This window comes from Leptonotus elevatus, chromosome 1 (assembly GCF_054856555.1).
Source record: "Leptonotus elevatus isolate MCC_2025b chromosome 1, RoL_Lele_1.0, whole genome shotgun sequence".
NCBI classification, from domain to species: Eukaryota; Metazoa; Chordata; class Actinopteri; order Syngnathiformes; family Syngnathidae; genus Leptonotus; species Leptonotus elevatus.
This window is the reverse complement of record NC_141239.1, coordinates 20,316,662-20,388,750: the sequence shown is the minus strand read 5'-3', so window position 1 is coordinate 20,388,750 and position 72,089 is coordinate 20,316,662. Positions and strand designations below refer to the sequence as shown.

The window sequence follows — 72,089 nt, the reverse complement described above, 5'->3', positions numbered from 1 at the left end:
CCAGATGGACTTATTGGGCCTAAGGATAACAAATAGTGCTTGAGTTCCTGTCAGTTAGAGACCACCGGAGCAAAAAAAAAAGAAAAGAAAGTGGAACGGGTGGAAAAAACATGCTGACGTGGAAATCTTGATCCAGCTGTATAAAATGATTACAACGTGAAAAAAGACACGATACAAGTTGATGCTGTAGTCAGCCATCTTGGCTTTGGGCAAAATAAAAAATAAAAAATCACCACTGGCCCAAATCTGCGGGTGGTACAAGCTGTTCAAGCCTGTACCACCCACACACCGGAGAGGCCACTGGGAGACGAGAAGTTCTCACAGCCTCCCCCTGCAGATCCACTAAGAAAGTGTCCTTTGTAACAGGAGTTTCCTGTACATAATTAAAAAATATGGAGGCCCCTGCTGCAGAAGGGAGGAGACGGGGCCACGAGGACTTGTAGAAGGGTATGGGAAGGGTGAGATTCCACATTTCATGTACGATCCCCGGAGCGGACCCTGATGTTAGTCCAAACAAGGAGTGTTCGCTCGGCAAGACGAGAGCGAGCCTGCTGAAGGGCAGGTGGTTCGGATTTGAGGCTTGGGATTGAGAGGGACCCGTGTCGTCACACGCTGACATGGCAACAAGCAAATGTGCACTCTCAGTCATACCATTAGGCACACCTGTATAATATGTATAACAGTGACATACATGCAGTTTTTGTTCTCCCGAGAGTCTTACTAAAAGGTTTCTGGCATTCTTGCAATATAATATAAAATGATGTGACACTTAATATCCTTATGTCACAATAAAGTCACTTGTCGCTTGCAAATTAATTAATTTAATTGTCTCACCCACCAAACACAAAACAAAAGTATTATTATTTTTGTGTGTGGACTTCTGGAGATTCTTTCTTTCTGATTCCCATCCAGAGCATGCAGAAGATATTTATCCCTTGCATCCAGACTGCAAATGAATGGCGGGTACGCACGCAACATGACAGTACAAATCATTAGAAATAATACATCATCTAATAAGCACCTTTCAGTTAGTGTCAATCAAAAGTGTCATATTTTCTGAAATTTGATCCAGTGTATTGGATTTCCACTAAAACATATTTTAAGATGTTATGTGCACTCATTGATATATTTATTTAAATTTATTTGGCCCAGAATAACATCAATTATGGCTGAGGGGTCGAAGAGGAGTTCATGCGTCATGGATGAGAGGTCAAGAAGGAAATCAGATGTCAGAGTGAGTGGTCGAGGAGAGATTTATATGTCATGGTTGAGTGTTTGGGGAGCGCTGGCGTGCACAGGTAGACCCATAGTGGTGCTCACACCCTTGCCCCCCCCCCCCCCCCCCCCAAGTGCCTTTTGGAAAGTTTTTATTTTATTTTATTTTATTTTTTTAAATAAACACTTTACTGAGGACAGGTCAATGTTGACACAATCTTTTAGGAAAGCTGCATAATTAATTGCGTGTGAAAAAACCCCCCAATATGCGTCCCCTGCGCGCTCGCTCCCTTTGTCACGTGAATGCTAATTACCCACGGTCGCGGTGCGGGACAGACACACACACACGCATCTCCTTCCCCTGCTGCTCCACCCCAGCCAGGTAACTGAAATTGTATTGTTTGTTTTCCCTCTATTCCCTACCTAAAATCATTTTGCTGTGAAGCATGTCTCATACAGCACAAACAACTGAGCATAAATTAGCCGATATTAGCCACCTAGATTAAAATGCTATACGCTAATTCAATAATAGATAACGTGATAACCACCACATCGTTAAGACTAATGACGGTGAAAGGAAGCTCTTTGTGATCCGTGCATTAAAAAGCATTGGAATTTGGATCATTGTAATCTGATTTGTGGGGATTATTTTGACTTCAAAATGTGATGAACTGTTGTTTGTGTCTGGTTTGTATTATGCTAGTGGTCACAGGCAAAAAACAATCAAATACGTCATTGGTGATCGAAGCGTTTGCATTGAGTTGCATTGTGGAAATATCAGAAATGCCCGGATGTTAAGAATTGTCAATTACCTGTGAGAAATACTCTTTTGCCTTCTTGTAATGACAACAGTCAGTCTTATTCATTCTCATGCCATTGGTCTGTTTGGTTACAACTGGTCTATTTATTTAGTGATTGTTGCATAATGCCTAGAAAGGAGAGGCTGAAAAGGGGAAAAGAAAAGGATCTACAGCAAGCAGTCAAGGGAAGCATCTCTCTGCTTTCTTGGATGAAATTAAAGACGCATGAAGATGAAAGGTCAGACTCGACTCGGTCATGTTAGAGACTTGAGTTTAGCACCTTATAAAGATCCCATTTTAATATTTTTTTGCTCCTTAAGGTAAATTTTATTGGGGAAAAAAATCTTCTTTTAAAAAAAAATAGTACAAACCATAACTGTAAGTTACTTCTATGCTACAAGTCTTGCAGTCATGTTATTAAAACTAGCTGTGGGGTATTATTAATTATTATTATGTGTGTGTAATGTTTATTTAAAAACTTCTACTGACATTTCCGAACATCCGGGCATTTCTGATATGTCCCCAATGCAACACAATGCAAATGCTTCCTTTATACGGTGAAAACAAACAGCAGATGTAATGCTTTTTCCTGTGACTATCATACAAATGACATCTCATCACATCTTGAAATCAAAATAATCCTCACAAATCAAATCATAACAATCCAAAGTCCAACGCTTTTCAATGACGGCCATCTTGATTTGTGACGTCATCTCAGAATTGTCAGTAAGGTATATTCCTTGTGCACAAAAGTGCCCCCCCCCCACACTTTTATTTCATATAGTGTCTACCCTATTCATATGTGTACAGCTGTCCTACAGTCATCATTTTGGATTACACAAGGTACTTTGAACATGGGAGCAATTTAATGTACATGTAATCAAAACAGAAGGCCACGGTGAAGCGTGATGTCCAGTGGAGACTCGCCGTATGGTGTGTTTGCACTTGTCAATTTCAGACGCGATCAAACGGCCGCAATGATGCCTCCAGTGTTCTCGGTGGTTCCCCGCGTTCGGGTCATCTGCTCGAGCTGCGTGTCATCTTTGAGTCGGACCCACGTCGCTGGTCAGGCGCTCTCACATCGTTTGCTCTTTTTCCATCCGGGTTCTATTTACTCGTCCCTCTGATTCACCCCGACGCCTGCACGGGGTCTCTGTTCAGTCTGCCAGCCCCGCTGAGTGGCCTCTGTAGCTGAGAAAGGCGCCATCCATCATGGCTGCTGCCGTGTGTGTTAGTGTGTGCGCGTGTGCACCTCGCCCTTTTGTTCCGTTGCATTGTTGAAACAAGACTTAACGACTGCGGTCAGCGTGTTAACAAGATCACATCATTGGTTTGCACACATCATTTTAGACCACTCCAACCAGACGTATGAACTTCTCCTCGACCTCTCATCCAAAAACGCATGAACTCCCTGCGACCCCTCAGCCATGACATACTGTATGAACCTGTCATCGGTCCCACAGCTGTGATGAATGAACTCTCCTTGACTTGTCCTCCATGACGTATGAACTCCTCAACCTGTCATACATGACATCAACTTCTCCATCAGTCAATCAAGTTGTATGAACGTCTCCTCAGCCATGACGCATCAACTCTTCGTTGAGCACTCAGCCATGTATGACTCCTTGATCTCTTATCCAAAACACCTGATCTTTGACTTCTTGTCCATGACGTATGAACTCCTCTGACTTCTCATCCATGGTGTATGAACTACTCCATGAGTTTTCACCCATAGCATGAACACCCATGTACCACTCAACCATGGTGTATGAACTCCTCCCATCCTCTCAGCCATGACATTGAAGTACGAACACTCAACTATGACGTATGAACTTCTCTTTGACTTCTCATCTATCATTTATAAACTCTTTTTTTCTCATCCAAAATGTTTGAACTCCTCCTCAACCACCCAGTCATTACCTATGAACTCCTTTGATCTCTCCATATTTGAACTTTGACTTCTTGCCATTGACGTATGAACTCCTCAGCCAAGACATATGAAGTCCTCCTCAAACACTCAACCATGACGTATGAACTCCTCCATGACCTTTCCTCCATAACGTGAACTCCTTGACCTTTCATCAATGATGTATGAACTCCTCCTGGAGCCTACAACCACCTTATAAAATGCTCTCAATCCCTTGGCCATGGCGTATGGACTCCTTCATGTCTACTTAGCCATGCTCTATGAACTTCTCCATGACCTCTAAGCCATGACATATGAACTCCGTGGCACCTTAGCCATGATGTATGAACTCCTCCTCGACTTTGCATACATGACGTATGAAGCCCTCCTGGATCATTCAGCCATGACGTATAAACTCCGCCTTGACCTTGTGATGGATAAACTCCTTGCTAACCTCTCCTCTATGACGTATGAGCTCCTCTTTGTGTTGTCATACATGTATGAAGTCCCCCTCAACTGCTCAGTCACGGCGTATGGACAACCTCAACCACGTTGTATGACTTCGTCCTAGACCTCAACATGCAGTTTTCCTACCCACAAAAAAAATCCCCACAGTAATGTTCAGTACTCAAATGGCTCGCATGTCACAGTGCAGCACATACATTTTAGACATGTTCATGCTGTACATTACATTTATTCATGTCCTCCCATCCCACCCACAGCCTGTCCTCCCACACAGTGCTGCATGATGGATGAGCAGCGTCACGGTGTCGCTGCAGTGGGGAGAGGCCGCTGAAGACGGAGCACAAGGCAGCCCAAAGGCCACTGGCGCTACCCCCGCCACTGCTGTGTGATGGCTTTCCCACCATGCAACACAGGATGCATTCCAAGGAGCTCTCTCTCTCTCTCCCGCTCTCTCCCTCCCTCTCCCTCTCATCCAAATTGTGCTTGACATTTTCCATCCATCCATACAACCTACCTTCCTGCCTGCCTGCCTCCATCCATCCATCCATCCATTCCCTTATTTATGCCGTATGAAATTCTCAGGCATGATGTATAAACTCTCAACCATGATTAATGGACTTCTTGTCAACATCTCATCCATGATATACAGAATCGTCAATGAACTCTCATTTATGATGTATGAACTCCTCTTGGACTTCTCATCCACCGTGTACGAACTTCTAAACCTCTAAGCCTTGACGTATTAACTCCTCCAGGACTTCTCACCTATGGCGCAATAACTTCTCAGCCATGACGTATGAATTCCTACTCAGATTCTCAGCCATGACGTATGAACTCTTAATTGACCCTTCAACCATGATGAATAGACATCTCGTCAACCTCTCATCCATGACGTACAGAGTCCTCAGAGTCCTTAGTTACGATATATGAACTCCTTCCCAATATCTCAGCAATATCTCATGAGGTATTGACTCTTCCTCACCACTTTTAGCTATGACGTACGAAACCTTCCCCGACTGCTCATCTATGACAAAGCATCTCTTCAATGCTCCCTCATTTGTGTCGTTTGAACTCCTCATAGAGTTCACACTACACTTCTTATCTATGACTTATAAACTCCTCCTTGCCCCTCTAAAAATGATGTATAAACTCCTCCTTAATTTAACCTCCAAGCCGTGACGTATGAATTCCTCTTTGACTTCTCATGAATGACGTATGAACTTCTCCTTGGCCACTTAACCACAATATATGATTTGCTCCTTGAATTCTCAACCGTGACATATCAACTATTGACCCCCTCAACCACGATGAGCTCCACTTCAACCTCTCATCCATGATGTATGAACTCCTCCTGGACTTCTCATCCACGGTGCTTCTCCTTAGCATCTCAGCCATGAAGTATGAATTCCTTCTCAAATTCTCAGCGGCGACATATGAACTCTTCATTGAGGCGGTGTGGATCAGTGGTAGAGTGGCCGTCTTGCAACCCAGAGGCTGTGGGTTCGATCCCATGCTATTGTGACCATGTTGACGTACATTTGAGCAAGATACTGAAACCAGAGTTGCTCCTGATGCTGCATCATCAGTAGGTGAATGAGTAGTCAAATGTAAAGCACTTTGAGGGCCATGTAAAGCGGAAAAGTGCTCTATCAATGAAGTACCATTTACCGTGATGAATGGACTTTTCGTCAACCTCTTATCCATGATGCACAGTCCTCAACGGCCTCTCAGTCATGACGTGTGAACACCTCCTTGCATGACCTCCCAGGCATGACAAAGACAGATGCAACACAAATCAAAGAGGAATTATTGGCAGATTCCGAAATTTATGACAGTTGTAATGTGAAAATACAGAAAGAGGTCATATGGGATACATTTTCTCATGTGAAAAGTTAAGTGAAGCCATAACACGCTCCACAGAAATGGTGGACACACTGAAGTGAAAATGCTCTATTTTAACATCTTTTCAAATTGGTTAGGGCATATTACTTTCATAGCATTCAATAATAAAAATGTCAATTTTTTACTAATTACAGAGCATGACTTACCAACTATGGAAGTCTTCTAAATTCCTTGGAGAATAGGCTCTATTGAGACATAATTCCAGGTCCACTTTGCAGAACCACGGAAGCTCTTTGGTCTCATTAAAATGTAAAAATGTATTTGCAGGCTGCTTTCAACCTAAAAAAAAAATAGCTACATCAAATGAATACATTGCTTGGTGTGCTGTTAGTCTGACCTCATTGCGCCTGCCATCGTTTGAGACCACGTTGCTTTTCAGAGGAAACAGGAAAATAGTCAAAGTGGAGGGGTGCATTCTTGGGCCCAAATTCACTTGACCACACAGAGAGTTTGCCGTAGACGATTTATGTGTGCTCAGCTTGCAAAACGGACCACTTGTGTTTATTTATGACAAAAATGATAAAAATCATGATGGGCTAAAGCTAAATAGGTAAATGTCAGCAATAATAGAAGTACAGGTAGGTTGAAAAGGAATCATTACATTTTATGCGGTTCCTTTCGAACTGCGTGATGGCATGAAAGGGTCTGTAAGATATTCATCATCATAAAGGCATCAAAAATATTTGACAACATCCAAATTGAAATTTGAATGTGTTGTTTTATTTGGCAAACATGCGGAATGTAGCAATTGGTCAGTGTTTGTGTGTGCATGTTTGTGTGTCGAGAAGCTGGTGGGAGAGGAGGAAGTAGTACCAATAAGAGTGACTTGCAGTGACTAACAATGGTCGGCTCGTATCCTGTGGCTGTCAAACCCCTGAAGACCCTACACAAACATTTGGAGTCCTTGCTTCAGCTTTTGTCTCACTTTTTGGGCTCATTTTTGTTGTTTTCCACAAAGACTTTAGCTGTGAAAGTTATTTATTTCCTCCAATCGCGTCAGCAGATGCCATTTAAAAGCAGGAAGACATGTCCGGACAAAAACGGACGTTTGGTCACCCTAGCTTAAACTGGCAACACCGATTGTGCTTGTGCTAGCACCTCTTTGTTCGCAGCCATGTTATTTGTTGGTAGAAGCATTTCACATTAGTAAGAGATAAATGACAATTATTGACTTTCATTCAGTTGAGTTCAGTTGAAGGTCACTCGCAAAAATGTCTGTCCTGGACACAATTCAATTGAGAACCTGCTGATATTCACAGGGAATATTCGATTCACAATAGTGGCTACTGGTCATTTAAAAACTCAGTCGCCCCCCTCAACCTCCCTCACATGGCTTCCTCTCAGCAAACCTCAGGTCTGACAGGCAGAACCCATCAGAACCATGCCCACCACCAGACCCACAAAGAAACACTGCTGATTGCCCCAAAGCAGGAAACCACTTTCTTGAAAGTCAGCAGAAAATTAAAACACACACACACACACACACACACACACACCTGGAACCCCCACCCCCCACCTCAACTCCTTCGACTTCCTCCAGCAGTCTCTCCTTCACCCCACATGGCCAGCAAGTCTAGCTAAAGTAGCCACAGAGCACATCTTACACAACGCCCTATTTTACTCTCAAGTAGCTACACTACTCATTACATCATTCCACAGTGGCGGGCCTCTCGCAGAGAATACAATGTCCTGGCAGTGAGCTTTTTCGAGAGAGGCCTTCAATAGGCGGGTACGCTGCTTTGCTTTTCGACGCCTCGCTGACAGACGGACCCCGAGCGGAACGTCTTTTAACCGCCCCCAAATTGGGGCTGCCTATTTTCTTACATTTACGAGGGTTCGCTGTCATGGAGTTCAACGGCAGGACCACCCGGGGCAAAAATAGATGTCATCATTGAGGTTGGGGGGGCTGTTCCTCCTGCAGGAGGTACGTTCTTGCAGCAGAGGGCGCTTGAAACTCTGGGAAAGCATCTATGTCCGAGCGAAAGGCGCTCGTCCCCTGCCAGCTTTCTGTCAAAAACAACATATCTCATGACTTTCGTTTCTGTAGAGAGGAAACTCAAGCAGGATGGTAAGAAAACCTCCTGTTGAGCAGAACGTATAGAAAGTGTAACAGTAGAATCTGCAGGAAGAAGACATTCTGAGTCAATGTCTGACAGCAAATGGCAGAAGAGGTCCTATGTGGCGTTTTGAAAAATTACAGTCTCATATGCAATTTCACTTCTTAGGCCAGTGTCCTAAACAACAACACAGATGTGCGATTTTCTCCATAAACAGAATTAGGCTCTTTCTTTTTCCTACTCACATAGCCACTTGTTGTTAGGCAGAAATACTACAGCACAATCGTCTGCGCCCTAAAGCCACTTAAGTCGAAATAGCATTTGCAAGCCATGCTCAGGCCACAAAGTCAAGCGTGGTACATGCATTCGATAATCAAACCTAGTTTGCTTTTTTTTCTCTCTACCAGTCACAAGGCAAAATTATCAAACGTATTCATGCTTATTCATTTGCACTGATTTTGTAGCAAATCCACGTTAACCAGCCAGTCAAATCAACCTGAATGGGTCACTAATTGTACTTTTGCGTATCATTTAGCATTATTTCCCTTTTTTGAAAACATCGCAGTGCACCAAGACTGTATGCAGCCGACGTGCTAACGCAGAAGCGTCAACCGATATTCTAGGTTTTCCTTTTTTAGTTTAAAAATAACTTTAACCTCCAGGACGCTTCGCTATACACTGGCCAATCCATCCGTGTCGTCCATCCATGTCACGTCTGTTGTACCAGCTAGCTAGCATTGCACTAAACTAGGTGGGTTCATCTCTCCAGTCCAGTGCCCAACTTCCTTCATGCTAGGATGGTGCCTAGATGGGCTTTATTGAATTATTGCTTTACGGTTTCATATAATGCTTATTAGCTGGATAAACATGGCATGTTCCCATGGCGAGGAGCAGCATTGGTCGTTTGGGCCAGCGGGACCTCGGTGGTCTGGATTGTCTCTGAGGTGGCAGAGCCGCAGTGCAAAAAGGAGACCGGGGGATAGAGGGATGGAGGAAGGATAGAGGGATGAAATTGTCGAGTCAGCAGCCTGTACGGGCCACCCTGGGAAGAGGAAAGCCACTAAAGCTTGAGCAGCGCTGCACCCTGAGACGTAGTTTAGCTTTCTGGCCAGAAGACGAAGGAGGAAGTCAAAGGAGTCCTGACTGAATTTTCCAGCGACTTTTTCTTGCCCACCAGATTAATTATTATTGATTAATGTGGCATCATTATTCAATCAGGTTAAAGTACAGTATTTGTGATGATCCATCATAAAAAAATAATTAAACAGTTGACCAAAGCAAGTGCATTTATTTTGCACTGAAGCATATTGCATTTGTTTGGAAAAGAAAAAACAACAACTGCTTTTCTCAGTAATTTTCTTTTGGGCTTATTTTTATGGGATATAAAAAAAAAAAAAAAAAATATATATATATATATATATATATATATATATATATATATATATATTAATTCCCTTTTTTTTTTTACATATATTTTTCTGTCCAAAAAAATTCTGAAAAGAGCGCACAATTTTTTTTTTCTGAACCAGAAAATGGTATACTTTGAAAAACTCTCAAAAAAGTATTTAACATAACAGAATTTTTTTTTTGAAAAATAGAATACAACTATTCTAAAAAACAGGGAAAAAATGAGAAAAAAGAAAACTAATATTCTGAAAAACAGAAAAGAATACAAAAAACAGAAAAAAAGTTATTTTAAGTGAATACAATACCCTTTCAGACACTTGAACGTAATTCAAATAAAACAAAAATCGACTCCAATGTCTGCAATTAGCTAGTGACCAGTATATCCTGCCTCTTGCCAAAGTCAGCTGGGATTAGCTCTAGCACACCCGTGACCTTGAAGAGGACTATAGAAAATGGTTGGATAGATATTCTAATGCAAAAAAAAAAAGGCACTGACATGTTGTGCACACCGCCTGTTTCCAATAATATCCCGGCGGTGGTGGCGGGTGATGACAGGCTGAGAAGTGATTTACCTGAGCGCACTTTTTATTACACATCTTTGTTGCTACTTGAGGTAGCTACCACTAACTACCATAGATGACCTCCGACCGCATTGGCTCTCTGGCAATCAAGATAGATGAGGTGAGATTTGCACCGGGGGCCGAGGGGGAAGTGATTTAGTTCATTTGTGGAAAAAGATGAAAGTTAGCCATGATGTAGTGCAGACGTTAACACTGTAAAAGGGGAAACATATGACGTTGCCGCTGGCATGATAGAAAGTCTATCCATCCATTTTCTAAACCGCTCGTCCTCATTTGGTTAATGGGTGAGCTGGAGCCTACCCCAGCGGATTTGAGGCGAGAAAGAGGCGGGACCATGCTGGTCGGCAGTAAATCACAAACAACAATTCACGCTCACATTTACACCTATGGATAATTTAGAGCAGTGCTTGGCAATTTTTTTTACATTAAATAACACGTAAAACAATACTTTGAACACTCTCCAAGTACCTCTCTTACAATCATCAGTAAAATACAGTTATTCATTTGCAATAAAAAAAAAATGAAATTTAACAGATAAGTTAAATTAAAAACTGTACTTAAAACTAGGGATGTTCGATACACTTTTTTTATACACATTTTTTTTCCCAGACCGATACCAGTACGAGTACTCAACTGATACCAACTACTGATACCACTATGATACCAAGAAATTAAAAAACAAAAACAAACTATATATCCTATTATAGTAGGGTGCAACAGTGGTCGACTGAAGTACATCACATCCGTCTCACAGTTCAGAGGTCGTGGGTTTGATTCCGGGCCCTGGCCTTCCTGTGTGGAGTTTGCATGTTGTCCCCATGGCTGCGTGGGTTTTCTCCGGTTTCCTCACACATTTCGAAAACACGCATGGTAGGTTAATTGAGCACTAAGTTGTCCCTGTAGTGAATGGTTGTTCGTCAATATGTGCCTTGCGATTGGTTGGTGACCAGTTCAGGGTGTACCCCGCCTACTGCCTGAAGACAGCTGGGATATGCCCGCGACCCTCATGAGGATAAGCGGCTCAGGTAAAGGATGGATGGTTGGACGTATATACCATTATAGCATTTTTCCCTAAATTTGCATGAAATTAATGGCAATTTTCTATTCTTATAATTTCTATGTTCTAATTCCTTATACTGTTATCGGCCACCGTCATATCGAATAACGATACCTTGAAATAAGGCTGGTGTCGGAACTCGCCCATCCCGACATAAAACTTTATTAAGTGGTAAAGTATGAAAGGTAATTAACTGAACTGTACTGTAAAGATGTAAAAGACTGCACATGTACATAAAAAGTAAAAAAAAAGTACTCAAATGGATCAGGGTAAAAAAAGAAGAAAAAAAGACGACATACAAGTTTTTTTTTTTTAATTGGCTATTTTTTTTGTGGTACTAGTATCACACTATTGAGAATCACTCATTTAGAGTCTTAAAATGTGTGAAGAAGCTGGAGCACCTGAACAAAAAAAACATACAAGCACAGGCAGAACACGCAAACTGCACATATCAAGGCGGAGTTGAGATCCAAACCAGAACCTCAGAACTGTGAGGCAGACGGTGTAACCACTCGTCACATCGTGCAGCCCGATATTATGATTTTTTTCCCCTCACAAATGTGGTTTTCACCAGCGGTAAGGGATGCTGTCAAGCTGAAGAATGAGTCCTATCGGGCCTTTTTGGCCTGTGGGACTCCGGAGGCAGCTGACAGTTACCGGCTGACCAAGTGGAACGCAGCTTCGGCGGTCGTTCAGGCAAAAACTCGGACATGAGAGGAGTTCGGTAAAGCCATGGAAAACTACTTCCGGACGGCATAGAAGAAATTCTGGTTCACTATCCGGCGTCTCAGGACGGGAAAGCAGTGCACCATCAACACTGTGTATAGTGGAGATGGGGTGCTGCTGACCTCGACTCAGAACGTCGTGAGGACTTTGAAGTCCTCCTCAATTCCACCAACACGTCTTCCTTTGAGGAAGCAGAGTCTGGGGACTCTGACGTGGGCTTTCCTATCTCGGGGTTCAAAGTCACTGAGGTGGTTGGAAAGCTGCTCGGTGGCAGGGCCCCGGGGGTGGATGAGATCTGCTCGGAGTTCCTAAGGGCTCTGGATGTTGTGGGGCTGTCGTGGTTGACACGCCTCTAGAACATCGCGTGGACATCGGGGACAGTGCCTCTGGATTGGCAGACCGGGGTGGTGGTCCCCATTTTTAAGAAGGGGGACCGGAGGGTGTGTTCCAACTATAGAGGGATCACACTCCTCAGCCTCCCTGGTTAGTTCTATTCAGGGGTGCTGGAGGGGAGGGTCCGTCGAAAAGTCGAATCTTGGATACAGGAGGAGCAGTTTTCGTCCCGGCCGTGGACCAGTGGACCAACTCTTCGCCCTCTGCAGGGTCCTCGAGGGTGCGTGGGAGTTCGCCCAACCAAAGAACAAGCGACCGAAATGAGTTTCCTCCGCAGGGTGTCCGGGCTGTCCCTTAGAGATAGGGTGAGAAGCTCTGTCATCCGGGAGGGACTCAGGGTCGAGCCGCTACTCCTCCGCGTTGAGAGGAGCCAGCTGAGGTGGCTCGGGTATCTAATTTGGATGCCTCCTGGACGCTTCCTTGGAGAGGTGTTTCGGGCATGTCCTACCGGCGGGAGGCCCCGGGGATGACCCAGGACACGCTGGAGAAACGATGTCTCTTGGCTGGCCTGGGAACACCTTGGGATCCCGCCGGAGGAGCTGGTTGAAGTGGCTGGGAAAAGGGAATTCTGGGCATCCTTTCTTAAGCATCTGCCCCCGCGACCCGACCTCGGATAAGCAGTAGAAGATGGATGGATGAAATGAGGTTTTCATAATCCACAATCAAAGTCGTGCACTTTATTGTGCGATTCCATAGATTGCGAAGCGGTCACCAGGGGCTCGTCTCTATTATATCTACCCGAGCCGCCCAATAGATCCACACAAGGACACGTGTGGTCAACTGACACTGGCTTTTGTTAGGCAGCTGTAAAAAGAGTTAAAGCCGTCAATCCACAAGAAGAAGAAGACATTTTGTATAACATATAACACACGCCGAATTAGGATGGACTTTTATATGATTCATTTTATGTGAGAGGTTAAAACGGGGCAGAGCATCCGCAGATAAAGCGAATTAGATCGTATTTCAGCGAGACATATGCTTTCCCTTTCCTGGATCACTGAGGCATGTAATAAAAGACACACACGTTGCATAAGTGCACACACATACACTGCTTGAATTTTTTCCTCTCTAACCTCAAGCACCTTAAGTCATGTGACATTCGCAGCAAGAAAAATCCTATTTATATATAACTGTTGCATGATGAGATCACATTTAAAGGGGGCATATTATGCAAATTTGACATTTGAATGTTTGTTCACAAATGCACCGATCCAGTGTGTAATTAATTTAACTTTTGCTCTCCGCCCATTTCTAATGTGTTTTTCTGTTAGGTAACAGTGTAGCTCATTAACCATACCGTGAAGATCCAGAGCCACTTTCAAGGGTTGCCCAATGCCAAATTGTAAGCAGAGCTGCATTGATTTTTGTTGGAAGCACAGACATATTGATTGTAGTGTATGAAGTGCTGCCTGAATGAGTGAAAATGAAAATACTTAAAAAATGAAAATACTAATTGACATTTCTATAGTTTTGTTGGGCTACTGTGAACTTTATATTTGTATGACAGTAAAGAAAGTTAAATTTTGCCCAAAACATCAATAAGCTTTGGTGACAGCTCAGTGCAGTTTTCTATTCATGTTCAGAGCTATCTAATCTTAAACTGTTTAACATGAAGTAACTTGTGAAATTCTGCACATTTTTAAAATTGTAAAATACAACTTGACCCCAGTCTCCACAAATATATGCATTAATATTAAATTTATTACTGCTAAATTTTGACGTGGACGTTGCGACTGGAAGTCCCCCAGTACAGGCTTTCCAAGTAAGTAAAGTCATTAATCACGCAAAAAACTTAGTGGCATTAAAGCAACTTTAAATGAACTCAAAATTAACGCACTAATTTTGACAGTCCTAATTAAAATGCTTAAGCATTTTTTGATATGCATAAGATATTCTTCAAATTAGTGAAAACTCCATTCCCAGTTTTGGAGAAGGTAATTTAAAAATGTTAAATCTCAGGTTCTTTGGTATGTGTGTGTTTGTGTGTGGCCTCCATCTTTTGGTGTGCTGAAAGGCAGAGCATGAAATGGCTGTAAATTGGCTGTGTTTGCCCTCAGAGGAGCGCTCTCCGCAGGATAGATCATATCCGAATCCCTCAGAGAGGCCGTCTGCAGGGTCGCCGCTTATTCAATTAGTTTGAAGTCGTGGCTCTGTAACATGCTCGACTGAAGAGTGTGAGAAAGTGACGGGATGCACACATGGCTGTGCGCTCACGGGACACCTCATTAGGTACACACACAAAACGGTGTTCGATGAAGAGAAGATAATCAGATAGGTGTTCATTTAACAACAGTACTACCAGTGATGTCATGTGTGACGATAACCACATAACTAAAATTAGAACGTGCAACATAGGGAATGGCTGTTCTGTACAATCTGATTACAGTAAATATCACAAGGTGTTATATAACTAGTATGTGATATTTTTGTGTCCAAGTGCACATGTAGTCTTTGGCCTGTGGGTGGCGCCAGCATGACACTCCTTGACCGTAATGCCTCTGGGAGCTTTCTAAGAGGAACATGAGTGGCTGCGGGTCATTACACTCGGTTACCTGAGGCGCCTGTCGAAACGTTTATGCACACATTGATATTGAATATGCATGTACTTACAAATAGAGAATGAAAAAAAAAAAACTGTAGCTTCTTGGCATCAGATTAACATTAGAATAAAAAAATGTCTTGCACTTACAGGACAATAACATTTAAAGAACACATGTTTTTTAAAACTTCATTTTCCCCCCCAAAAATAATTTAAAACCAGTTTTTTAATAACATGTCTGTAAGATGATTTACTCAAAATATACCAATTAAGAATGATATATACAGTAGCACACTTTCTCATGCAGCTGTGACAGCCCACTTATTGTTGGGCCGATGGTGAATCCAGATTTGTATTCGTGTCTGCGGTGAACTGCACAACACAAACAAGCGGCTACTGGACAGCATGAATTGGATTTTCTCTTCTGATAGCAGCTCTTCATCACAAAGCCATTGAGAATTATACTGAGCAATTATTATGAGGACATGGCACCTAATACAAATTGGTCCCCACCTCCACTTGAGTCAAAAACTTCACCGCTCAACCAGGTCTGTGCTGCTTATCATAAACTAACACTGTTAGCTAATGCAAATCTGCTTTAACTTTTAGCTTTGGTGTAGCGTTTCACCCCTGTGGCTAGTTTCACACTTAAGGGTGGGATGGCACTCCAGTGACCAAACGTTTTATAGAGAAGCAATTACAAAAAACAAAAAAACATTTACCATATGTCCTTTATATGAAGCTGTATACTAGCAAAAACTAACTATGACCTTAGCTTGTCCATCCTGTATCTGGGAATATTTTAAATGCACAGGGTTCGTGCACAGACAAGTTTAAAGATTTGTTGAGATGATCGTTTTTCATAATTAGATTCATTCTGCTGAAAAAGAAGGAAAAGCAGAAACTTGGGAGTTGGGAAATTGCTTCATGTATTTGTGCAAATCAAGCTGTCAATCAAAACCTTGTTTTCGCTGACACTACTCCCTCACTTCCCCCACTGAATGCCAATCCCCCGTTTTTATGCCCTTCAAGCTCAAGTCTGCAACTCTGTTAAGACCACACAGAAGACCCAATGAAGAGTGAACCAGCTCATGCTAGCAGGCGCAACGCTAATAGCCACCAACCTACATGGAACTTTGCAACCTCATACGTTCAAAGCCCTCAATGGACACTCCAAATTGGGGGGGGGGGGGGGGGGGGGGATGTAATGTGCCATAAAAGTTGCACAAAATAAGTACAATTTAAAAAGAAAAAGAAAGACATTAAAAAATAAAGATGCCAGTTTAGCAAGAACCAGAATAACATTAGCGCAACTAGCTGTTTTATTTTATTTTGGCTATTTAATTAAGGTCATACGTATACCACCTTCAAATGAACAAGACTCCAGCCAGTAAAGGTAATGTTTTGTTGTTATTGCAGTTCGTACCTTTTCTTAACACTGAGATGACATTTAAAGCATTTTTGGACAGGAAACGTGTACTTAGGTGTTTATTTGTTTGACTAACAGGTGAGACGTGGCCATGAAGGGCTCACATTTCCCGCTTCTGGTTCGATTTTGTGGCGCTAATGCGTCTCCGCGCGGCGGCGAGCTGATAGCCGCTGACACTCAGACTAAACAAGGTGGGGGTGGTGACAGCGGCCGCAGAATCCAAGCATGTGGACGGCCCACCCTGCCAATGTTGTGGAGTCTAGTAATTTGTGAACAACTTCATTTTTAAATAAGGGTTTTAAATAAGATAACAGTTGGAAAACGCATCTGCTATTTCTGGCTGCAAATTGGTGTGCTAGCCTAGCATAGCTTGGCTTAGTGTCAAAGTTAGGAACGGTGGGGGAAGCTATGCTAACATATTTTCTCCTTACAGATATTTTTGCTGTTGTCACAAGTAAAATAGATAGTGTTTCTTTTGTGCGCGTCTGTGTGTTTGTCAACATACTTGTGAATTAGAATTTAAGAGGACCTGTTTGAATTGAGCCAAGCTAGCAGTATAGATGTGTTTACATCACTGACACGTTATCTTTCTGAAATATGCAATACAAATGCCACAATAACCATATGTGAAATAAGTATAGCTCAATAAATTTGAATATTGTAGAAAAGTTCATTTCAGTTGCTCAAATCAAATAGTGGAACTTGTATATTATACAAATACATTACGTACACAAAAAAAAATATTTTTGGGAAGCCAATTCCTAGCTAATTTCTAAATAATAATTTTATAATAAAAAAATAATAAAATAAAATAATTTTCAAAAAATATTTTAAATGTAATTTTCCAGTTACTTTAATTGAATAATTGTGGGTTTTTGATTGCAGTAATCATCCAAATATGCGTTTGAAATAAAATGTTGAAATATGTACTTCTTGGTAAATCTATATATTAGTTTAACTTTTTCAATGAAAGTACTATTTTCCACGATTACCTCTCCTTACTAACTACCCTTTATTCTTGGCAATGCTGTAGTTACACTATCGCGTTCCGAAAACCAATATAGTCCAAATCAATATGCACAATTAAGTACAAAAGGCCCAAACATATTCATTGCGCACCATTCATAACCTCGAAAACCTCATATAACAAATCTGTCGCAAACCAAGAAACTCCTTTACAATAACGGCAAAACATTTGCACACCAAATTTCACAACAGTGTTAAGTCGCAACGCTTCCTTTTCTCTCCGAAAGCAAAACAAAATGGAGCCATAATTCATGTTATTGCTAACACTAGTATTTTTCCTAGCTAGTTTCACAGTCCTGTGTAAACTGTCGGTGGAGCAAAAGTGGTTTTACATGTTCATTTGTTTGTTTGGATGTCCTTTAAAACATGTTGATATTGGCCTGTGCTTTAATCCCAATAATTAAGCAGTTTGACTATGCTGCGTTTAACTTCACCAACGCTTGAGGTTTTCATTCACTTCAACCCAATCTATTTTTAATCGCTGGATAAAAAAGCAAGCTTTGTGTGGCGTTAACCTGACTGGAGGCTCATACTTTCTTTGGCACGCGGCAGCAGAGTGTCGGGCACATTTCGTTTGCCCGGCCGAATATAAAGTGAAACCTCATCCAGACGAGGTACAAATGAGCGTGGCCGTCTGAGCGAGCCAAGTGAGAAGGCTGACCTGAAGCCAAGCAGTCTTTCAGCGAGCCAGCCTCTGTCAGACCAGGCGGGCTCCGAGTGCACAGCTTACCGGAAACCAGCCGAGTTTGATTGAGTTCCTGTTATTGACTGCCCTTTTTTTTTTTTTACTTTCTGCCAGGCTAATTTTTTCCTCTGCCAGCTGTCAGAAGCTAGACTGTACAGAATTCAAGGCCTCGCTCACTCACCTTTAGACTGCAAACAGTCATTTATCACACTGTGGCAAGCATGAAATATTTGATAAGCAATTGACCTTTCGTTAAAGCAGCATACACGTGTAGCAATTTTTAACCCCTTAAGACTTGCATTTTTTCTGCTGGGCAATTTTTTATCTATTTTTTTTACTGTTGTTGACTCGTTTCCCACATAAAAACAACATGGGAATTTTTGGGGGGTTGCCCCATGTTTTTATTTGTTATAGTGGACGCCAGGATAGTATATGTATATAGTATGTACAGGTGTCGGCACCAGATATGATCAGGGGCTGCCAAATCGTATCGTGGTCCCCTAACGAACACGTCACCCTACAGGATTGGCTGAAAATTATTTTATTTTATTTTTATATATATATATATATATATATATATATATATATATATATATATATATATATATATATAAGAAAAGAAAATATTAAAGATGTAATTTAAATAACAAAATATACAGACTGAAATTGTAAAAATTTAAATAAAGCAAGATATATTGAATAAATAATTATAATAAAATAATAATACATAAATTAATTGCCTGAGATGTGACAAATATTGTCAGTTTAAATTGCTAATGTGCTCCTATTATCATTAAGACTGTTTTTTTGTTATGTATTATGATTTGTGAACAGCTAAAAAAGAAACCAAACCAAAGTGAACACATCTGAATCGCGCATTTCGTTAGCGCTGCTGTACGGCATCATTGGCAAGCGCGAAGGCGTTTCAATTTTTTTATTTTATTTCTTCAATATTAAAGTATCCTGCTTTTATATTCTTAGGTTTATTTACATTTTTACAATCAGTCCATACATTTTGTTATTTAAATGTAATCTTTAATATTCTCTTTCCAGTGTTTTGACATCAACCAGATTTTTTTCCATTATTAGTATTGTAAACGGATCATTTCCAGTCAATCCTGTAGCGTGACGTCATCGGTAGGCAACCCCGATACAATCTGGCAGCCAGATCACATCTGGTACAGACACCGGTAGTTGAATTAAACACGCCATTCTGATTAATATTGCGTTCCTATCCATCTCAGGGGGCGGCCATTTTGTCCTGTACCGCCACTTGCTGTCGACTGAAACTAACGTCACAGTGGCCCTGGGCTCAGCTTGCTAACATCGCATAACCAAACCCAGAAAATAGGTCAGCTATGACGTTTTGCAAGCTGAGTCCATGGGCTCATTGCAAAAAATAAATAAATAAATAAATACAGTTGATAACTCACACGCCAACACCAAGTGTTTGAGCACCAAACATCTACAAACATTTTGCAATAAAAAAGCTCTGACTATATATCGGGTAGTGAGGCTGTGCACATACAGTATACTGTACTGTGTTGTTGTTATTATTATTATCATTGTTATTTTGAACCACAAAAACATGGCTTGATTGTCAAAGAAGAAGCCCATTGTTACAAAGAGACGAAACAGGAGTGAACCCTTGGGTATTTGAGCAGCGGAGACTGCACGATTTGCTTTCTAGCCACGGGTACTGCAAAATTATAAATATAGCTAAATATTACTGTCAAACACAACAACAGCGAAAATGGCCCACTCTTTGCCAGTCCAAAAACTTGCTGAACCCAAAAACACTGCGCAGCTGCTGGCTTTGGCCTGTCTAAATGAAGCTCCTCCCTTCACTTCAACATAATTCCTTTGCACAAAGATGCCACATGATGGTGCCAAAGCAATACTTTTATATTAGACAGGGCATTGGCTCGAGCACAAAAAAAAAAGAAAAAAAGAAAAAAAGAAGAAGATTTTTTGGGTTGTAAATAACAGAGGATATGTTTAAAAAAATAATAATTATAGCAATAAGCGGAATAGTGGACTTAAAATGTTTATATTTGTGGCAACACTGTATTTTGGCTGTTTAAATAGCTAAACAATGTGACATGCATTATGCAGAGAGGTCACTGTTATGTGAAAGGTGAATGAAAATCTCCTCTAAGGTCTGCATGCAACAGGAAAGCTCACAGCATCCTCCGGCTAGTAAATCAAGCACACACTGTTCAAGCATGCGGAGGTTAGGCGGTGAGAGGTAATGCAGTGTTTTGGCCCACGTCCCGCCTCCACACAGAGAGAGAAGCCTGAAAGATGTGTCTGTGGTACAATAAGCTGGAGCACCATCGCCATCTGGGCAGCTCGGCAGACGCGTGTGTACGCCAGAAACAATAATAAAACAGAGGTCCGATTTAGTCCTCCTCCCCCAAGATGATATTCTCACAGTCATGACATTAGCGGTTTGCCGTTTTTTTTTCTGTTAATGTCACTGCTGGGGGCATCAAATATCTTTGAATATATTTGAATAAGGACCCTGTAGATCGGTGGCGTTTTTAGTATGAAAAATTAGACCACTTTGGTAGGCTACTGAAAGTCTGCTTCTAATTTATCATCCTGCAACAATTTCATCGAGGGTCCATGTGATTTATTACAAAAACGTCACATTGGATAGGGGTGGAAATCCCAGAGAAACTTGCAATACAATATTATCACCATATTTTGCCAATGATAATATCATGATGCAGTGGTTATGCGATAATCGTTACGGTCTGAACAATAAATTTGTATCATATTTGCGCTCAAAGTAAAATCTGATTTGGCAAATTAACCTGAATTTTTTTTTTTATTCTAATAAAATTGTTACTTAATGTAAGCTTTTTTTTAAATGACAGTGTTGTATGTTTGCATTGTAAAACACATTACTTTTGAGGCCACATTCAACATTTTTAGAAAAAAGGCATATATTTACAAGAAATAAAATTGTAATATTTTGCGAATTCGTCTGGATTTTTTTAAGGTCTCTCTCTCTCTCTCTCTCTGTCTCTCTCTCTCTCTCTCTCTCTCTCTCAAGCCATGCAGTATTTTAATCAATGTTGTTAACAAACTTTAACATATTCACATTAAACACTCACATTAATTTATGTAAATAGCACAACTATTTGTCTATGACTGATGATTTTTATTTCAGTGTGAGCAGTACGCTATGTTGTTTCCGTGAGGCATCATTTTATGTAACAACAACAACAACAACAACAAAATACTAATGGGCCCCCAACTCTCCGCCAAGACAATATATAGTATCATTTTGTCTATAATATACTCCTTGCACACTCTCTGACATTGAGAGGGCCACTGCCACCTACTGTAGAGGATCTGCAATTACACTTTATGCTAGTATGCCAATAAAAATGAAACTTTTTTTTTTTTAAACGTTCCCTAGGGTCCCACACGCCCCACCTGGCATCACAATGTGCCTCCCCATGGGGGCCTGTCCCCCTATTTAAGAAGAACTGCAATCACCACTAACACAATTAGAAGGAACAGATTTTCCTGCAATCACAGTCATTCTGTGCCATGGACAAATTTCAAATATGCATATTTTTGAATTGATATCAGCCATTGTATTTATTCAGATCATTAGCATGTTTTTCCTCACAGTATGTTGGCCATTGCTGGTTTTCATATTCAATTTCTAAGACCCTTTCTTGTAATTTTGATCACTTTTAAGTTCTGGTTGGCAGTAATGCACATTACAAAGTGGTTGGTTCCAAATAAGTTATGACATTATGTCAACAAATATACGTGTTGTTCTTAATGCCCAAGGAATAAAAAGGTAACGTTCTACTCCAGCCCTGTAGGTGGCAGTAATGCACATTACAAAGTGGTTGACTCCAAATAAGTCATGACATTATGTCAACAAATATATATATGTTGTTCTTAATGCCCAGGGAATAAAAAACCTGGAAGGGCGTGTTGCATTTCAAGAAGATACTTGGACTATTGATTTTGAGGCACCAGCACGCCACCTGTCAGCAAACACACAAATCCATTAAGAGCGACCCGGTGGTGCTGATTGCTTTGGCCCTGACCTCAGCTGCTTATTTACTCAGGGCATGGTTGCCAGTGGGGGGCACGTGGGGGCAGGAGCGGAATAATTTGAATTCCATCGAGTAGATTTGCGGCAGGGGTGCGGGTTCGGAGTAACCCCCACCCAGCACCACCCTTGCAACTCACACAAACAGCCAGTCAGTGTCTGCGTGATGGGTCGAAGCCAGACTCCTGACACGCCGCCGGCCCAACGCCTGCCCGCCCGTGTGGAGAGCCGGTCTGGTGTTGATACAGCTGGGCTAGGCTGAGGTGCCGAGAAGTCAAGTGACTTGACCGAGGTCATCTCTCGGAGCCACATGCGCGCGCGCGCACGCGCGCACGCGCGCGCGCGCGCACGCACGCACGCACGCACACACACACACACACACACACACACACACACACACACACACACACACACACACACACACACACACACACACACACACAGAAAGACTCCTCAGTAACATATCAACCTGCACTGCTTTGCTCAGATAAGCGACTCATCATTTCTTTGGGGATTGCAAAAAGCCTTCCTATATTCCTATTTAGTGCCATATGACTTTCTCTCAAGCAATCTGATACGACATATGAGGTTTTGAAATTACAATTTCAAACTCATAATAGCCTTAAAATAAAAAGGCTTCCACAATCTTATTCAGTGTTAAGTTATCCACCATACCAATTATATTTAAACACGATTATAGATGCCAAGAGTTTCCTGCAAATGTTCTTCACAATAATACTATATGTTCTATGTGCTCGTCTGAACACGGCATTCTGATTAATATTCCGTTTGTGGAATATGAATTAAGCAGCAAAATCCACCCGTTTGTATCCAGCTCATGGGGCGGCCATTTTGCCACTTGAAATGACATCACAGTGCACAACTAATCATGGCTCAGATGTTTTCGGGGTTCAGTCATGTGACGTTCGCAAGCTGACAAACTCTCCATAACTTGAACAACAACAATCAAAGTTTGCCTCTTAGCTAAGATGTATCACTCTGATTATTGTAGTAGGCTACTTTACTAGGGCCTTGTGGCATCTATTGGGGTTTCGGAAAGAGCATAAAACCAACAAATTGGTCAGTTTTCTACAGAAAGAAAAAATATAAACTTATCAAGTGCATAAATAGTGAACCATGAATATTTGTGGGATTACGGTAAAAATTTGTGTGGAAAAACAATCGCATATAGACTATAAATATAAAACAATCCTTAAGTCATTCCAAAAGTACTGTAGTTAATTATAGGCAAACCAAAAAACAACAAAAAAAACAATCATATACCAGGACAGTTAGACAATGAGGACCCCCCCTGCAGAGTAAATGTAGCCTTTAGCAACCAGAGAAGAAGGCAAATAGACAAAGGAGTGCCATTCCTATAGTAGCATGATGACATTTTAAAGAACAGTATGGAAAAGTTGGCACACTAATTTCATGTACAGTACATGCGAAAAACATAGGCTCGCTCACAACTCTAAACAGTAACTATGATGTTATATAAATCATTAAATAGGTGATCTGCATTTGCCATGGCAATTATAGCATTGATTAATAGTACTAGTAAAATCCCTGTTGCATTAAAATAATTTAATAATAATAATAAGTTAATAGCTGTCAAAAATTCATTTGAACTATTTCACTTTTTTCTCCCCACTTTTGTTAACAAGAGTATGAAAACCTAGATATTTTTTTTACTGTACATTAAGAACAGATATCAAATTTGTGATTAATCGTGAGTGGACTATTGAAGTCATGCGATTACAATTACAATTAAAACATTTAATTGTCTGAGGCACCTAATTTTTTTTATTATTTTCTTTTCTTTTTTAATTATGGGCATCAGGCGATAATTTTTTAAACAATTGTAATTAATCACATGATTAATCACAATCAATTAAAACATTTAATCGTTCTGACGCACATCATTTTTTAAATTATTTTCTTTTCTTTTTTTAATTATGGGCATCAGGCGATAATTTTTAAAAAATTGTAATTAATCACATGACTTCACTAGTTAACTCAAGATTAATCATGAATTTTATATCTGTTCTAAATGTACAAATAATTTTTTTTCTAGGTTTTCATACTCTTGTTAACAAAAGTGGAAAAAAATGTGAAAGTAATAGAAATAGTTCAAATGAATTTTTGACGTCTATAGCTGTCAATGGCAGTGAATGAGATAAGAGTGATTCTAATCACTGTGCCACTATAGTAAATTATAGAAATGTATTGGTCCAAAAATTACCTACTTACTATCACCCCCCCCCCCCCAAGAAAAAACCTATGTTCAGCTACAGTATGTTGTGTCGTTGTTTACAGTAACAAGTAGAACAATGAAATGTGCTTCCCTTAAATGGCAGAAGGTACAACAAACCTGTTACCATAATTCATCCATCCATTCATTCATCCATTTTCTGAACCGTTTATTCCTCGCAAGGGTCGCGAAGGTGCTGGAGCCTATCCCAGCTGGCTTCAGGCAATAGGCGGGGTACACCCTGAACTGGTTGCCAGCCAATCGCAGGGCGCACACAGACGAACAACCATCCACACTCACAATCACACCTAGGGACAATTTAGAGTGTTCAATTAACCTGCCATGCATGTCTTTGGAATGTGGGATGAGACCGGAGCACCTGGAGAAAACCCACACAGGCACGGGGAAAACATGCAAACTCCACCCAGGAAGGCCGAAGCCCGGACTCAATCTCACGCCCTCAGGACTGGGAGGCGGACGTGCTAACCAGTCAGCCACCGTGCCGCCCATATTAGAAAATATCACTCTGCTTCATCTATCCTTCCTTCCTTTCCTCAGTCTCTCCTTTGGTCTCTTGAGGTCTCCCTAATTTGTTGGAATTTAGATGTTTCTGGGGTTGGTGAAAGATTCTGGTTGGTAACCCTGTGGGGAGTAGGTGATGTCTGGTCGGTGCTGGATTTCACTTCTCCTTCTTTTCTTTGATCCTTCCTCGGGTCTCCTGACAACTTCACGACTCTAGCTGGATTCTGAAGTATTCGGTTTAGGTGAACGGTATGGGATTTTTTATAGGTTTTAGGTGAATTAATGAGGTAACACTCACATATGCACACACACACCCCCACACAAAAAAAAAGAAGAAGAAAAAAAGAGAGCACAATGATGATGACATGTCAAATCGGTAAGATTACCGAATGAGCTCTCTCAGGAAAAAAATTATAATAAAAATAATCATAATTCAAATAATAAATAAATAAATAATAATAATTAAATAATTTCAGTTTCTCACATGGCTAGTTTTTTAAAAAACTTTTGCCATGAGGTCGCCATGAGGTTATTTCGAATGTAAAATAGGTGCCTTGGTTCATGAATGGCACTTGGCGACACAATTACATGCCTTTACTTTACATTTAGTAGCCACAAGTACAACTCTGAGCAGCATGGCACAGATATAGTTCAATATTCGATAGTGGTTTTTTTGTGTGTTTTTTTCCTTCTCCGCTGTCTGCTTGTTCTGTCCAGAGCAGCTTTGCAAAAGAAGGATAAAGTTTCATTGTCAAGGTCTTGTACTCTGCCCAGGTCTCCATCTCTATCTGTCTGCACCTTTGTTAGACTGGCCACTCTTCCCACTTGTGACAGGCCAGCAGTGTGTTTCCACCTCATGACTTGGCCCAGGTGGTTTTAATTCAAACCCTGAAGAAGATTGATGAGCCTTGTTACATATGTCCAGACAAATCGTAACAGGGACTTACACTGGGCCATGCCAGACATACGCACACACACACACACATTTTGAATTATGTGATTGATTGAAAGAGGGGTGCAGGTATTTGCTAGAGGGTTTAAGAGTATGCGTGTGTGTGTGTGACATTGTGGAAAGGTGTTGGCCAATGTCGGAACATTTTACTCAAGTGGCCTTCTCTCATTTCAAATGATTTCATCAAAAAAAAATAAAAAGATGATGACAATGACAGACATTTTTTTTGTGCTTAATTTCGTTGATTTATTATGCAATTTTTTTTTATCCCAGATGGGATTTTTTTAACTTTTCGCTGTACTGCATAGCTGACTTATATAATGCATGTGTTACATCATGCTTTGATTATGATTTAATCATCTTCCAATGGCAATAATAAAAATTGTATACATAACTTGTAAGCAATGATGAACATTTTCTGCTGAATTTAACTAAGCTAGCTAACAAGTTATTTTTCATTAATATTTATTTTCTTTTTTTCTTCTTCTTTAGAGCTCAGTATTGTTCATTCGGTAATTTTACCGATTTGACATGTCATCATCATTGCTCTCTTTTTTTTTAAACTTTTTTAAATTTTGTATGTGGGTGAGAATTTGTATGTGCGTGCGTGTGAGTGTATTCATTAGTTCACCAAAAACCTATTAAAAAATCCCATACCGTTCACCTAAACCGAACACTTCCAGCCAACTTTTTTTCATTAATATTTCTAACAAAAGCTCTGAATCAAAATCCGAATTGATTAAACCATATAAGGAATTTGTCTCCAGTAGTTGGAGCTTCTCTATATAGCTACAGCAAAAAGCTGAGTGAGTAAAATTGAAATTGAGACAAGATGACAAAAGCAAAAAGACACTATAACGTCATTCAGCAATATGAAGTATATGTAAATGATGGAGAGATTTATTTCACATGAACTTTGGCCAGGGTAGGCTTAGCAGGGAATTTTGTTCTCTGGTTATAACAGTTGTTGCCAGGCAGATTTCAATGTTCACACCCACAACTCCCAGCAATCAACATCTTCCTTTGCAATTTAAGTGACAAATCAGAGGCTTGTGTTCCCTCGGATGAACGAGCCAACTGCTCTGTGTCATATAGAAAAGTTTGGAACTAAAGACAGGTACTGCCACTTACACATACAGTAGGACGGAGGTGTCCAATCAATCAGCCAATATTAGGCATTTTTCAGAATAATAATAATCGGCTGGAGTTTTCCCGATTACATGCCAATATAATCTCACTTCGTCATGAAACAGAGGCTGACAGAATGTTATTACATCAATTTTCCATCCACACATTTGCTTATTAAGATGAATATCTACAAATAAATAAATAAATAAATAAATGTTTTCATGTGTTGCTACTAGCTTCACTTGACTCAATATTTTGCTAATCGCTGGCGTCAGGCCAAAACCTCATAAATCAAAATGTGTCCATATTATTTCAAAAATATATACTTTTGGTCAGTCCACACATGTGGGTGTGATTTTTATGATTTATTGACCGATCTAAAATCTCTTCTCTGCTGAATATTGTTTGCTCTCTTTGATGATGCAATGTTCATGGTTGAGCAAAAATGCCGTTTTTGGAGTCTTTGGAGGTAGCCTGCAAGGTTTTGGCCCGATGCCAGCGATATGTACTGCATATATTTCTAGCCTACATCTAGAGCAAAATTGACCAGTAAATACTTTTTGCACATTTTTTTCTACTTGAAAATGATCTATGTTGTAAAGTACCATTTTACTGTTGTAAAATGCCAAAAGACAAGGTACTGTAAAACAATCAATGTTCCGCTTCTTTGTTGTTGAAAGCACTGATTAAGGGACTAAATTTTATATTTTTAAAAATAATGGCCGATTAATCGGTTACCAGATATTTAGTTTTTGTTTGGACATCCCAGCCATAGAGTAACTCTCCCTTATTGGGATATTTTGTTCCTCAGGCTGTTTTTGAGCACCCATCCTGTGTGTGACACAGCGAAAGGGAAGGGCCGCCACTGGACGCTGGGCACGGCAGCTGCCCTTATCAGCCGGTCATATGGTAGACTGGCGGGACACACGGGAATGAGTGAATGGTGGGACTGCCGCGTACCCACCCGTGTGCTTTTGTTCTCCCGGGGGACCCCCGCTGTGCTGCGCAGGCATGCAGAAGGCAGATAACCACCACGCTGGATGATGAATACGTTCAAGCACAAACGGCACACTGCAACAATATCCACTGATTCGGGGGGAAAAAGTGGCTTGTGCATTGTTTCGTTGCGCTTTTATGTTGTCCCAAACATGTCTGTTCACACTTTAGTGTTTGAAAACTGATAACGCGTTTCTTTCAAAACAACCGTACGCAGTATATATGTGAAGGAAAAAAAATCGCGGCCTACATACTTTACTGGCACAAGCTGCTTCTCTTCGTCTCGCACTGGTTATTTTCCAGCCTTTTCGGCGGAGAGCCTGCACTTCCTCAGGCCTCTGCTTACCACGGAGGACGGGCCCGCAGGGAGCCACCGCTGTAATGCTAAACGGAGCCGTCTACCGCTGCGTCTGCAGCGTGGTGCCAGGGGGCCGGCCTGCATGGGAGCCGCACACTCCGACAAGATAGCCTTTCCAGAGTCGCAACTCAATTAAGGCGACGTTGAGATGCATTGGATCGCTTATTGGAAGTGGATCGTTTGTCTGAATGCTGATTTACGGGCTCATACGCTCCCTTTCCTGAATGTCTGGAGCATGCCTGCTGTTATTTGCTTGTATGAGTTTCAATTCTGCGACATGTGGAAAGGAAGTGATGAGAGATGGCGGGTGGGGATAAAGTCAACGGAAAAAAGAAATGGAAAACAAAACGATGGGATTTAAGCACAAGTATGAACAGTTTAGTAAGATTTTTTTTGTAAATTAATGCAATGTTAGAATTAAAAAGCAGTTAATATATTTTATTTTAAAAAACAATATGGCTTGAACCTTAAACCTAAAAACTTTATTTACATATCACATTTCAGACAAGGTAAGTCAATGTGTTTCACATAATTCAAAGTAGGCCTATGTTAAAAGAATGTACAAACAAAAGAGTTAAAGACATTTAAAAACAAATCAAATAAATTAAAAGTGGCTTACTAAAATTACTAAAAGACAATGCCAGGACAAGATTTTTAGAATGATTATTATTATTTTTCAAATTGCTTAAAAACAAAACAAAAACATAATCATAGTTATAGGGGGTCGGGGGCAAAGTTTATAACCTGGATTTAAAAGTATTTACACTCAGGGCTGACTTCAGTTCTGCTGACAGCTTATTACATTTGCGTGCAGCATAACAGCATAATGCTGCTTCACCATGTTTGCTTTGAACTCTGGGCTCCACCAACTGACCTGAGTCTGCTGACCTCAGAATCCTTTTGGGTTTATATTCAACTATAGTATTTCTCTAATGTATTCAATACCTAAATGGTTCCGTGATTTACAGACCAGTAGCAACAATTTTAAATCTATTCTACAGCTGACTGAGAGACAGTCTAAAGTCTTGAGGGCTGCTGATGTCTTTGTTCTGGTCAGACCCCAAACTGCAGCATTCTGAATGAGCTGCAGCTGGTTGATGCTCTTTTGAGGGAGTCCAGGTCAGAAGACTACTATAATAATCAAGTCTACTGGAGATAAAAGCACGGATCAGCTTGGAGCGTGCAACCCGTCAGTCTGGATGTTTTTCAGTGGCTAAACGGCTGTTTTAGTGATTGATTTGATGAAAGCAGGGCCGGTTGTAAGCACGCTTATCTGAGGGGGCAGTCAGAAATGTGAAGGGGGCATCATATGTACACATCATGCGCGAGAACTTTTTTCTCCCTGTGCTTATAGTAATACAATTTTTTTTATTTAATTGGGGTGTTAGTCAGGCCTCTGTTGCAAACACACCAGACACTAAACTAGGTGGCTTATGGGTGAAATATAATTCCAACACATGATGCCTCAATTCTAATAGTTGCTAGTCCAGCAAAACAAAATACCAAATGAAACAGTCGAGTTTTGTGGCTAAGCAACATATTAGCAAGAGGCGAATCATGCAACTCATAGAAATCGGCCTACCTTTTCTGTTTCTCCTCTCTTTTCCTTTTTCTAAACTGGGCACCTGATGGCTTTCAGTAGTACTTTTGATCCATCATCTTCATTTAAATAAGTCTCGACATCATAGCCTGCTAACACCGTCCGTTCACCGTTCACAATCAACCGGAGTCACGTGACGTAAACAAGTTTGTCTATCCCCCCCCCCCCACCCCTCTGCAGTCGCAAATTGACGACGACCCCCCCCTCGGAATCTACCAGAAACACTAAGGTTTTGGACTTGGTCTTTGTTTTCAAAAAGGTAGTACTAACTAACAGCAATCCTTTTTTCTTCTTTTTTTTGCCAAAACCAATTACATGAGTTTTATTTTGGTATCGTTATAGTTGAAGTGAATTTTGGTTCATTCAGTTAATAATTGGTTTTATATGCTGCATGGCATCTGCATATATAGCCAACATTGGTGTTCTGAAAAATGTGACCCAAGAAAGCCATATAAACAAAAGGGGTCCAAGGACGGACACTTGAGGGACCCACGTTATGGCCCTTTGATCAGATTCAAAACTTCAGAATGTTCACTAAATAACTTTATTCTTCCTCTTTCTTTTACCTGATGGATTAAATAAAGGAGAAAAACATGAACATATGAGAGCATTTAATAAAAAATAAAAAATAAATTATACATTTAACCTTTTCCCTCCCAAATTGATTCAGTAATTGGATATGCACCGAAATTAAATTGCCCATGACTTATTGAGAAAAACCTTTAACAGTTCAGTAAAGGGGATTTGCACTTGCTACTCCAGTATAAAAAAAAGCTAATTGAAATCGACATATTGTACTTGTACATGTGAACAGACGTAACAAAAGACTCAAGCTTTCCGGAGGTAGAACGAGTCGGACAAACATTTCAAAGTGGATGAGAAAGTGTTAATACGCACTGACACTGACTCACTGCAGTGGGAAAAGAGGAGGAGGAGCAGGAGGAGGTGGTCTCAGAGGGGCTCTGAGCACCACAGTTTCCTGCTGAGGATGACAATGAGGAAGGATCTCACCATGTTTGTTTGGTCGTCTATTTTTTCCTTATCACAAATACCTTTTGTCTCAAACACTGATATGATACTATATAAAGTACATTTCACAAGTGAATGTGTATCCAACTGGAAACGTGTATATTTCTCTATGACTACACAACAAGAACAGGGTTTATCTCTGTGCAAGGCAAGCTGCACTTCCAGGATCTAGAGCCACTTTCAAGCAACGAGCAGGGACCAGCTGCCGAAGTTCTTGGGGTCCATTTCACAAAGCAGGGCCGACCCTGAACTGTGAGTTGACCTACCCTGAGATAGGAAACTCTGCGTTTTTCGGTTCCAGGACAGCTCATTTGAGTAGTTTCACCAGGAGTTAAGCGCACAAACCACCACCATAAAAATATCGCATGAATGGAGCCCCGATTCGACAAGTCACCGTGGCAACGGGGAAGCAGAGGACGGTCAAAAGGACATGCCATGTTTGTGAAAATATTGACTGTTTTGGTTTGTTTTGAACAACAGACGGCAGAACTATATTACGCCAAAACTTGTCAACTGACTGAAGGAATGAGGAAATAAAATGTGTGTGGCTGAAAGAAGGCGGAGGCAGACGGAAACCCGAGGTTCATTGAGATAAACCTGGTCCCGACCAGGTTAGGTTAATAGATTATGTTACTACAGTAACTGACTGAGAGTTTAAGTTACCTCTTTATATGAAACAGGCTAGTTACCTCTCTTTTTCTGGTTCCAGTTACCTCGCTTTCTGAAATGGAAAATGCAGTTTCCCGGATTTCAGGGTTAACAGACTCAGGGTTCTCACAAAACCTGCTTTGTGGAATGGAGCCTTTTGACAAAAACATGCCAAACACATATCACTAAGACACGCTGTAAATTGTCATTCCCAGCATGTCTCCTAAAATGTGTCATCCACGTTTATGATTAGAATCAAGGTATATTCCACCGTAAAGGCAGGTCTATGGCTGGGCAACAATCCAGTCAGCCAGCCTGTAATGAATCAAACTCAATGTGCAATCAGTAAAACATAGCCTCAATCAGTCTGCTATTTCTGGGGACAAAACAATGTCATATATGTAGTGCTTTCAATTTGTGCAAGAAAAACAATCTACTACAACGAGTGATAGGTGAATTGTAAATGATTATGTAATCTTGACTAATCACACATCTCTCTGCACTGTGTATCGTCTTGCGGTCATGCCAAATAGTGCTTGGAGATATGTACCCACATGGTATAAACCACGCCTGGTCTTTGCCTTATCCAGCTCTCTTTTATCAGTCAGCAAACAAGTGAAAACGAGCGCCTGCCCCGTGCTCGCGGTATGGAATTCCAGCCATTCCCCCGCGTCCGATTTTCCTGCCTGCTAATGTAATCGGAGGGAAACAGAGTCGGCTTCCCAACGCCACAGCCTCCAGATAAGAGCCATTTATCACGTATCGTTCCTCGGCGGCCTGCTTCGCTCCAGGCCCGGCCAGACGGAGGCCCGGACCATGTCAAATCACGGAACCAGTCTCCAGAGAGGCGCAAGGGGCGTTTAGGTGTCTGGATTTTTGGCCAGGCTCAAATGGAACGTTAACGATAACGAGACACATCTATGTCACGAGCGGGGCTTCTACTCTGAAAAGGTCAAAGAAACACTGGGCTGGCACGTTGCACGTTTGTGTGTCATTTTTATTTGATTGTTTTTGACGCACTGTGGTGGAAAGGGAATCCAAAGGGGAGTAGGAAGTTGGCAAGTTGCTCATGTGAACACGGGAAGCTGATTGAAAGAAACATGTTTCACAAAATGTTAAGGCAGCTTTTTCACAGTGACGCACAGCCGTGTCATTTTTCTGTCACTCTTTGTGGAAAAGACATTTAAAAAAATACTTCAAAGGCAATAAGGGGACATACTGTATTCTGCGTTTTTTTTTTTTTTTTATATACACAATTTGAAACAGTTGCCAGGTGTTCACATTAAGCAGTCTATTTCTTGTTTCAAGCATTCGGCTACCTGTCTCATTCGGTTGAGCTAGCCTTCATTCTGCCCAACATATTGCTGGGCCAATCAATGGTGGGTAGCCTACGGATTTTGTGAGCTAAGCTAGGAGTACTGCACTTGGCGCCATGAATCTAAAAAAGTCAGTGCATACAATGAAACAAGTCTGATAGCTACAGAACAAACTCACTTTGTCATTTTATTATTGTCAATGACTTGTGCCAGTGCCACATTATACAAAAAAAAAAAGAAGTTACTCCTTGCTTTGTTTCGACAATAGATCACTTTATGATTGGCTGTTGAAATGCCGTAGTACTGTACATACGGGCAAGTCATATGACAATACTCAAAGGCATACTGATTATTCTTCCTAGTAGTAGTTAGTTAGTAGAGGCTGAAATATAATACGCTATGCTAACTGCTAGCTCATCTGGTGTAGTTATGCCAACCGTGAGACTCTGCCAAAAAATACAAAGAAATAGTATAGTGGAAGAAGAAATATGAGCTATGCTCAAAGCTAGCTAATGTAGTGCAGTTATGCAAATTATCAGTCCCAGAAAATACAAAGAAAAAAAGAGTAGTAGTAGAAGATTAAATAGGCTATAATAAAATATGCTAAATGCTAGCTAATCTGGTGTAGTTATGCCAATTGTAAGACTGCCATCAAATACAAAGAAGAAAGAGTAGTAGTAGAAGAAATATAATAAGACACCGGCATTGACTGCATAATGATATAGGTCGTGTGCTGTGAAAAAACAGCAGGCGACAGAAGGTAAGGGGCTGTTTTCAAACTAGCGATCTCCAACTAAAGTAAAAATCGCGCTCTATGAGTCCCGACTAAATGTGCCACTTTGACTGGCAGGCGACCTTTGGTTGAAATAGTAGATTCCATGGTTCTATGAGCAATAATAACTTTTAATTTGTAAAATAGCAGTCGCTAAGTCACTAAGTCGCTCCAGTCACGCCCACTTCCATTCAACAATCATTTCCTTCCACCGTCCGTCATAGAGCAGTCACGTGATCACGTGACGTCGGTGCAAATGGTCAATACAATCAGATGTGCCTTGATTTGTTTTGATAACAAGTTGCTTTATGATTGGCTGTTGAAATGCAATAGTAACACATGCAGGCAGGTAATGTAACAATACTCATATATATTCTTCTTAATATGTGAAAAAACAGATGAATAAAGTTCAATCAGAACGTTCTTCTATTCATTTGAGCTTTTTGGAAGTGTGTCTCTCATGCATGTACAGCAATACACTGCCCCTAAGAGGCCAAGACGTCCACAGGAACAGCCAGCATTAATGTTTTTTTTATTTTTATTGCGGTTATTGTATTCTACTATCATTTACTCTGTTACTAATTTACTTCCTGGTTGTTTTTTTTTCTCTTTTTTCATTTTTTTTCTAAATTCGCCCCCGGCCCTATTCAAACCCCGGCCTCAGAACTGTGAGGCAGACATTTTAACCACTAGGCCCACCCTGCTTCAGTGTCTCTTACATTTTGAAACGAAACGATGGGATTTTTTTTTTGCACGTTTCATATTTGTCTGAGGAAAACATGACTGAACTCTGCTGTGGTCTCCTGTGGAGGACGCGTGGCAAAGCTCCAGCAGTCCAACAGCCACACACGCACTCTCCTCCACAGCAAACAAGCAAGCGTCCAAAACAGGGCGTGTGGGTCAGAGTGGTCCGTGTCTGCTTTCTACCAAGTCTGATTGGATCAAACAAGGTCCAGTGTTGTTCAAATGTTGCGGCAAGCCCTAATCCTCTCACCCCTGCTCTTCCAGGAGATCCCTCGTCTGCTCGCCGTCTGTCACTGTGGACAACATCAGCGACAGTCCTGGCGGAAAGGACGTCTTGGATTTCATCAGGGGGGTGGGCGGCTACGGGCTGTTTTCCTCAGTGCGTGGCATTTCTTCAAAGTCTGGCAAAGCCTCAGGAAAACGTTACCTGCGGTTTTATTTTTGCGGCGGTGAGGGCACCTTGTGCCAGCTTTCAGCCCGCTGCAGTCTGACAGAGAGTGTTACCTACTCTGGCTTTCCATACTTGAACTTGCAGGAGATCCAAACTGCCTGCGGCTGAGGCTGGAAATAGAATCTACAATCCTGCAGCCTTCTGAAATGACTTTCATGTCTTCAATGTGCACAACTGAACCCCTCGATGCGGGAATAAGACCCCTGAAGACGTCTAAACATGTCAATCACTAACAATGTGACACTGTGCACTGTAATGGACTGCAGTCTACTCACCAGCAGGGTTCAACGTAATACAATAATGTCTACCGTGTGTCACTAGCCACAACATTAGGTACATCTCGTCAGAGCCAATACATGGATACAAATGGCCACTGTCACTGTCAAAGGTGTATTGTGCTATTAGCTTGCAGTAGCATCATGTATAATGCACCATATTGCTGTTGGGGATCTGAGGTCGGCAGACTCAATTATTGTAGCCCAGGTTTCGAAGCAAACATGGCAAAGCAGCATTTAGCTGTTATGCTGCACACAAATGGAATAAGTTGCCACTACAAGTGAAGTCAGCAAGTATAAATGCTTTTATATCCAGGTTAGAAACTTTTTGTCACATTGCTTAGATTCTTTCAGTCTTTTAGGCATTTTCAAAATCAATTTCACTACATGCTTTTAGTAATTGCAGAAAACTATTTTTTTATTTTTGTCCTTCGCTTTTAAATGTCTTAAAATCTGTCGTTTGTAAATGTGTTTAATTATACAATACTTAGAAACACTGAATATATTAGCATCTGTCACATTTTGTCATTGAATAATAATCATAATAACAATACACTATTCATTGTGAAGGGAAATTCACTTCTCATGTGTGTACAAAATATATTTTTTCTTTTTTGTTAAATTAATGGATTTTTTTCTCATCAGCTGACTGGAAAAAAAACTGTACTATATCAAGGCCTCCTGTAAATGAAACACTACATGGCAATCGCCAGCTTGTGTGTTGGAATGAAACAACTGCATAGTCTCAAGTCCATGACTAATGCCGTCTAGTGGCCGAAAAAGGACCTCAACACAAATCAATGTTTCACAATCCTTTTTACAGTACAGCTTTTTAAACTTGAATGAATACAATTTATTTAGATCGGTCATAGAGAAAAAAAATAAATACCACCCACACACAGGTCCGCCATAAAAAAGAAAACACAGAGCAAAAAAGGGATGGGCTGTAGCTCACGCTTATTTTTGCTTACCCTTTTTACAAGATCAGACCACTCAAAACGATTAACTCAAATATCACACATAAATGGAAATAAAATTAACAAAACAAGATCCAAACATCTACTTAGATTTTCATATTTTTCAACAACTTTACTTGTAAACAAACATTTAAAATTAAAAATGGTCTGACACCCTTTCACACCACTTATAGAAATACATTGAATACATACTTCAAACAACATGACGAATTACTATGAAATTACTGGATCTATGAACTAAGAGATACAACCATGTTTAAATTTGGTGAACATATTTGTCCACTTTTATTAACAATGGTATGAAACACTTGAAAAAAAAAAATCATGTTGTACATTTAGAACAGATATAAAAAGTTAATTATTGAAATCATGCAATTAATTGTGATTATAAACTTCAACTAACAGCTCTAATATATAGAATATTAAGTATATAAATGAGTTCTTCAGCTAAATTGAACTCAACCAAGTAATACTAAAAACATAAATCACTCCATTTATTTTCTATACCGCTTCACACCACGGCACTGCTCGCAAAGTCAGGCGAGTGACCTACAACATCGTCAGTGATGTTGAAAACATCTTCTAACTGCATCAGGGGCGGCGGCATGTATAATGACCTTAATTGTGCTTTTGGTTCTACAAACCAAGGGCGCGCCCAACGTCAGTTACTGTTGATCACCTGACCCACAAACTCTGGCAGCACAGCAGCAGGATGTTCCTCAGCAGGAGACTTTTCTATTTCTGTTCTCTCCTGCATCGACTCCATCGCAATCCACACACACTATGTCGTACTGGTAGGTGTTTTTTTAATATCCTGTACTTCGCATGTGGCGGTAGAGAAGAGGAAGGGTGTCAGTGTGACATGGCGCAGTAGCTTGACAAGGATTGGCCTCGTGTGTCCGGCGTGGACCTTCAGAGTGGCCTGCATTTCTTCTGAGTGAACAAGCGAGAAAGACAAAAAAAGAGAGAGAAAGTGAGGGAGGCCGGGGAGGTGAGTGAGCACAGCTGACAGGAGCTTCCTCTGGGTCCTGTGCCTGTTTTCCAAAGGAAGTGCAAGAGGCCTAATCTGTGGCCTCCAGAGTAGTTAGTGAGGGGCGGGGCAGAGGGGGCGATACGTGGTGGCCCCCCAACTTATTGTCCACTTTATCATCTGGTGCTTCGGATGGGACTTGCTCCATATGGACTTATCGTGGAAAATAATCCAGCGGAGACTGCCGGGGATGATGAGAGTAGCTTACAGGGAAGTGCGCACGTGCCACGTAAACAGATTTATGACAAGATCGCATTCATAACACATGAAGGGGGTGGCCGTGTGGGTGGGGGGGCTGTATTGTTTGAGGACTGTCACATGAGAGCAATCCTGGCTGCAAAAAGTGAAAAGGGGACCACATACAGTCTTACCTTTACTATTGACGATGACACATAGAAAAAAAATCATGGAAAATTGACACCCACCTTCATTTTTCATTCCCTATAGTAATAGTTTGAATATATACCCTTGTTTAATTTAATTTGGAAAAAATGCTCTGAAAGTGCAAGGACCCTCATGTGCATAACTTTGCAAACTATATAAAAAATAAAAAATAAAATAAGACAGTTACTACTTTCTGATTAGTAATTTTATAAATTTTTTACCTCAATGACACATACCGGAGTACTGCTATGAATAGTGAAAATAATTAAGTGATTGACGTCACCCAAAAGGTTTGTAAGTGCCTATACTGTAAATGCCTTCTACTTTTCTATGAACAGTGCTAAGGCGGGCCTAATTCAAGCTCCTTCCTTACTTCCGCAGTTAGTTAGTTAGTTAGACTTTCCGGGACTGGCAATTACACCCTAAAAATTATAGAGAGTACATATGCCCAGCCTATATTCATTTAGAGTGAGGTAATAATAATAATGTTAAGATTGTCACATTACAAGCAGTATTTCTTCATTCACAAGTCAGTCTAGGGGACGCTGAATTCTCCACTCCACTGTGGAGTGCTCCAAGGCTCGATCTTGGAGCCAACTTTATTTGTGCTGTACTTGCTCCTCCCAGGATCTATTTTTAGAAAAGTTGGTGTCTCCTTCCATTATTATACAGATGACAGTCAAATCTGCCTGCCTTTGCGGCAAAACAATCCTGACTGCTTTAACTTTTATTAGCAGGCTCTAAACTTTTTAAATTTCAATAACAGTAAAACTGCAGTAATGTTTGGTCCCTGCAATGCACACGTGTTTCCTCAAGGTGATCTAGGGTCCCTGGACCTTTCAAGAAGCCAATTGCTACCAATCTAAGGGGTGATAATTGACTGACCTAAAAAATGGACAAGCAGATAAATGCTATGGTAGCAAATAGCTTTTTTTTCATTTTTTATTCCAACGTAGGCTGTTCAAGGTCAAACCTTTTTTGTCACGTTCCGTTTTTGAAACAGTTATGGAGGCTATTACGACATCACACCTTTGACAATGCTTCCCATGCATTTTAAGATTTTTTTTTTTTAGAAAACGTATTGTTTGTATACAAGTGCCTAAATGGCTTGGCACCTCGCCATCTCTCCGACCTGTTCGAACCCTATGCTACTTTAATGTCCCTCAGGTTCTCCGATCAGCTTATCCTGGCCATCCCGAAATGGAGGTTTAAGTTTAGGGGAGCTTGGGCTTTTAAATGTTGACACATTTTTAAGCTTTTGAAACATAGCCTGAGTGACTGCTCATATGACACCATGGATGATGTGTTGGTTCTTACTGGTTAAACTTTTTTAATTGTCGTATTATGTAAATTGTTGCCCACTCGGCATCCATTGCAGCCTGGTCATCCTGGAAGGGGGATTCCCACATTTGCGGCCCCTTCTTTTAGTTATTTCTTGCCCTCGTGGTTAAGATGAGGGGATTTCGGTAATATTTGTCAACTACGGGTGTGTGTGAAGTCCTTTAAGACCCCTTCATGGTCCATCAATCAATCCATCCATTTTCTGAATTGCTTATTCTTCATATAAATGAATTTGACTTGACGCATGGTACGGTATTGAAATGCAAAATAAGCACAAATGCGTATATTACAATATTGCGCATTCCTGTCCTTCAGCTTTTTGCATTACCAGTAATAGAACCTTTCATCTGTACTACTACTCACTCTACAAGTCATTGCATCAGATTTCTTATACATCCTTCCACTGCACACACTCGTCGTGCTATTTTGGGAATTTGCAAAAGCCCCTCCCCCCTTTGTTCCCACTGATTAGGGGGTCTTCTGGGATGTCCGACAGCCAGGACCCTTCCTCTGAGGGTTGCCAAGACACTCAGGTGTTTGCATGGATACACACACTTCCTCCCTTGTGCACCACCTGCAAGTGTACTTGAGCGCCACTGGAGCTATTATTGCCGTCATCAGCATCACCGGCGTGGGTTTTATGAATACCGCTAAACTAACTGCCATATGCTGCTGTCACCACGACAATATACCGCACAGAACAGGAATACAAATGTTCCTTTTGCACTCTTAGCAAAATGTGAATTTGACAGAAGACTACACGAGGCTGGTAGACCAGCTGCGGAACGCTCTATATGGTGGTGGTGCGTGTAACATAATAATTACAAAACATGCAGTTGGTCAGTTTATTGTAGAGCATGTTACAAATGTACAGACATATTCAAGTCAATGTTGATTTGCTGGCGGTAGGGGCTATAGTTTTTACTGTGAGCCAAAATCCAAATACTGTAGTTTGATGTAATGGAGCCTTAAAGCCTGAATGAGAGCATAGCGCCACCTATGGTAGTGGAGTCACCTCGCTCCCTCCCGGAGGCAGGCTGCCAGTATTCCTCCGGCGTGGTGAAAATGACAGGTGAGAGAAAATCTCTGATCCCCTTTGACACCCTGTAATCGAGTTAAGGTCTCTGGATTAGAGGTTCCTTTTGAACTGGGTTGAGGTCAGCTCTCTATTCTGCCTGCTGCATAGTTGAGAGAATGAAAAAAAGGGGCTGACATTGATTTCAGGAATGTCTGCACTGGTGGGATAGCGGGTAGAAGATGGGGAGATAAAGGGGCAGACATTTAGAGGACTTTTAAAGGATATTTTCTTTGTGAGTTAATTGTCATTGGTGCACAAACTTCTTTTGTATTTTCTTGCGTCACTTCAGCATTCCAAATTTCCAACTTCTGTTGGTCATGTTTGTGTGTCTTAAATCAATTCTTTAACTTGCAATATTACCCAGTTGTCCATTTTCTATAGTACCTGTCCTCATTAGGGTCATTGGTGAACAAAAAAAAAAAAAATAAAAATAAATTCATATTTCCACCTGTTGGAAAATTAGAGTTTGGTAATGTCAAGGTAGAGTATATTCACTATCAGGACCAACACTATCTGCGAACAGCAAATGATGAACCCTGCTCACCATCAAGGGGCGAAAGCATATTGTAAGCCTAATGATAGGATGTCCAGAACTCAGGCTGTTAAAGTCATTACAAAAGGTCCATTTGGCTCAACAACCTGTTGACAGAGACACGGTGGGTGCAAATCCTGACTCACTTCATCATACCTACAAATAGAGGATAGGCTACATTATTGTAGACGACTACAAAAGTAAGGAAGTAGCTCAGCTTTTAATGACCGAGTTAAAAACTTGATTTGGGCATTGAGTCTATAATTCAAATTCAATACTACAGACTATTTAAAAGATGGTGTCGGATAGGGACACAATGACAAGCAGTTGTGCGAGTGTAGTGCAGGGTTCACCAATTCCGGTCATCGAGGTCCAGAGTACTACAGGTTTTATTGTTTCAGCCCACCAACACACCTGATACTAAAGATCAGGATCGTTATCAGGCATGTCGATGAGCTGATTATAGGAATCAGGTGTGTTAGTGGGAGGGAACATCTAAAACCTGTAGGACCCCGACGACCGGAATTGGAGAGCCCTGGAGTAGTGTTTCCTGAGGGACGTCATAAACGAATGGTAAAGTCATAGAGTAAAAAAATAAATAAAAAGTATGAAAAACATTATTAGGTCATTAATATTAAACAATGAAATGAAGAACAGTAAGTATGGCAGTAACTGAGAATGCTGTCTTGTGCAAGTTGACACTTTGTAAACATCCCGAGTGTGACACTTTTACCTCTTGGTACAAAAAAGTATGACAATATGAGATGCAGTACAATAAGCCAACAGAGCCCAACAAATATTATTTAGAAAAAATTGCACCCGAAATACTCTAACATCCACGTACAACCCCACTAAACTTAGCTCCTTTCCAACCTAAAAAAAAAAAAATAAGCCCTTTTCACACTGCATTTAGAAGGTTGCAGCGCACTGTCTTCAAACCAATTCATTGTGTATGTGGTGAGGGGCAGGGACTATGGAAGGGAGCGTTGTTGGGCGGCAAGAAGCGGCGGCAGTGTGACGCCTCCATTTGGAGAGGAGTGATTTAGCGTTATTTATTCAGAAGTAAGGGCATTATAAGATTATTCAAGTTCCTACTGAGCTCTTTGTTTTTCTCTGCTCTGCCTGTGTCCTCAAGTCAGGACAATGAATGATCTTGTCGAGGTGTGGCGTAACCGGCAGCAAAATCTCAGTTTTTTTGTGTGTGTGTGTGTGTGTGTTTTTTACTTCTCGGCTTCTACGTCAGCACTTCCTAATACGGGCATGTTGTAAACCAGTACTTTCGCGTTGCTGCACGACTCCTTTACACTGAGCAAGTGCAGTGTGAAAAAGGCTTTAGTCTTCAGTCGAGCTGCATCACCTCCACGTTCTGGCTTGACACCAATTTATTATGTTACATATTATTTGATGCTTGGTTTGTTGGCAGACATGTTCGAGGAGAACGCATGAACAGCAGCGGCATCCTGCTGTGTTCGTATTTAAACTGGGCCAGGCCTCGCGCTGGCTGCCTCGCCTGGCATGTTGTGTGAAGGCAGGAAGGAGAGAGATTCACTGGTGGCTCATTAAAAGCCATTAAGGAGCAGCGCGCAGACAGGATACGTGTAGTGAATAGAGGAAAGCAGGGCAGGGCTGAGGGCACTGTTACTCTCTCAACTCCTCCTCACCCCCTCCAACACTCGCACACTGTTATCTTCTCCGCACAGCACTTCCTATGGCCCCACACGCTTTCTAACAAGCTCCTGCTCTTAGCTGTGCCAGCTAATGTCTCACACCCTTTCTGACCTAGTGGCCAGGAGTACTGATAACGCGTTTTTCATCGCCACTGCCACTATATTTTCGTCCAACACCTTATCTCTCATTTGTTCCCTTTGTTTGGACATATCTTTGCCCCAACTCACCTTGCACTCGGTGTTTCTTTTGATATCTTTTTGGTACAGTGCGTACAGTGACGTGCCGGATGAGCCTCTGTAAAAGCAGAGGGAGCCGCACGATGCAGGATGGCCTACTGTCTGGGGCAGCTGGGTCACTGGGGTGTTAAAAAAGGGGTCCGTCACGGTTGCCATTGTGGCGTCAAACAGAAGCTTCACCTGAATGTGACCTAAACCCCGGCAGGGTAGCAAAGTGACTGACGATCATAAATCAAGGGGATTCGCTGGAACAAACAGGGGTGAATTTCCATGTAGCCTCATTTTAAGAAGGTATGGAGGAAGTAAAGTAGGTTGAGGCTGAGCTCCACGGCAGCAACCTGAAGTCAAGCTTGGCTCAGTCAATGGGGACATCGGTCAAAAGTCGAGATTCTGTGCTTACTGTAAAAAGAAATTGACATCCATTTTCTACAACAGCAATTGTCCTATTGGGGCGGAGCCTAAAATAACTGACTGAGTGAAAGGCACTCTACCATCCTGAACTAGTCATGAGCCAATTTCAGGTATAACTTTACCAATATTGGTATTTGTTGCCATTTTCTTCCCAGAGGGCCATTAGAATGATTTGAGGTACTTTTTTTTTTTAGACACCCACAGATCTGACAACTTCAGAGGTGTCAAATCCACATCCATCCAGCAGGAAAACAAACTCATTTACCTGCTGGTTGAGTAGTAGCACCTGAAGGCTAAAGCTGAACGGTGTCAGGGTTTTCACTTTCTGGGTCAGGATTTGATACTTCTACCTAACTTCAAAAATTACCCAAAACGGACCCCTTTCAAGACATGCTGTTGTTTTTCGACCGGGGCACATATTTTAGGGGGGAGCTTGTGGACCTGAAAAAAAGGCCAAAATTCATTACGTCACCCACACTTTCAAACCTGGATTAAAAAAAAATCTAGCTCAGAAGTCTGTGCTTTGGTTTTGCAAGGTTCCACAGTCATTCAAATTGATTCAGTGAAATAACAGGTCGAGTCGTAAACATCAGTTTTCAGCAACAAGTCCTCCAACAGTATTGACCATATTGGTCGTTTTACCATGCACCAAAATATGACCAAATGTCAGTTCCAGGTGGGAATGTTGGTTTTGACAGACTGAACGGAAGTAACTTGTCTTGTTGGCTTCCCTCCCGCATGCAAGTGAAGTGTGTTGTTACATCGAGAGCTGATGTTAATAAAGCCATCTAAAATTGCATTTTTTTTTTCTTTAATTAAGTATAAAAAGAATCGTGTTTCTTCGTCTCCCCAAACAAATCTTACTTTATAATCCGCCATTTATTGTAACTACAAACGTGCGTGTGACGTAGCATCGGTCAAAACGTGCGACGTATATCCGGTATTATTCGCAAAAATGTGCATTTTCCTTTTTTCAATACGCTTCAAAAACCACAAGCGTAAACTTTTTTGCGAATTTTGGGCCTTTTTGCAAATTTCTGGCATTTCCATTCAGTTTTTTACGCAATTCTTGAAAATTTGAATTAAAAAAAATATATAGGTGGATGGAAACCCACCCATAGAAAACACAAACAATCACTGGCCAAATAGCTCAGTCAGTTAAACACTCTTGTCTTCCAACCAGAGGGGCCGTATTCGAGCCCAGCTTTTGGATTTTTGCGCTATTCAACATGGCCGATAGAGGTCGCTAAACTAAAATATGTAACACTTGGTCGTAATTGCACCTTTTCAAAACGACCTATGTGGTTATATTTATTGGAGGACTGTCTCGTTTTCAGGCACCCAGAGACCTTAAAATTTAAACCCGTGAAAAATGGGATCTGGTGCAATTTTTGGGTGGTCCATGCTTCTGGTTTGGAAGGTATTAAGACCATTTGGAATGATTTTTGACTGTCTGCGCTGTTCATGGGCTCGATTTATTTGGCACCCTCAGACCTGAAAAATTGGTAGAAATTCTAAATTACACCCCCTCCCCTTAAAAACTGGGATTTGATCCTAAATGTGAGAGTGTTCAAGATAAACCCCCCTCCCTTACCCCCTCTTTGCTTGTGGAAGGTTCTAGGTTTTAGCGGGCGGGTTTATGCTCAGGGCCAACAGTCTAAATTTGGGAGTTTCAGGTTTAAGTGTGAGTCTCGCCTTGCTCAAAGAAAGTTGCGTTGTAGTTCAACAATAAGTAAAATCAGATCCTTAAACAAAACAGCTGGATTTGTTACACCACTACCAAGGACCTTAGAGCATTTGAGAATTCCCCCAGTTGTTTTTATAATCTTGATAATTTTATTTTTAGAATTTTTTTTTACTGTGGAACCAATCATTTTGTCAACTTATGAAATGAAACACCTATTGTCTGACTTTCCACGTCTGTCCTGTCAAGCGCATTATTAAACCGAATCAGTGACGAGCGCTAGAAGCTAAGCCCTCTTTCAAGGAATTCTCAGTCACTTGACACCCTTGACCGTGTTAGTGTTTGGACTCTCTCCTGTTACATATCACTCGAGCTAGAACTTAAACCTCATTCTGGCATATTTCAGGCAAAAAAAAAAAAAAAAAAAAAAGAATGACGATGAATACTGGAACAGTTTAGCTGTCCCTGGTCAAATATTAAAATAAATAGCGCTGTGTCATTACTGCCGCCAGTTGAGCGAGAATCGTTTTTCTCTTCCGCGTTTGAGGTGTTGCCACAGTGACTAATCCTGTTTTCTCAACTGTCCTGCTCGTGCTGACGGAGGCTCCGCGCTGGAGTTTGCAGGCTTTAGGAAAATCAAATGGAAGTCAATCACTGTTTTGACAACCAAGCGGCGGCGTTCAGTGCTGAATGGGTGCGAAGGGGCAACTGTGCACATGTCCAAGGTGTTACCTTCAAGGTCTGCATTTTATAAATACTACTAGGGGTGTGAAGGTTGACAGGTTCAAACGCACTCCAAAATTATGCTGCGCAATCACCTACCTAACCCCACCCCACATTTTTCATTTGCTTCCCTACCAATAACAATTCTGATTATGATTGCCGTCTCCATTTTTCATTCTATCTCAAGCTTCGTTTCTTAATCATGTGCAGTCAAGTTAACAGAAAGTGAAGATTTCAAGTGTTTGCAGAAGAATGTGGAATATTGACTGGAATAAAAAGGTCACAAGTTACTTGACTCCATGCAACACAAATGTAAACCGTTAAAGGAAAGCAAAACCTTCAGGCATTTTCACATTTATATAAGTTCTAACATTTACATTCAGAGGCGTGGTGGCCATTGGGAATTTGGGGAGATTCCTGAACGGCCATTACAGGCACAATTGGCTCGCACCAGGGCCAGTTGAACACCCAACAAATCTACCAAATGAAAGGACAGACCATCAGCTCTATTCACCAGGAGAAAAAAAGTTTGATAAACTAATAAAATTCCAAATGACATTTTACAGTGGCAGTAACTGGTAAAATGATTCAGCCAATTCATTAAAGTAACAGTATAATCACTTAAACGTTACACAAACATTGACATCAGCAATGATGAGATGAAAGTATTTTCCGAATCTAATTCAATAATTGGAAATATAAATTAAAAAGAAAAAAAGAGAAGTCAAATACTTTTTTTTTTACATTTATGTGAACAGTAAATTCCAAGAAACCAGTAAGATAGAATTATTTTTTTTTGAATTAATGGGAAAAAATAATTAAAATAATCGATTCATGGTTTTATGAATCGATTTCAGGCTCAAAAAGGAAAATCGATTCGATGTCAATTATTAGAGTTTTTTTAAACCCACCCCTAAATGCATCAAGTCATTTTAAAATATATATATATATATGAAAAAAATATGTATTCCAAACCATGATGATGGGTTTGGAATTGCCACCTCAATTTGAGCTCTCAGACACAATGCAGACTCGAGCCAGTCGGACAGATTAAGCACATTTGTCTCAATATGTGACGAGTTGGTGTCCCGTTATTTTCTCATTTCCTGTACTTAAAATACGAAAACCGCGTTTGCGTCCACGCCAACTCATTCCGGAGCTATTTATCAAATAACTAAATCAATGCAACTGTTTTCAATACTTTGTGGTCGGGGAAGTGTTGTCACATGTGCAGACGGCATTCCATCCTCCTACTGTATCAGCCCTTACTGGTACAGCAATGGAATGGAGCAAGCCGTGTGTTGGTGATGAGCAATACAGCTGCACGCATTTCATATTTGTGCCTCCTCAGCTACAAATCAATAGCCTCGCGCCCCGCTGGCAATCGCCCCAGGGGAAAATACCTCGGTGGTTTGCAGATGGATGTAGAGGATGGCGTTCTACTTGAAGCCCGCCGGTCAGCTGTTTGGAGCGCACAGGAGGCCAACGGGCTGCCTTCAAAACACCCGTGAGGAAACCCTGCAGTTAGAAAAGAGCGATGATAGGAAACACAATGACATCAGCCAAGTAATAATCAATGCTTTAGGATACAGCGCAACTTTTAAAGGGCACAATCCCACTAGCTTGAAAATCTGTTGATCAGCTCTTTCCATATTGTAGATTTTCACACGGACAGTAGTAAGTGGGTATGGAAGAAAAATCTGAAAAGTACAAAACTTCACGGTGGACTTGCATCGTTCGAGTTAAGACGGAGTGTGACAAGATGTAAAAAAAAAAAGAAAAAAAAAAAGTGGAATGCATGAGACACATTTGACTCATTTCATTGACATTCATCATAAAAGTTAAGAAATTTAGTGCTTGTATATTTGGATGTTAAAAGTGGATAACTACGGTGGCCCTGAAGTGCAAAGCGTGAAAAACAAAACACAGATGCGACTGCAAATAAAAAACAAACCAAATTAAAAAAATAAATTAAAATACCACACAAATGAAAAGGTAATTACAAACAAAAAAAACAAAACGCAATCGCAAACACAAATAAAAAAAAACTCAAACACAAAAAACGGAACACAACAAAAAGGTTACCACAATCACAAAATGAACAACCGCAACATTTTCATAACGGGAGTAGTTGGTAGGTGAGGAGGGGAGGGGAAGAGGACCATACTCACGACTGATTGGACGAGAGGTGCAGCTTGGTGTACATATTTAGCTGGCGTGAAAGGAAGTGCTCTCTCGCCCACGAGAGAGTGCGCGGCAAACACCCAATCAAGCTGCACCTCTCGTCCAATCAATGGTGAATACGGTTCCTCCTGCCCTCCCCACACCTAACAACTACTTCCGTTATGAAAATGTTGCGGTTTGGTTTGTAAGTAACCTATTTGTTGTTTTGTTCCGATTTTTTTTTATTTGTGTTTGCATTACATTTTTATTTTTCTATATCGTTTTTTTTTGCGTGTGTATGTCTGCCATTACTTTTTTGTTTCATATTTTTATATACACATTACCGTTTTAATGTTTTTTCTTTTTATGCGTTTTCTGATTCGTTTTCGTAATTACCTTTTCGTTTGTGTGATTTTTGATTTTTTTGCTGTGGTGTTTTATTTTTTTATATTTGGTTTGTGTTTTTTGATTCGCCGTCGTGTCAGTTTTTTGTTTTGCACTTCAGGGCCACCGTAGATAACACTTTTATGACTATTCAATTTCACCTGGCTGCTTGAAGGTTCGTCAACATCATTTTTGCTCCGACCATAGCAAGAAAAGGGAAACCCATTTGCTAATTGATTGGCACATATTTTGAAACGCAGCTGATTTCTATTTATGTTCCGTTTTAATGGCTTCCTGTGCAGCTTTCCAATCAAAGCAAGGCTGTGTGCTGCAGATTTGATTCAAAACAAGACTAAAAAATATATAATGCTACTGCTTTTGAGAGTACTGGCTATTTCCTGTATTTGGCGTTGTAAGTCACGATCACTCAACATGACGAAGTAAGACGTAACTGCAGCTATTTGATACACAATTCAAAAATCAACTGACATTTAATCAGCAAACTAAAAATGCAATTTCTCTACAACACGTGTGTAAATGCTGAAGAGCTGATTCTGAAATATTTTGGAACGATAAATATAGTATTAGAAAGTTGAGGAATGGTTACAATTAGTTAAAAATTGTGAGTTTGACTAAAATTTGTACAGATGTTCCCATTGTTGAAGAATTTTCTCATGGAAACGGTTGAATCCGCTTCCCCCAACAAAGGATTTATTTTATTTATTTATTTTTGTAGTCTTTCAAGTTAGAGTAGAAGGAATTGGTTGAGAGAGTGTCATTCTGAGGGGAATTTGGTAACATTGAGAAAATAAATAGAAAATGTGGAATCCTTCCAACTTTACGATTCACTCTTTTTCTTCCACTTTTCTTGAGCATTATTTTAAATGGTTGGAAAGTTGAATTCAATTTGTTCAATTTCTCCATGAATTTGACAATGTAGGCTCCGACGTCCTCGCAGAGAATGAGGATTTCTTCAATCAGTTGGATCTTTTGGAATGTTGAGCATTTTGAAGTTATAATGGTTTGAATTGGTAGAGAATGAGGAATGTGATTTGTTCAATGTCTCCATTAATTTGGGAATTGTCTCATAGAAATTGTGGATTTTGCTAAATTAAGAGCAGTTTTAATTAAACAAATTGTTAACTTATTAAATGTCACCATTAATTGTTATTATGTAGCAACTGAATCAAATTGTGACTTTCTTTACAGCATTTTTGCCGCGTCCTCACTGGCTATATCATACAAGTCAAAAATTATGTTAAGTAGGATTTTGCTAATCAGCGTTAGCAATATTAGCTCTGCCTGTCAACGGACAACAGTTCCAAAATGTCACCTAGAGCCCAAAATCACACAAGATAGCGTTCACAATGGATTTATCAACATAATGCGACCCATACACTGTAACATTAATTGAGTTATATTACTTTAATCATCGCGACTTTTAGGAGAGTGCGGCATGCTTGTCTTACCTCAAAACACCGAGCAAGTGTCCACTGTCCAAGGCAGGTTTGAGAGGTTTCCCTCCTCGAACTGCAGCTGATTCCAATTAACACGATCGTTATCAGGCTTATGTAGAGCTTGCTGACGAGCTGATCATGAATCAGCTGTGTTCAAGAAGTGAAATATCCAAGACCTGCAGGACTGCGGCCCTCGAGGACCGGATCTCGCCATCCCTTGTCCAAAGCTATATAGCGAGTCGCGCACTTTACATGACGTCACCACGCAGCACGCACATCAGCTGACAGGTATGAATAAAAGGAAAAATATATAATCCTAGTAATAACAGAAGAGCTTTTGGTGAAATTAACGGTTTACTTTTGTTTAACATTTTGAAATGAAAGTGATTTTAATCCATTGAGAAATGTAAAAGTGAATTTTCGTGTGTAGAATGTGGTAAATTAGTCGTTCTGGCCTTGGCCATTGAATCAGCTCAATATTTTGACATATAGTAATGATTTGAACCCCCCCCCCCCCCAAAAAAGTGAATAGAAGAATCATAATGTGTGCAGAGTTGCGTGTGGTGTTTGAGGACTCTTCAGCATTGACAAGTCAGGAGCCTCCTGAGGATTACGCAGCACATTCTACTGGTCCATCCCACCAACAACAGATAGGTGGCAGCAGAGAGCCACGCGGGCAGGCCAGGTTGACAATAATAACAACACACACACATAGACACACAAAAGGGGAATCTTACTGTATACAATTAAAAATGGTTAGTTCCGTGGCATTCACTTCTTTCTGCTCACAATTTGAGAAGGCAGCAACAAGGAACATACCGAGATGTTTGATTAGGACGAAGGATTTAAGTAATACGGTATGTTGTTCTTTTTAATTATTAACTATTGACGATTTTGAATAGAAAATTCAATCGAGAACATGAATTTCATCCTTGCATAATGTAAAAAATAGGCTACATGTCAGTTATGTCACAGAAGTGGAGCAATGTTTACTTGGCATTTGTCTTGCGTGTCTGTCAGCATTTTGCCACCATGGGTGTGATTTCAAGCAAGGCGAGCGCGCACACATTTCACACACTCGCACACACACACACACACACACACACACACACACACACACACACACACACGATTCTTTGCAGGCAAACAAACAAATAAAAGAACAGGGCAGGGGGTAAGGTAAGACCCCCCCCCCCCTTTCTCTCTCTCTCTCTTTAATTAGCTGCAGGCCACAGATTGACAGCTGGTGGACGAGGTCGAGATAACACAGTTACGAGCAGTGACTCTAAATATTTGCTGCCTTGCACAAGGTGGACGTGCCGCTCCCGTGTGGGCTCTCTGGAGGCACATTATGGAAAAATCTGTGTTTGTTGTTCAAGTCATGTGAGCGGAATTAAAGGAGTATTTAATACAAATGTCATGTGACATGCAGCAAATGAGGAATTGTGTTTACGTCATCGCACAACAATGGAGCAATTCAAACATAAAAACGTGCGAGAAAATGCTTAAATGTTGCCTATCAGACAAATACATGTTGTCGGGTCTTTGTGACATGCATGCTTTGGCCTGGCATCAAAGTGCAGCCGTGGGCACGAGCAATAGAAATTTCATCACATGCGCCGGCTGGTGTCACTTTTCACTTGCATGGAAATCCGTGCACGACATTTATACCATCCAGTTAATCGCTGTCCTTCATTGATCTCCTCATCCCACTGATTTGGATTGTTTGACATGATTAACGAAATTATGAGGAACTATTGGCGTTCTTGCATGGCCGTTTAAAAATGTAAAATAGAGCCTACTATTTCAGTCGTCTGTTAAAGTAAATAAATAGAACCTATAGTGTGTATATATAGTTATTTATTTAAAAACCATATAATAAATTAATAAAAAAGACGTTCAAAAATTATTTTTCATTCATTTATTTACTATTTTTATTAGAACTTATTTTATTAAATTATACACATGACATTCCTCTTGACATTTCGTTTTCTCTCATGTAACACTTTGAGAAGTGCACAAAAAAATAAAATGTTTCGTTATTATTTTGCTACTCTTACTAAAAGACAATTGTCAAAAGTCAGTCTGCCCTGCACATGACCCCCAGCCCCCAATTCCCCCTTAACCGTTCACTTCACTGATGGGCCTTTCGTTTGTTCACTAATAGGCCTAATAATAATAATAATAATAATAATAATAATGTCACCACACTTTATTTATAGGTGCCTTTCTGGACACTCAAGGTCACCGTACAACACCAGTTAAAAACACAATACAATGTTAAGAGGCAACATAAAATAAAATATGAAAATACGGTGCAGTTATGGTCAGAGTGAGTAAGCTTTGTCTAATAATAATAATACTAATGATGGATGACGACGATTATAATAATAATAATAATATTAATAATAACAATGATGATGATGATAATAATAATAATAAGTTTTGAATATTTGAAAAATAAAACAAACAAAAAAATAATAGTATGAAGTACGTTTTGAACATTCTTTTTATTCTCTAAATTGTGCATTATGCACAATTTATAAGTGATACATGATTTTTGATAAATCAAACTTATACTTTAATTTCTTCCCCCAAAATCCTCTAACGTAAACAACCACATGTTTTATGTGGTGGCCTGATTTTAAAATGTAGGTTTTTATTGTGCTGTCAAAAATATAAAAAAATAAAAATGTACGACCGTTTTTAATATTTTTTTCGTTATTATTTTACTGTTGCAGGAGGGAAAATTAAGGTCAGAAACCAGTGCAGAAACTCCACTCACAATTCACTTTTTACGTCCAAGCAAATCGACATTAAATTGTCAGCAGAAGGCCTCCAGCAGTCATAAAAATGTCATTTTACAGGTTCTAATGTCGTCGAAAAAAAATGAAAACACAATCAATTCATTCCCAAAATATGTTGTTAAATTGTAAAAAAAAAGTGCGTTAATAAAAAAAAAAATCATTAATGCACAGTAGAAATAAATAAGAACACGTCGGTTTTATTACTGAATACGATTACACACAGGACATATCATCTGATTTCCCTGTTCATTTAGTTCACTGAAGAGACCACACATATATGGAAAAATATCCCCAGCATAACGAGGAGAATTTTACCGCAAAAAAAAAAAAAAAAAATCCCAGTATAATAACTTTGAACTTGCATGACTGCAGCGTGCAGAGCGTCAGTTTATTTTAGTCTTCCTCCTCGAACGCATGAATGACTAAATACAACTACGACCGTGTTAACAAAAAACAGAAAGAAAAATAGAAACTGTCCTCCAACAACGAACACTTCAACTTATTTTCTGATATATTAACACTGCTGTAAATTACTTAATCATTACGATCCTAAAAATATAGTAAGTCAAATACAAAGTAAAGTTGTACACTAAATGAGACCGAATGAGTCTAATATCCTTGTTTACTACTAATAATATAGCAATACTCATACGAATTAGAATAATTGTAATCATAATAATACTTTCAAAAAGCTTTTCTTTGCTTGCATAAATGTGTGTGTGTGTGTGTGAGTGCGCGCACGCACGCGCACTTGCGTTTCCACCAAGCATGTCAGACCGAATTAGACGAAAGCGAAAGTGTGCCTGCGAGTGTCAGCCAGTCGAATTTATGAGTGCGTAATGAAGCATTTCGGATGCAGGCAGACTAAACAGCGTCTGTCTCGCGCACGCAAAAACACTGACACACATTTTTTTTGCAAATTACTAATTTTAACCCACATTTAGCAAAAATAAATACAAATATACGTGTTGTTGCCAATGAAAAGAAATGCCTTGGAGTAAATGAAAGCACATTAAGTGCAATGACAGGACTTTCCGTAACTATAGACTGTTGCATGGACACACATATGCAGACATATTTTTTTGATTCATCGATCAATTTGTTAGGATTTGGTCTTATTTTCCCCTAAATCACAATTCTTCATCATATCGGGACATTTTGGACAATTTCAGACTGGGGGAAGTTTGGAGAAGGCCCTTTTTCTTGCAAGATCCAAATAGGACTGTTTGGATGGCGCCTGAACTCGAGCCCATCAAGCACATTGGTGACTTCACAACTGCCCCCCCCCCCCTTTTTTTATTTATTTATTATTGTTTTGGACAAATATGCTAATGCATTTCTAACAGTGTTCAAACCCCCCCCCCCTTTTATTTATTTATTATTGTTTTGGACAAATATGCTAATGCATTCCTAACAGTGTTCACCCCCCCCCCCCCCCCGACACACACAAACACATTTTAGATGCAGTGTTCATGTGGCCAAACTTTTGGTAATATAGAAATGTTGCCTTTTGTGAGGACTTAAATTTCCATCCTGGTCACCACCTCTTAACTTCTCCAAAGTGCACTTGACATAAGATGATCCTCTTAAGTGAATCGTTTTCACCATTGAATCGTAAAAAAACACATACATGCACATACATTTACATTCATTAGATGTATTTACCAAATTTTATAAATTAAAGAAAGCACTGATTGTTTTTTAATCTGTCTTATTTATTTATTTACTTTTTTACTCTTTATACACTCTAAAAATGGATTGGTGAAAAAAAAACAATCTAGTAGGTTAAGCTCATATTGATATAGGCGTGCCCAGCTGACTAGTGGTAGAGTGTCTGCCCTGAGACCGGGAGGTTATGAGTTCAATCCCTGGCTGGTAACCCAATCACTAGTATATATAGGTTAAAAACACCTACCATTCCAGAGTGGTTGTTTTAACCAAATGATCTGTCGGACACATGACAATCAGCTAAATTGGTCAAATTTAACCTTTTTTTTGGGGAGGGGGGGTTAATTTGACCAATCTGTTTTTAGGGTGTACAGAGAAGTCAAATTTTAGCTTGCTTTCAGAAACAAAGTTGGACCTCAAGAAGCCCCACAAACATACAGTGTATTTATTATTGACCCTCCCTTAACCCTGCAAACACACTCCAACATGCATTTTATTTTCTTCCATTTTCACTTTCTGTAGGCTACATGCAAGCCAAATACTGAAACTCATTTTAAAAAAATGTACTATTAATAATTGATTAAATAATATATAATTAACTAATTATTTAATGAGAAAAAAAGTAATATTGTCTATTTGACTATACTGTATTAGTTTTGTTTTAGGGGGATTTAACTCCTTTTTTTAAATGGAATTTTTTTTACAGTTTCAGCATTTTTTCAAGAATTTCTTGGGTTAAAAAAAGCTGTATATCCCTTTCTGCTGTATATATTTTTATACATTATTTACAGTGAATCAATGACATTATTTAGTGGGATAATTGAGTAAAAAACACAAATGTGGGAGACAAATATATAATTCAATTATAATAAACTTTTTGGGAAATACAAAAAAAATTAAAAAAATTAATGGATACATCTTTTGATAACAATTATACAGACTGTATTTGGCCCGCAGGCCATATGTTGCCCACATCGGCAGTAGACACTAAACTGTGTGTGACCGAGAGGTGTCCAATCATTCCCAAGTGGGGAGGTTGCTGATATGGGAGACTGGACTTGGATGAGCTTCTTCACTCTCCCCTGTTAGCGTGCATTTTGACGAGCTTGCCAGCTCCCCGATCGCCACTCGAGCGACCTGCCGCTCGCCGAGTGGATTCTGAGCATTCCGGTCGGAAAGGGGATGCCTTTGAAAAGGGCACAGATGTTCCCGTTGTATATTTTTGCTCTTGCGCTACAAAAAAATGCAAAGCTATGTGCATCTGACCTCTCACCTTGGACATGGAGGAGTGTGTTTGGCGGCCAACACGCCCATTTCGTCTGCTCTCCAAAGCCTGGATGGGCTCAGATGTCTTATGTAACAGCAGTGTGTGCGTGCGTGCGTGTGTGTGTGCGTGCATGTGTGTCATCCTGGCACAAAAGGCGTGATGGGCTCCGGCCAGCTTCAGCCACATTATCCCAAAATATACTGCTTATATTCCACCTTCACAGTTGAAACTGGGACGGCACTCAGGACAACGCAGACCTCCGCCAAGGCTGCCTAATTTGGAGCATACTATGTCCACCTCCTGTTATGCCCAATTTGTTATTTTTATTCTAAATAATCAAGGAACGTGTCAACATACACCAATGAAATTGTTAATAAAAGTTGGGAGGGCGGATTAAATACTTGTTAACATTTTTGTCTGTAAATGCTTCTGAATAAACACAAAATGAGCTTTATCAGTACTAAAATTGTCAATTTGTCTTTATTATTATTATTTGAAATTTCTACTGAATGATGCAGTACCAGTCCAGGTCTGTAGATGGCAGTACACCGGCTACCACACATCACAAGCGCTTTATGTCACAGCGCCATCTTCTGGATGTGGTGGGGCACGGCTCCAACTGACCCCAATGCAAGCAGACTGTAACCACACAAAGTGGAAAATATATTTCTTCCTTGATTTCACCTTTACTGTAAAACAGTTGTGTTGTTGTATAACCTTGCTTGGAGGAAGTAATGACATCCATGACAGAAGGAATATTTAAATAAAAAAATTATATATTTATATAATTATGTAAAAAAGAGAGGGGGGGGTTATTATATCACAATGTACAGAAACAATAACGCTTACAGAATAAAGTAAAAATAAAAACAAAACTATATATATAAAAGAAGCTAATATTCCCCCCAAATTTTTTTTTTAATAAACAGTACAAAAAAGACAAACATTAGGACTAACAATAGGAATCAGTTATTGTGAGTTACGACAAAATGCAGACAGTCCTCCAATAAAGACAACCACATAGGTCGTTTTGAGTAGGTGCTAAATTACGACCAAGTGTTGCGTATTTTAGTTTAGCGACTTCTATCGGCCATGTTAAATAACGCAAAAATTCTAAAGTGACACTCAAACCTGGTCCGTAGAGAAGTAGACAAGTGTTTATCTGACTGTACAACCTCACTGAAAGCCTTTGCTAACCCCAACTTTTAGTCCGACGGCGAATTGACATACATGTGAACACTAAAAAAGACGCTACAATCATTAGCGGTCCGTTAGCTCAGTAAGATAAATGTTTCCGACCAGACAACCCGGGTTCGATTCTCATTACTTTTTTTTCTCTTTTTTTTTAAGCTATTTAACATGGCTGATAGAACATGGCCGGTAGAGGTCGGTAAACTACACTATGGAACACAACATGGTCATTATTGTTGGAGGACTTGTTGACGAAATGAATCACAAAAGTTATAAAAAAGATAAATAAAATGAAAATGCTTTAAAAATAAATAAGTAAATAAAAAACTGTTGCGTATTTTAGTTTAGCGACTTCTATCGGCCATGTTAAATAACGCAAAAATTCTAAAGTGACACTCAAACCTGGTCCGTAGACAAGTAGACAAGTGTTTATCTGACTGTACAACCTCACTGAAAGCCTTTGCTTTGTTTACGGTATAAAGCTACCGTAAACTAACAAAAAAAATAATACATGAACCTTGTTTTTGGTATTGCAGCATGGCTGCAGCCGGAAGTAGAAAGGTCAAACAGTCATCCACGAGTTTGAGTCCTTTAACTTTGTGTCGCCTATCATCTAACGACAGCCAATGCAAATGCGACACCAAATGACTAATGTGTTTGTGACGGCTCGGATGGCTGCCCCGCTTTTGTCACTTAATTCAGCTCAAAACCTGAAGCTAGGTCACAACTCTTTTAGCTCATATAGGAAGAAAAAAAGATTTATAATACACTAATATAAAAATAAATAAATAAAACCAATACTAAATCTAATAAAAACTAAAACATAAGAACAACGTAAACAAATAAAAATGAACAAATATACTACAACCCAAAAAATAATAATTGAAAAATGAAAAAAATTATATATAGAATGAAAATGACCAAAAACACAACTCAAAATGAAATAAAAACCAACTCTAATAAAAAATGACCACGCTATTATAACCCTGACTATATGATAATAAACATACACGGGTGAAATCTTTGCAACATTTCTATCGAATCTTGAAGTCAGATTGCTGTGAAACCTCAGTTGCCGAAGTGCCAATTGTACAAGGGCCCCTGTGACAACCCTCCAGCAGCCCCCCTCCTTCCGGCCCTGGGAGCTCCTTGTACCTAGCCCAGATTTACTTGCAGCTGAACGCTGAAAGACACACACTGCATCTCATCTGGCGCTCCCCACTGAGTCTGTGTGACACATAATCAGACGCACTGCTTGCTACCCAGAGCGTATGAAAGAATTTGTTCCATGTTTTCAACCATAGCGGCCGCCTGCATTTCCAAATTTCCATCATCTGCTCTCTGCTGTTTGCCCGTCTTTCCACACGTGCTCACACGCGTCTTCATTTTCTTCCCCTCCGGCGCAACTCTCCTGTCCTATCAGTTACAGCTGACCACCAGTCAGGTGGGTCCTCCAAGCTGCCCCCCCCCACTACCACCCCCCCCCCCCCCCACTACCACCCCCCCCCCCCCCCGCCGGCCTGCAAAACTCCCACACGGGCCCCGCTCTGAGGCCTGGTCCCGTGTACGTGGGCCTGCGTGCGGGCAGGGCAGAGAGGCGAGAGACACCTGGCCAAACCGCATGCAGAAAACACTTCCAGCTGCAGAATGCCTGATGCTCGCCGCAGAGAGAATTCAGGCCAAAGGTGGAGGAGCTCGCCGAAGTCGAGCGCGCCGCCAGAAGACGTTTGCCTCGCTTCCACCGGGTTTATTTTCATCGCGGCGCATATGTTCATGCGAGGAGGTGCACCGTGGTTGGCAGGGGTTTTGACTTGAACGAGTGAGTCTGGGCAAATGTAAAGCAGGACAGTTTAGTGTGCTTTGCAATTGACACCGACGAGCAAATCGGGTTACTTCTGCGCACTATACGTGAATCATTTGGGACATTTACATTTATGTTTGTTGGAGAGTCACAATATCGTCATCCTTTCATTAGTGTAAAGTATTATCGAGGCTCACTTGCGTAAGATGAAGCTAAATACAACTACAGGTGAAGTGATTAATCGGCAACTAATAAATTATCAAATTAATCGAAACTTTTTTTTAAATAAGCATATTATCATTTAAAGACCTTGTTCAATTTTAAACTGTCCAAATCCTTGGAATTTCAGCTACTCCGTCCCCAGTAAATGTTTTCAGATATCCTTGAAAGCGGACTGATTATTTTTGCGGTGAATCAAAGACGTTTGCAAACATCTGCTTTTACTTTGGAAAACAATGATCAACATTTATGTCCATTTTCTGACATGTTACTCACCAAACCAGTTACTTATTGACTACTTGATATAATGTCCTGTTGTGGAAGAAAATTATGGAAAAATAAGTTTTTTGAAAAATCAAATTAATTGAATAATTGACAAAATAAAAAGATTAATCAATGATTAAAATAATGGGTTTTTGCAGCCCTAAATACAACATTGTCTTAAATAAATAAATACAATTTACTGCACAGAGGGGAAAAACTGTACTACAGAAAGCGAACATAATTAACTGCCAAAAAGAACAAAAATACCAGCTTTATAAAAAAAAAGCAAAATAAAATATATACTAATTGTACGAAAAAAACGTTCCAAAATCTCTACCCGTTAGAGAAAAAAAACATCTAAAAATAAAATGAAAACAAATCAATAAAAACTGTATAAAAACAAATTAATTAAACAAAACCAGAAAATAACTTACTGCCAAATTAAGACCCCCCCCCCTCACAAAAGATTAATGTATTACACAGCAATATCTAAGTATCCATTTACGTCTAGCCATATTTTATCTGTCTGTCCGTCTGTCAGTGCGTCGGTATCAAATCCTTCCATTTTTGTACATACTTATCTATAGCATCTATTGTATCTTTCTATCCATCTATTTAGGGATAGGCAAGTATCGACACCAAGTATCTGTCAGGGTATCGGTACCTGTGACGGCAGCAGATACCAGTATTAGTCGTGTTCTTGTGGCCATTTTTCAGGAATTATAAATGAGAAGAATAGAAAATTGCCATTAATACTATTTTAGGGGAAAAAAAGCTATATTAGGATATATGTCTTTTGTTACAATTATCAGTCATTGGTTTGATCGGGAAATGTTATGTATTGGATGTGGTATTGGAGACTACTCAAGACGAGTTGAGTACTCGGTCTGGAAAAAAGTGGCATTGACTAAATCCCTACATGACACATCTATTTATATGCGATGTATGTTTGGATCTGTGTCCGAGTGTCAGTTCATCCCTCCATCTATCTTGGACACGACTGCAGCACTCTGCATAAAGACAGTTTCCATCCCACCTAACACAAACTAAAAACTTCCAAAAAACCAAACCAAAACAAGCTGAAGCGCTCTACGGAAACGAGGCTTCATTCTGACTGTGACTGTGTCACAATCAACTCCCGCTCGGTCACAATAGAAATCAAAGCAGGACAAATGGTTCCCCGTGAGGTGAAAGTGGGAGGGCGGCGAGAACAACAGCTCCCTTTTCTCGGAGAGCAGTCGACATGAAAGAGCACATTATGTCTGAGATTAGAGGCAATTACAGCGCGAGTGCGCTTTAAGACCTTTGTTTGCCAACACGACAGGAGGGAGCGGGGCTGTAATTTGATGAGGGGCCAGCGTGAGTGAGAAAGTCAGCATGGCGGAGGGAACGAGTCAAAGAGAGGCCTTTGTCCTCGCTGCCGACAAGCTGTTGGCAGATTTGTTAGCTGCAAGATGAACTCAACTCGAGCATTTCATTGCGTGATTGTCGTCTCTATTGCGTGAGGCTAGCGTTATTACGGCAAGTGAAAAGGAAGCCACTCGAGGGGGGAAGCACTTTAATCTTGACCCGGTGGAAGCAGACGGCCCAAAGATGGTGATGCATTGTCTCGCCATTTACTGTATCCACTTCAAATCGTAGCGCAGGTTCATTCAGATGTCAGCAGCACTCCAAAGAGATGATTCATCTCCGACGTGCGCTCAAACAAAAGATCTCCGAGACGCGACATCTCCGCGCTCCCGAAGGGCCGCATTGTTCCAACATGGAGGCTCCTCTGGACAGGAAGCCGGCAGCTTGTTCCAGACTGAGCACGTCTTTATTTGAGGGAAGTCATTCCGTTGATATATAAAACACCAAAGCGAGGTTTCCTCCCCCCCCCCCACCTCCTCACTTTCCTGGTGCTATCCCCCTTCAAAAGGACGCGGGCCTTTATACCGGGCTCACATGCACACACGGGACCAGAAGGAAAACAAACACAGACCATTTAAACATCAACCAACCTGCCTTCTGTTGGAGGGGACGGCTACTGCGAGGCACAGCCTTGCACACTTACACGCACTAGCCAGACTTTTCAGCTACGGGCCCATAAATAAATATACTGTAATATTAATTAATTCATTATTCAAATATATTTTTAACTCTATACGCCACTCCTCATGACTGACATACCACATAGCGCACCGTCATTCATTTGTGGTTCCAGTTCTGTTTAGCAAGTCTCTAATTCATTTCACTTCTATTTTGTTCGAGTTGGATGTTGTCCGCTTTAGCCAAACGTCTGTGAAAAGTGGACTCAGTCATCCCGAGCACTTAATTCCGGTGCTAGCATAGCCGTGTCAGTCCTAGGCTAGCAATTAGCATGGCTTCTCCGTCTTTCCTCATCAAGTGTATGATACTTGTCAGAACCAAGGTTATTTTAGTTAATTAAAACTAATGAAAAAACTCAAACTAAAATTCAAAAAACAATTTTAATGAATGAAATAAAATAAAAACAAAAATGCTTAAAAAACCCCGACATTTAACGTTTACAAAACTAACTAACAAAAATGTCCTTTTGTTTCAGTCTTTGGTAATCAATTTAATGCATGAGCCTTTGGGGATGCTTTATTTTGATATTAACCGGAATAAGCACATTTAAAAGTGTGTCACACAAAAGTGACGTCATCTAGCAGCAGCCAATAGAAAAGCACCTTCAGATGACGCCGCTCACATGGTGTTTTTTAAATATTGCGCACAAGTAATACACACTTAAATAACAACAACTAAAACTAATACTGAAACTAACTAAAAATAAACAAAAACTAAGCATTTACAAAATAACTAAAACTAATAAAACCTGAAAACAAATGAAAACTAACTAAATGTAAAAAACTAAACTGAAAAGGAAATAAAAACTAACTACATTCCAAAACTATAATAACCCTGGTCAGAACAGACGAAGATGACGATTACTGACTTAGGAATGACCTCACAATGTGTTTAGCTACAGTAGCAGCTAGCCAAAGCTAGTTTCTACTTGTAGCTAGCTGGTGCGGTGTAATTAGCTCCGAGCTACTCCCGAGCCGCCTCAACCTCCGACTGGCACATTGCTCCACTTGGAACTTGTGTGCATCCATCCCAGCGAAACGTTTCAATTCAACGTGTTTTGATGCGGAGCAAAATGTTAGTTTTGCCTCAGAAACTTTGATGCGAAACCGCTTATTTCGAGCCTTGTAACATATCAATTTCTAAAATGAGAGCGACCCCACAATCCCACACATTAGTATCCGAGCACCGCGCTGCAACCCTTGTCAAAAAGGACACGGCTGGTAAGTTGTTTTTTTCCCCCCCTCGCCGATGTCCATTACTGATGGCATCACAGGACCAACCGCCCAATCAACTGCCGTGGTGTCTTACGTCATGAGGGCGGCGAGCAGCTCCGCACGGTTCACTTCCGACACGGTCAGCTGTAATAGAAACACTCGCCAACACCGTGCTGGCTTCGCACGGTGCGGTGCTGGGCTCCCGGTGAAAATACGCTATATGTGTGTTTTGACCTATAATGTATGGTGTACTCCAGATGACCAACACAGCACACCAACACACATAACGATATCGACACCCACAATCAAGAGACTCCTCCCCCAACCAGATGTTGGTCATAGTACCAAGACTGACCTGTGAGAGGCAGCATCGTGCCATAAAACAGACAGAATCAACCCAAAATGTCCTATAACACTTACAGGTGAATTAATTTGACCTTCTGTGAACCTTTGAATGCACATGTTCAACTTTTCAATACTTCAGACATTTTGCACAACTTTTTACTCTCTAACAAGGAGTTGACCGCAAAATGTGTCTTTTATCCACTAATTCAACTAATATAGGACGTCGGACTTGTATGTTTTCCCTTCAAGCCTCCTTGTGATGCTCTTTGATTACGTCAGATACAATCCTGTTGGAAGCTTCACGCTGGTGGGGTTAGGGATGCTCGATTATGAAGAAAATATTCATCAGGATTCATTTGGTAATAATTGAAATCATGATATTAAAGTAGCACTAAGGAACTTTTCAACCTTAATAAAATATTTTCATAACTCTTCTGATGAAACATCGACTTAAAACTAGTTGAATGGTACCTTTGCCATGGACTGAGGGGGTCTGTATCATTTTTATTGTTACTAAGCAACTTCGAGTAGGATGGTAGGAACACTGTCACACAAAAAACTACAAATGTGCTTTATGGCATACGTCACTTTCCCGTTTCCGCATTTGTTACAAAAAAGAAAGTCAACTTGAATGTCGACGCACGATTACAGTTTTGGTGGCAGAAGCTGTAAAACAACTGAAAAGTTTTGTCTGAGGAGACAAAAGAAAAAGAAAAAGGGAAGCTAGCCGGATAAAAGGACAGTCAAGGATCAACATTGACCTGGATTTCACTCGCTGGTGTGAGCTCAAAAACGACGCAAAGACGCTTGTCCTCGAGGGAAATATGGTCTTCCTTCAAGCATAACAATACCACTTTCGTCCATATGGTGCCACCATAACCAATGTAAACTGAAAGTTCCTTAGTGTTGCTTTAAGACAAATACATTTCGTTGAAACACTATATGCAACTTTCTTTTGGACGTAACAAGATTTTTATTAAATGAGTTATTTAAAATAAAATACAAAGTGCAAATATATATATTTAAAATTAGTATTATCCATCCATCCATCCATTTTCTGTACCGCTTGTCCTCACAAGGGTCGCGGGGGTTGCTGGAGCCTATCCCAGCTGGCTTCGGGCAGTAGGCGGGGTACACCCTGAACTGGTTGCCAGCCAATCACAGGGCACACAGAGACAAACAACCATACTCACAATCACACCTATGGACAATTTGGAGTGTCCAATTAACCTGACATGCTTGTCTTTGGAATGTGGGAGGAAACCGGAGTACCCGGAGAAAACCCACGCAAGCACGGGAAGAACATGCAAACTCCACCCAGGAAGGCCGAAGCCCAGACTTGATCTCACAACCTTTGCACTGGGAGGCGGACGTGCTAACCAGTCAGCCACCGTGCCGCCAAAATTAACAAACAAATTAACAAATTAGTATTAATCATCTTTTATTTTTGTTTACGATTATGCCAATTTAGTAATTGTGGAGTGTAATAATTGAAATTGTAACTGAATTTTGATTAATTGCACAGCCCTAGGTGAAGTGCTGTTGAACATTCGTTTGGTCCCACCATGGTCTGATGATATAAAAATGCCGATTCTAATTGAACCAGGAAATTAATTGGTTAAATCATGGATCAAATTTGTTACAGTACAAGTTGTGTAAAAAGTACTGAAACACTGAACAGGTAGATATTTTTGCTTTGTCAGGTTTTATTGGTTCATTTAAAATTTCAATATATACATATATATATATTTTTTTTTTTAAATATATTTTTAACTGTAAAGCACTTGGAGTTTCACATGTTGTTTGATAAGGTGCTACGCAACCATAAATACAATGCGGCCCACGATAAAAATGAGTTTGACACCTCTGCCTTGATACCTCATTTACTCCCAGCCCAAATAAAATGGATAATTGACGTCTATAGCCGTCAATGGCAGTGAATGAGATACCGATGTTGACATCGCAGCGCATCCAATTATCTGAATGCGCAAAGTTGCACCGGTTATGCGAGCACACGCTTCGGGGAGTTTTTTTTTTTTTTTGCAATCTGTGAATAAATGGCGGTAGTGTGAAAGGGGCCTATAGAATTCCGTGGAAAAACAGAGGTCAACTTCTCGCCATTTGCCTCCTCGTTGTGCTGAGCAACATTTTCCCATAAAGATGTGTGAACGGAGGAAGAGGACCACCTATTAAAGTGAAATCTTAGCAGTGATGGATGGGAGCTTGTTGAGGGGGAGTAGCGCAGCGTATACCCCAGGGGAGCGGGGGAGGAAGGGGTGTTGTTGTGGGGTGTAGTTGATGACCACGGGGGGGTTGCAGAGGAGAGTTAAATCCCCACTTACACCTTTGTGAGGAGACCTCCCATGCTCTGCAACTGAAACGTAGATTGACATCATCCTTTCGGGTCCTTAAAACTTTGGTCTGTTTTGCATCAAATGTTTTTCTTTCATCTGCACTGTAAAGAAAAGAAAAATCATTTGGAGAGCGTTAAAGTGACTTTTCTGACTGTTGCAACTGCTGCAGTAGCAATTTGACTTCTTGAAGGTTGAATTTGCTGGAGACGGGTTTTCTTTTAGTTTTTGTACTACAGGATATTTTGAAAATGTTACGTTACAACTGCTCACGATAATTTGTTTAATTTAGTTGACATTGGTGGCCATATGGTGGAATTCTGTACGTTGCGATAAATCTTTTTCCCGTCTCAGCTTGTCCTGTTCGGAGGCCATCGCAGCGCGTCATCCTTTTCCATCGAAGCATATCTTCTGTATTCACTTCTTGAACACATCTTCTAGCATCTATCAACCTTCTCTAAGTTAGTTCCTCTTGCTCTCCTTTTCCTTAAAATTGCATTAAATTAATGTCAATTTGTTATTCTTCTCATTTCTAGTTCATGATAGCAAAACGGCTATACCTTGAAATAAGGCCCGCTATCGGCCCGATACGATACCTAGTATCGGTACTTGCCCATCCCTAGAGGAAATATCATCGTGGGCCAACGTTTTTTTGCATTATCGTACAATACACCGTAAAGTTATTCTATTCTCAGAAACTTGTGAAATTCACTGCGTCTTCTCGTGAAATGCAGTATTAGTCATCCATTTTGTTTGAAAGTGCCATTATTTGAGGATTTTCAGGGTGTCGAAACAAAATGAACTCCTCCATGTATATTGGCATTATAATTCGTGTATCTTCTGTGTAAAAAGAAAAGCGGAAAAAATCCTCTATTTGTAGTTTTTCAGATTTGCACTCAAATGCACTTTGAATTGTGTTTTAATACCGAATATAAATGTGAATAAATACACCAATCAAAATATACTGTACAATAAATTATGCAAAGGTATGATACAAATAAGAAAAAAACAACTACAACTAAAATTTTGTTTAAAATATACATTTAAAAAAAATGGTTTGCAATAAATAAAACGGTTCGTCGAGCTCAGGTCTACCAAATAAAGTCAGTTTTGTGGTAGGTGGAGGTAACTTTTAACCCAGTTGTCATGGCGACCATAAAGGCATAAAAAGGCAAATGGAGGGCCACTTGTTTAACGGCAATGCGTGTGTGTGCGTAGGAATTAGTGCTGTACTGCTTTAACTGTCAGGAAATGAGGCATAATCTGCAAGCGTTTGACTGCTGTAGCATTCCTGTGAAATGACACAAGTTGAGCTAGATTAGGGTTTGGGTAATTAGCTCATTAGTCAACATAAACACATGGCAGGGCTCCCCCTTTTCTCCACGCCCGACCCCCATCTCCCCCCACAGCTGGTGGTACACACACACACACACGCACACACACACACACACATATGCACGCATGCAAAGCCAATTCATCATTCATCCTTTCTTCTGGACCTCCCCCTTTCCTTCCAGCAGGTTTGCTGTACTTCTCTGGGCCTCGTCATCTCCTCCTGGCTGCAGACAAGCCACTCTTTCATATATGGCAGGCCCACTTTTTACCAGCATCGCGCCGCCGCTTATCAGGGCACTTTATCAGCCTGAGGGAAGCGCATGAGGGTCGAAGCTCTTCACTCCTCTCGGCAGGCTCGCAGATCCAGCAGGCTGTCAGTGAACGCGTAATTCTTACAAGGGCCTGTTTTACGCTCTGTGCATTCTAAACAGGTCGCGCTTTGTGATTTTTTCATTTTTTTTCACGGGCACACAGTTATACTCTTGTTGCTGTTGGGGACAGATCCCGAACAGGGGAAAGCTCAACAACTCCTTCACACCTCCTGAAAGCGGCAGGAGGGTCGCAGCTTTTTCCAAAAGCCTCCCGGAGGTCAGCATAATACGTTGGTTCAGCAAACACCTTGCAAGACGTATGAGGGATTCCGCAAACTCCGTCCGTGAGGTGTTGAAGTTTTGACTTCCAGTTCTCCCAATTTCTGGAATCTTTTGCGTTTGAGTACTCGGGGTGCATTTCAACACGTCGCGCAAAACGTTTTAGCACCTCGGACTTCACTCACAGGCGGCTTTTCATTTGGGGAACAGAACTGGGTGTGTGCGCCCTCAATGGCCATTGGAAACACAAGGCCCGTTTGAGGGCGGCGCCATTGATATGAATCGGCCATTGACCATTTGTGTGGCGGCTCACTGTACAGGCCTTGTTGCTTGCCAGAAAAGTGGGACAAGCTGAAAAAAGTGAGCCCTCCACTGGGGTTAGTTAGGAGGGTCAACTGGAAATTGAAGATAAGGCCTCTCAATCAGGACCCACTGATGAATTCATCCATCAGTGCTGAGAGTTTAAGTCCTGACAGCAACCCAGGAACTTTCTAGGCGACGTAAAGACTGAGCTAGTCATGACGTTTCAAATCCATCCATCCATTTTTTTTCCTACCAACTTATTCTGGTCAGGGTTGCAGGTGAGATGGAGTCTATCCCAGCTGACTTTGGGCGGAAGGTAAACTACACTCTGAATTGGTCGCCAGTCATTCACAGGGAACATTTAGAGAGACTAAAACATTCACACGCACATTCACAACATCACTCACTGCACTCTAAAAAGGGAATTGTTGAACCAATAAGATTAAGAAATTAAGATTAGAAATTGAATTGCTGACCAACTTAAAAAAAATGGCTTCACTTGGTAACACACAATTGAATTGAATTAATCCAAAGTGAATATATTAAGTTAATTAATTATAAATTCATTAAATTTAATATATTCACTTTGGGTTAACTTAACTCATTCACTGCCATTGACGGCTTTAAACGTCAAATATTCATTTTAACTATTTCTATTAGTTTAACATTTTCCCCACTTTTGTTAACAAGAGTATAAAAACCTAGAAAAAATATTGTATATTTAGAACAGATAATTTTGAATACTCTTGTCTTTCAAAAAAATCGCCTATTTCTTTTTTTTTTTAAATTGTAATTAATCGCATGACTTCAATAGTTAACTCACGATTAATCACTAATGTAAAATCTGTTCTAAATGTACAATAAAATAATTCTAGGTTTTAATACTCTTGTTAACAAAAGTGGAATTTTTTTTTAACTAATAGAAATAGTTCAAATCAATTTCTGACACCCATAGCCGTTAATGGCAGTGAATGAGTTAATTCATAATATATTAAGTTCTTAATATAGTCATAATTAATTAAACGTAGGCTACTCATGTTGTCCTTTGGGCTAACTAGTACCGGCTGGCAGCTTTTTAATTTTGTTGTTGTTGTACAATGCACATAAATCAAAGCAAAAAGGCATCTGTAATTGCAGTATCTTCTCTTGCCCCCTCCGCCGAGAAGGAGGGGAAAAAAGTTAATTGGATATAATTAACTTCAAAGAGGTGGCTCGTTTACTCACCTGTGCAAGTAGTCAATCATATTGTGCCCTACTTAGACGTCCACTAAAAAGAGAAACAAAGAGCTCATTACCAGTGACAGCCAGGATTGGCGATCATTGAAACCATGACCTTTTAAAACCACGGTAAGCCGTCAAACCAGTAATCAGCCAATGCCTAACACGCACACAAACAGCAAAATCGGCAGTGTTAATTCAACACCCACAGATATTGTGGTTATGTAATTTTTCGACCTGAGAGGTGTAAACGATATCAACAGGTGTAATCCAATATCCAGTGGGCGTATACTTTTGCATCGATAGCGGGTTCAATGTCATGTGGGCCAGCTGCCGCCGGTCAGTTCTCTAACAGCCACGTTAATAGCAATACAGTAAAAACAACAAAGTGGTCGTGGGCAACATTAGCGCTGACAGTGATTGGTGAGACCCAGCGACGCACACCTTGCTCCCTGCAGAGGCCCACCGTCTTATCTGATGTGATGAATTCCACCGACACTCAAGCTATCTTAATGACTGTTTGGATCTATTCATCTCCTTCCTCTCCCTTTCCACACTTTGGCCTTGTTCGGACCCACTCCCACCATCCAGATTTGAGTGTGTTAGGACGGCAATTAATGTGGGGTAATATCCCACAGCAGTGATGACTCATCACAAGAGAGGAAGTAGACAATAAAGATGTGTTGTTAGAGAAAATTACGTGTCAAATTCAAATATAAAGACTAGGGACTGACCGGTATTATTGTTATTTCAAAATATATGATTTAATGCATAAAATTACCCCCCATCCAATTCCTTTTTAATGGGTGTCACTTACGCAAAAACTCTATTAAGATTATCTGCTTTGAATGTCTATAGTATGACCTTATCAACAAATTTCATGAAGTATAAAAGGTTGTTGCATAGATTTATGTGTCAATAATAAAACCATTCTTACTTGTTTGCAACTGCTGTAAAACATTAACCTTTTCTTTTATATAATTTTATCTTGTTATTTTCACAAGTCTTGGGATTTACTGGGCTAACCTGGGACTTCGGGGGATTGTATTTCATGCCATATCATGTGGAAATGTGTGAATTTTTTTTTTTTTTTTAATCCTTGGATGTTTGCGTCCTTGAATTTTGAGAAAAGAAAGTCTTTAAATATCAACTTTAAATATTACTTGAATAGACAATGACAAAATAAACCAATAAGAAAGTGAAATAAGAATAGAATAAACTAAAATAACCAACTGAAAAAACAGTAAGAACAAATCTTGTCTGTACTTGTGTGTTCTGGCCTCTTGGGGGCAGTGTTGTGCCATGCATCCATGGCGTACACACTTAAAGTTGCGCTTGAATTTTATTAAAACAACAAATTTTTCTCACATTGGTAATAATTTGTGCCTTTGCATAATGTTATCTTACCTGTGGGTATGTGTTCCCACAGCATTTGTGTGTGAACATTCGTTATTTGAAGGAAAAACACTCCTGAAGTCGATGCCAACTTCCTGTTAGCATTTCAATGTGATCCTCCCTTCACTTTTAGCATTAGCGTTAGACTAGCAATGTTTAAAAACGAAGCAATGTTTTGTATTTAAATATACAGTGGATGTCATTCTTTTTGTCATGTGTTTAGTTATACAGTTGACCCCAACTGGGATGTCATTAAACAACTTAAAGGACACTTGGGGACAACAGAATAACATACGCTACACACTTGCTAGTTGCTAATGCTACGCAAGCAAAATGATGCATTCAGGGTACTTTCACAGGGTCGGAAACTTGTGTGCATCATATTTCTTAAAAAAGTCTCACTTCCTGGTTGCAAAAAGGGCATCCTTCCTCCCGTGACTCACATTTCCTCTGCTTGAACACCCATTGTGCACCTCGCTGTGTGCTTCGCGGCTTGTGCATAAGGTCCTTCATCCATGTGGCCCTTGGACTTTGGCTCGCAAACAAATGTCAGCTAACTGCTGTCGTTTTCGACACGTGTGGGGCGAGATGTATTGGCAGAGCTATCACTGACCATGGCCTTAAAAGACAAACTGGGTGACCTGGTGTCCTCGTTGATGTTTTCTTCTCTTCAGGCCTATTGAGGAGACCACTGATAAAAAGCTCAAGGCTGATTAGATGTTATTTGTATGAACACCAAATATTATTTTCCTGATTGGCACAGGGACAGATATTGTATGTGATTACCAAAGTTACTTATAATGGACATTTGCACAGTTGGCAAATGTCATGTAAATGTTACGTATGTAATATTTGAACCAGTCCACCTTGGACGCCAAGCAGGCGTGATGCAAGACAGAAATAAAGGCAGATGCACGTTCCCGCGAGGAGCGTTTGTTTTTCCTAGCGTACAAGTGGCTAACCGGTGTGCGGTCCAAGTATTCTGGTCGTAATAGTAGCTCAGTATTCCGGGAACTCACGGACAGAAATGAGTGTAAAATAAAAAAAAAAAGGGGGGGGGGGGGAGTCGGCGGTGAGGTTTTCTGGGTAATAATTCCATCTCTCTGTCTGTCTGTTTTGTGGTGCAGGAGGGAGTGAGTGAGCAAGCGAGCGAGGGAGGGAGGAGGAGCAGGTTCCATTGCCTGCTGTCCATGGAAAGCACACTCTGCACATTCTGCAGACGAGGGTCTTCGGGGAGGAAATAGAGAGGAAATTGTGCAGAAAGTGTAAAGAAAAAAAAATCTCTGAGTGTCTCTGGCTGACTTCGCACAAAGAAAGACTACTTGTTTTCACTTGCAATCCTAATAATACAGCAATGTACATACAGTATATGATATAAATACTACTTTGGCCAACCACCTATTGGTATACAAAGGCTTCCTTCTACACCTTCCTACCACGAATCACTGCAAATGTACATGACATACTATTGGGCTCTGCAAGTTCACACTTTAAATTAGGGGTGGGGATCCTACAGCCTGTGGGCCTCATACATACGGGTGCAATTGATATGACCCAACATGAAATTCCACAAGTAAAAGCTCAGAGGAACTTTTAGAAAAAGCCCAAAACATTCAACACACAAACAGTATCATCTGCATTTTTGCATTGAAATGATCAGGTAGAGTCACATAAACATAAATGGCGGGGAAACATTTTTCTATTAGGGACAATTTCAGTTATTTCAAGCCTTCCATGGAGATTTCTGCTTGGCAAGTTTTTGTTATTTTTCAGAACATTTTCCTGACAGTTCCTTTGAAGTTGGTAGCCTCGCATGGTGAAAAGCTCTTACATACCCACTGTCAACTAGGTACAGAACTAGTCAATTTATGAAGGGTACCTCAAGGTACAAGGTACACCATGGCTGGATTTACGTGGCATGGTTCAAGTGACACAGTTCATATTTTTTTTTACGTCAAGTACAACAATTGCGATGGAGACACAAGATAGAGACAGCAAGACACAAAATGTTGAGGACAGTTACGATGACATCAGCATTAAAAAGTCATGTACACACACGCACATACACATTCTCACCCACATACAAAAAAAGAAAAGAAAAAGAGAGTAATGATGATGACATAAAATTACCGAATGAACAATACTGAGCTCTAAAGATTTTTTTTTTATAAAAATAAAAATAAAAAGTCATGTACATTCAGTTTGACTGAATTTGAGTTATACTCAAATGGCTTCTTTTTTTTTTTTTTTTCAGAGGCATTTGGCAGCCCAAGTGTCCCGAGAAAAGACAGTAAACTTCAACCATATAGCAGGGATTTGTAAATCGAAGGAGGGCTTTTTAACAGGTTTGTTAATCTTCTCTGGGGAGCTCATCTGTGCCAGGTGCTAACTACTGATTGACTAACAAACTAAGCCCGACCACATGCTGCCACCTGTATGTGAAGTCATGATTTCAATAAATAGAGCTTTAAGTAGTCTGCCTTGCCCCCGACAATGCAGTAGACAAGGGTTGAGATCCGTCTGCAGCCTCTTTCTCACAACAACAACAACAACAAAATGGCTGCTCAGAGAAGATCTGGTATTTATCTGTGTGTGTCTTTTACCCTGAACCCAGCACAACAAAATACTTTTACAACTGGATCGAGAGT

At 40.5% G+C, this 72,089-nt stretch overlaps 1 long non-coding RNA gene across 1 annotated transcript; it reads right to left on the bottom strand.

Annotated features, from left to right (window-relative positions):
* Nucleotides 1-36,211: 36,211 nt before the first annotated feature.
* LOC147181192 (uncharacterized) lies at nucleotides 36,212-49,616 on the bottom strand. Its single transcript, XR_015096463.1, has 3 exons — nucleotides 49,398-49,616; nucleotides 46,785-46,899; nucleotides 36,212-37,227 (listed from the first exon to the last, which is right to left on the bottom strand). It is a non-coding gene; the product is annotated as an uncharacterized LOC147181192 (long non-coding RNA).
* Nucleotides 49,617-72,089: the final 22,473 nt, after the last annotated feature.